At 37.8% G+C, this 72089-nt stretch overlaps 1 protein-coding gene and 1 long non-coding RNA gene across 3 annotated transcripts; both read left to right on the top strand.

Moving 5' to 3' along the window:
• Window positions 1-24190: 24190 nt before the first annotated feature.
• LOC127510888 (potassium voltage-gated channel subfamily A member 1) lies at window positions 24191-62800 on the top strand. The gene is made up of 2 exons (XM_051891030.1): window positions 24191-26961; window positions 60468-62800. Exon 1 carries the CDS (start codon window positions 24359-24361, stop codon window positions 26000-26002), a length of 1644 nt encoding a protein of 547 aa, XP_051746990.1. The 5' UTR covers window positions 24191-24358; the 3' UTR covers window positions 26003-26961; window positions 60468-62800.
• A 4114-nt stretch (window positions 62801-66914) lies between these two features.
• On the top strand, window positions 66915-71214 carry LOC127510900 (uncharacterized). 2 transcript variants are annotated; one of them, XR_007929779.1, is made up of 4 exons: window positions 66915-67103; window positions 67309-68054; window positions 68229-68390; window positions 68959-71214. It is a non-coding gene; the product is annotated as an uncharacterized LOC127510900 (long non-coding RNA). The 2 variants fall into 2 exon arrangements; XR_007929778.1 differs by having other exon boundaries at window positions 67309-68390.
• Window positions 71215-72089: the final 875 nt, after the last annotated feature.

Genomic DNA, 72089 nt, shown 5'->3' with positions numbered 1-72089 from the left:
ATACAGAGGCTAACTGTCTATGCTAACCAGCCAAACCGTCATTTCTCTTACATGATGTGAATAATGTAACGTGAACACTAATTTGGGCACTAACAAGGGCCTTAATCCACTACATATTGGGACACTGATGACTCACTGACCTGCAACACGCACTGAAAGTTAGTATTCATCAACAACGTTGCAGTATGTTGTATTTGTCATTCATTCTGGTGGTTATAATGTGATTTGCGCTCTGTCTTTCCGCCTGTTTGTTTACAGTGTTCCAGGATGGCATTTCTGGATATGGAACACAAGCATGGCCAAATGGAGCGTCAGAAGATGGGCTAGATGTTTCGTGCCTCTCCCACGCTGCACATATGAGCTGTTACCAACCATTTAAATGATGTTTCACGAATGAGCAAAAGTATAAAAGCTACTGCTATACTTTTCACATAAAATGGTCTATGACATTCCATGAATTCCCCATAAAGGTGTGTATATATATATATATATATATATATATATAATGTGCTCATTTCATTTTTTAAATGTGTATTTTGAAAAGAAAAAAAAAAAGAAAGAAAAGAGAAAAGAAAATATGAAAATATGAAAAAAAGGATTCGTTTGTATGTAAAGCATCCTTTGTTTTTAAATGATTAATTTGAATAAACATTCATTTATTATTAATAAATTAATTATTTGAATACAAATACATTAATTGTCGACAAATACATGAAAACGACTGTCTTGACACAAAAATGTGTGTGTTCTGGGACATTGTGCTGTATCATTCTCAATCTCTATAAACAGAAGAGAGTCCTCAGAGCGGGCCGTCCTCTTGAGTTCTGTCCCAAATCCCCATGGCCCGTCTCTAGGGCTCTCACGTCACTCTTTCCGTCAGTCTCATAGGGGTATGACATCTGCCACCAACCAAAGCCCAATTTTATCATTAAACACAATTTGGTACAATGTTATTTACTGTGACATATAGTAAAAGTCATATTATGGGTTTTTGTAATTGACTAAAGCATGATTTTTTTTTTTAAGGAAAAAAAACAGTATTTTTTTGTTTTGTTTTCAAGTGAAAATCTACAAGATATATTTACTGATTAATTTAAAAAAAAAATCCATTAAATTCATGCCTAGTTCCAGATAAATTCTCTTTTTACTGGAAAAGACAAAGATACTCATTAAGAACATGATTGTTTGCAGTAAATGGTCAGTTCAAATGTTTGCCCATGTTCATGTCAGAATTCATCTAGTATTTGCTTATATGGCTTCATGTGCAATGAGGGCATCTCCGCAAATCCCAGTAGATTGAAATGCAATGATCTGACTGTGTTATCTGGAGAAAACACACACTCTTTTTACATGCTCAGGAAGAGAAAGACAGGAAAGGGCATCAGCGTGCAGGAATGCTCTGGCTATGATTTCCTCCTGTCGCTCCTCTTAATTCCTAATCTGAAGGGAAAGCTGTCTATCTAGGGGATTTGTACAGCTGTCAATTAAAATCCCTTGACACAACCCTCCCCCTCCCCCTCTCTTTCTCTTTTTTCACTGCTTTTCTCTGTGTTTCTTCTCTTCACTGGGGCTGTGTAGTCTTTAAAGTCAATGTGAAATAGTCAGAGGCGACCTTTGCAATTCGGAGGCACATTTAACAGTCGGAGGCTCCCTAATGAGAAGAAAAAGACAGACAAAAATATTGCATGTAATATTACTGCTATTACTTTATTATCTCTGTTATATTCAGCGTTATCTCGTATTTCACTATTAATAGTCTATATATATACGCATTCTATCTCTTTAACCAGAACAATTGTTACAATCACAACCCGAAAAACAAAAACAGCATTCATCAGCAGTCACTCAGCTAAAATAAAATGATACTAAAACTGCCAGTAGGTGGCGGCAGATCATTGTCTTAATGAGTGAATCATTGAATCATTCAGTCAAATGATTCGCTCAAAACGGCAGATTCATTCAGGGACAAAGCAAGTGACTGGCTGCGTCCGAAAACTTAGGCAGCTGACTTTTTGCGTTGCTTCCCAATCAGGCAATGACTTTGCGTTAGCATTTGTGCCCGAAGGTACCTCACGAAACTGATTTCAAAGAGGCCTCTAAGGCGGCTTAACGATTAAATGATCTACAACAAAATAGAGTAAGCTTTGGTGATAACTAAGTGAATATTTAATTACTATACTAATTTCTCTCTAGAAATGACATCAGTAGCAGAATTCGTTGGTCAAAAACATACATTTACACAAACTGACCACCAACTGCAACTTTCAGGCACCATCTTTATTTTTTAACTTAACTGCCATGGAATGGAATTCACAAGATACATCTATGCTGCCTTCAAAAATCGATCAGATGAAGGTATCTCAGCAGACAGGAAGTGAAGCTAATATTGAATTTGGATGTGCCTTGATGCTTTCCTACCTTAGAATGCATCCTCCAAAGGCAGCATTTTTAAGCTTTTGGACGCAGCCACACTGTCTTTATGAGTGAGTCGTTGAGTCATTCATTAGACTGATTCGTTCAAAAATACGGAATTAGTCAGTAACCAAACATCACTGTATTGCTTGGAGACATGCAATGGCTCCACTGTGGATTTGTTTAGAACTATTTTCGTTGGCAAAATAGAGCAAAAACAGACAATAACGACAATGCTGTGTCTCTTTATGTAAGTCACTTAATATTCTTGTTTATTGAACTGTTGTATAAAATCAATATCACATTTGCAAACATGCAGGCATTTTTTTGCACCATATCTTAGATTTTGGCAGTGGTGGACAGTAACAAAGTATTTTTACTTTGCTGTACTTGAAGGAATAGTTCACACAAACATGAAAATTCTCTCATCATTTACTCACCCTCAAGTTGTTGCAAACCTGTATGAATTTCTTTCTTCTGCTGAACACAAAACAAGATATTTTGAAGAATAGGGGTAACCAGACAGTTGATGGGCCTCACTGACTTTGATAGTATGAAGGAAAAAAATACTATAGAAGTCAATGGGGCCCATCAAGTATTTGGTTAGCGACATTCATCAAAATATCTTCTTTTTTGTTCAGCAGAAGAAAGAAATTCGTACAGGACTCGGTCTTGTTTAACAAATCAATTACTTTCTCCTAGCGTCCCGTCTCCACTGCACTCTACTCCTCACTGGAGGAGGAGCACGAGTGGCCACGCTCTGCCTCTGGCTCTGCTTCCAGTCCTAAGACTGACGGACCAGGTCCCCCAGAGGTATTAGGTGAAGACTTAGACGGTGCGGGATGTATCCCCTGAAAGCTGCTGACTGCTTCCCTGCCTCTCTAAACTTTCTGACTATCGTCTTTATAGAAGGGTCAAAAAGTTCAGAGGGCGAGACTGGCACATCAAGGAGAACATTTTTCTCATTCTCCTTGATGTCTGTGACCGGTGTCTGAAGCATGTGTATACACACAACACTTTCATTGGCTGACGACAGTCCATGACGTCACTACCCATGCATATAAGAGGGCGCCCGTAATAGATGTCATCAATTTTTTTGTCTGAAGGAGATGTGCAGGCAAGCCCGAGACAATTTTTATACGCTACCTAGGCCTACCACTACCACTAGAGGGAGGAAACATGGGGGTTTTCATTTAGAATAACTATTCACCCTCCTCACTACAAAGAACTCTGACCTCTAGGAAGCCACAGGGGAGCTTCAGCTCTACTACCCCAGAACAATCGACGGAAAGCATTCACACCCTGCCTGGACCTGTCCAGGGTCCCAAGACTCCCAGCACCTGACAAAGGTGCCTGACAACAAGAAGAGCTGTAAAGGCAAATTAACCCCTATTTGTTAGGTTCTACGGGACCATTTGACAGGGAGTGGAGGACCCTACTTTGAAAGGGATGTTACTTCTCTGCGATTCGTCTTGTTTACCAAATCGCTTCCTTTAATTACTTTAATTACTGGCAGCAAGTTCTCCTTGATGTCTGCCAAGTTCAACCTCAGATGCCTCTCTGTGGCCACCATCGCTGCCATTGAACAACCAATGGCAGTGACAGTTTATTTGGTAGCTTGGAGCGGCACTGCTCTGCAACCACCTCAGGAGACAGTCCCTGCCCCTGTCCAAGTCTAAAAGCAGATCTGCCTGGTACACTTGCAACAAAGAACTTATACTGACAAAAAATGAAACTCAATAGAACGTTCCATTGCAACACCAGCGCCCAGCAGCAGCCCTACGCTTCTGCCATTTTGGGGTGAAAGCGACTCAGCAGTCTACTAGTTTCTATGGCAATATCAGCTGCTTTGTTAAAAAAAAAAAGTACATTAAAGCTAAAATCCATCCTGAACGATGACAACACAGAATAAAATATTATCACTAGTGATCATCAAATCCTTTTAACAGTTTATTTTACAGACTTTATGTTTAAGTCTTCCACACAAAGACTTAAGTCTGTTTAAGTCTTCTTTTCACAAAACCTTTGCTCTCTAGAAACCCAGTCAGTTTGGGTTAAAATTCTTTGAAGTTCAAATATTAGCATTATAAACACTGAATTAATACAAACATATGAAATTTAATTAAGGACATTCATCAGAAAAATTGGGAATGTTGGACAATAAATATATAACAGAATTATAACTTGACAGAAACTGTTTTTTCAGTGTTGTCTTATATTAATGTCCGTTAAAGCAAGACTATGTAAACAAAAACAAAAAAAACAACACAGCCACTGTGTCCAAAAGTGGGAGTTAAGGGATAACATACACAGCAATGCATCGTTCTATAAGGTCATTATGTTTGTAGCGTGATCCAGGGGATTAAAATATATATATTTCAGACCTAGTGGAGTAATTTACTATTATTACTCCTCTAGGTCTGAAATATATTGTACGTTTTAATCCCCTGGATCACGCTACAAACATGATGATATTAACTTTATTAATTATCAATTTATTAATTTACTATTAATAGTAAATATGTAAAGTTGCATAAAATGGAAATACTCAATAAAGTAGGCTAACTATGTTACCTCGTGTACGTTAATGATTGGATTCCACAACTGATAACATAAAATATACAGGTGCTGGTCATATAATTAGAATATCGTGAAAAAGTTCATTTTTTTATTGTAAATTATTTTAAAAAATGAAACTTTCATATATTCTAGATTCCCTACATGTAAAGTAAAACATTTCAAAAGTTTTTTTTTTTAATTTGTTGATTAGAGCGTACAGCTAATGAAAGTCCAAAATCCAGTATCTCAAAATATTAGAATATTTACATTTGAGTTTCATTAAATGACCATCCCTACAGTATAAATTCCGGGTATCTTTTGTTTTTTGAAACCACACTAATGGGGAAGACTGCTGACTTGGCAATGGTCCAGGAGACAATCATTGACACCCTCCACAAAAAGAGTAAGTCACAGAAGGTCATTACTGAATGGGGTGGCTGTTTACAGAGTGATGTATCAAAGCATATTAAATGCAAAGTTGACTGGAAGGAAGAAATTAGGTAGGCAAAGGTGCACAAGCAACAGGGATGACCGCAAGCTTGAGAATACTGTCAAGTAAAGCCAATTCAAACACTTGGGAGAGCTTCACAATGAGTAGAATGAAGCCGGAGTCAGCACATCAAGAGTCACCACACTCAGACATCTTCAGGAAAAGGACTACCAAGCCACTTCTGAACCAGAAACAACGTCAGAAGCATCTTACCTGGGCTAAGGAGAAAAAGAACTGGACAGTGAACAGTGGTCGAAAATCCTCTTTTCAGATAAAAGTAAATTTTGCATTTCATGTTGAAATCATGGTCCCAGAGTCTGAAGGAAGACTGGAGAGGCACAGAATCCAAGCTGCTTGAAGTCTAGTGTGAAGTTTCTGAAGTCAGTAATGATTTGGGGGGGCCGTGACGTCTGCTGGTGTTGGTCCATTGTGTTTTATCAAGTGCAAAGTCAATGCAGCCATCTTCCAGGAGATTTTGGAGCACTTGATGCTTCCATCTGCTGACAAGCTTTATGGAGATGCTGATTTCCTTTTCCAGCAGGACTTTAGCATCTGCCCACAGTGCAAAAACCACTTCCAAGTGGTTTGCTGACCATGATATTACTGTGCTTTATTGGCCAGCCAATATGCCTGACCTAAATCTATGGGATATTTTCAAGAGAAAGATGAGAAACAGTCGATCCAACAATATACAGATGATCTGAAGGCTCAATAGTGCCTCAGCAGTGCCACAGGCTGATCACTTCCATGCCACACTTCACTGATGCAGTAATTTGTGCTAGGAGCAAGTCATTTGCTGTAATATGTCCTGCCGATCAAGTATTGAGTGCACAAAAGAACATACTTTAAAGAACTTGAACTTTTCTGTTTTGCAAATCCATTTTTTGATTGATTTTAGGAAATATTCTAATATTTTGAAATACTGGATTTTGGACTTTCATGAGCTGTACGCTCTAATCATCAAAATTTAAAAAAAAAACTTTTGAAATGTTTTACTTTACATGTAGGGAATCTAGAATATATGAAAGTTTCATTTTTAAAAATAATTTATAATAAAAAAATGAACTTTTTGATGATATTCTAATTATATGACCAGCACCTGTATATAGGCTAAGACAATACAACATTTACTGTAGGTGTCATAAAATTTACTGAATTTGAGAAATTTTCTATTGCGTTTCTGATTTGGCTGTGAGATTTGCCGATTTTGGGTGCTTAAGATGTGATGGATTCTATTGTCCAGTTGGCATTTTCACCCCAAAATGGCTGCCGCGCTACCAAAGCGCCACCTAGTGGCTGTTATCAAAAAAGCATCAGAGTTTCGCCTCTTGGGTTCTATACTCTTTTTTTGCAAAACTGTCATCACATGCAAGGAACCACTGGCCTGACCTGCTGCCACTTTACGCCCTGCTGTTCAAACGCAAGGTAGTCCTCAGTGCAAGGACTAATTCGCGACCCAAACCGGAGGGTGTAGGTGCTCAACTCTCTTCCTTCCATTCATTCAACTCTTTTGAGAGCCAAACACGCTCCATTCAAAGCCAGATTCTTATCACTTAATTGGGAATGAAGCGTGAACAGAGTCTGCTACCACAAATGCATCGCTATGAATGCCTTCATTTCTCTCGAGAGCTGAACGTGCTTGTGCAAATGCTGAGTACTATCCCTCGAGTGAGAATTAAGGAAGAACAAAGCTTCTCTTTCAGTCAGGCTCGTGAATGCATCATGAGAACATCCAGCTTCATCGAGGAGTCGAACGCGCTCCACTCGCAGCATTTGCTTTACACTCGTATACAAACAAGCATCTCGTGAAGACGAAAAAGTTGATAACATCTACTGCAGGCGCCCCCTCGTACAAGTGGGCGCTCCAGTAGTGACGTCATGGACTGTTGTCGGCCAATGAAATTGTCGTGTGTATACACATGCTTCAGACACCAGTCACACTGATGCCATTCCCCATTTCCCCTGTTCATTCCCCACAGTGCTGAGTTCCATTTTGAAAGGGAACCTTTTTATTCTTAATAACATGCAATCATGAATCATAATAAGATCAGGAATCAGGAATAACTTTCTAACCATTTTTCTAAAGGAAAGGTTTGTTTCTATAATTATTTACCAAAATTTAATAACTTTCTCCATATCTAAAACCCCTGCTGTGTTGAAAAAAGTAACTAACCAATAATATCACAGCTCACCTTTTATGATCCAGTCAGGTCCTGAGTGCAATAAACTACATACTGATTATATCCACCTTTTTCCTGAGTAAACGATGAGCACCACCATGTGGAATTCCGTTTGGATGCTGTCCTGCTCCGGTCTCCATAGCAGTGTTAATTTCGGTAACGAAAACTATGACGAAAAATGTACGTTGACTACCTTTTTTTCCATGACTAAGACGAGACGATGAGAGACGACACCAATGTCATTAAACGATAACTGTGACTAAATCGACACATATCGTTGACGAAAAAAGATGAGACTGAAAGGTGGCTAAAAGACTAAAAACTATACCAAAAGCACTCTTTTGAAATCACGTTTTGTTTTTGTCGAATAAAAGAGACAAAACATTATGACTATGTTTTTACGAGCGTTCATGCTTACGGTTGCCAGCTGGAGTTCAGCGATCTTAATTTGAGATTTTCTACTTAAATTAAAGTGTCATTCAGTCGGTCTACATTGCGCTGCTCGTTTTCTGACTAAATCTGCGACCAACGTGTAGGCTGATCCAGCAGTGGCTCTCAAACTGATCTACGCGAACAAAATGCTGAGTTTTGCCGTTCGTTTTATTCTACTCCACCTTAAAATAACATTAAAACTGAGCATGTATTTCTAGCAGGTAAAATGCCATAAATACAAATTACCTCATCTTTCGCGGTCAAAACTTACTGCATCCACGCCAGCAAATCGCACTACATTAGTGCTGTTCTCGACAATATGCCTTTGTAAAAGTGAGGATTCAGCACTTACTAGCATGATGAACAAATATAGACACAGACTGCATAGAGATTTAATATTAAAACTTACGAAAACATACCCTTCCGTGTGTTATTGTTTTTAATGTTGATCATATTATACCAGCAAGAATGCAATGTTTCCCTAATATCCACACAATTTAAAATGTGAGACTGATTTTATACAACAGTTCAACAAACAAAAGGGGAATATTAAGTGATGTAGGCCTACATTTTAAACAGTATTGTCAGTATTTTTGCTGTATTCGCAACGAAAGCCACAGAACTGCAGCACACAAACTGTGTTTCGTGAACGAATCGTCAATGATTCAATGACCCATTCATAAATACAGCCGCTTGCTTTGATACTGAAAGAATGACTCGATGATTCACTCATAAAAACAGTGACTTACCGCCACCTACTGGCATTTTTAATGTTATATTTAAAAGTATCACTTCGTTTTTATCATCATTGTATTTATTTAATTTTTTTAAAGCATTATTTATTTTATAAAGGTATTTATAAAGGTAAAAAAAATGCCCTGGAAAAATCAATTTAAGTGGGCAAATATTGTCCCTTAATGGAAAAGGTGTAACTGCAGTCTAAGTGGAAAAGAGAGGGTACTTAGAAGGATGTTAAATCCCTCAGGGGGTACGACACTCTAAAAAGTTTGAGAACCACTGAAAAGGGATAGGCTATGTAGAATTGCACAAGTGCTAAGAGTGCAATGTCAATACAGCCTGTTACCTTGATTCAAATTTTTCATAAGCTTAAATGAATTGGTCCAAAGAGAAAAATTATAATGACTATTTTGTCTAAAGACTACATATAAAATAGCTATCAAAATTAATGTTGGTAACTGTAGTTTGACTAAAAGTAATGACTAAAACTTGACCAAGATGCGATGACTTTTCATTGACTAAAACTAGACTACCCTGATAGCACACGTACATCTTGGAGATGTCTATTTGAGGTGTGTGTTTACGTCTGGAAGATGTATTTTTTAGAATGTTTGCTCATCTGGAATACGTCTATTGGACGTTTCCTGTCAGATGTCAAATAGACGTTTAGAAGATGTCTTTAAGATGTTTATGATTTAGAATGTATGTAAAACTAACATCTAAAAGATGTCTATCAGATGTTTGTAAACAGCAGATGTTTTCCAGATGAAGTGATCTTTAACAGACATCTTGCAGATGTATGTGTGCTATCTGGGTAAAATATGAAAGACAAAAATGACAAAAATGTGACTAAATCAAAAATGGCTGGCAAAATTAACACTGCTCCATAGGAACACATTGTCAAAACGGGGTAAAATGAGAGTCTGAATTAAACAGAAATGTTTTGAACATTACTAAAAAATAAAAATGTGCCCAGGATTAACTTTTGTGGTTGCTTGCTGCTACATAACAGCAATAAACTGAAGAAATTCTTGGAAAGTATGTGTTTTGACCAGCCTGGTCTCATTGTTAATACGTAGGTATTAATACGTAACTTTCAAAGACACAAAACGTACATTTTTGTACGTTTAGAAAGGTGCTAAAACGTACAATATTGACGTAATTATGGCACTAAAACGTAAAAATACTTACGTTTTTACAGCGAAAAAACGTAAAATATTTACGAATCTTATCATGTCTTAAAGATATATGTATAATTTCCCTTTTATCGTTTTGTAGATAAATGTAAGATCCCTAAACCCCATCACGAATCTAAACCTACCCATTTTATACAGAATGTTAAAAGAATAAAACATAATGGGCAGAAATGTGTAGGAAAATGACAATTTTAGTAAAAATATAACATTAAAACGATATTTTGAGCCACTAATCCTACACCTACCCCTAAACCTACCCATAACCATTTCTTTAAACTACCTACTGTTATGAATGACAGACAAACAAGCGTATCACAATAATTTTTTTTTTTTTTTTTTTTTTTTTGCGAAAATGTCAGAAGTGGTACCCAAAGTAGTTCAAATGATGATGAGTTCCAGTCACAGTCCTCTCTGGCGGTAATAGTTTTTTATAGAGTACAGAGCAGAATTTAACTTATTAATCCATGAAAATATGACGCATCCGGCTTCTCTCCGTGAAGGCGCGACACTCATTTCAAATGTCAATCCACTGAAACACGGCATGTCGTAATCTGTGACGAAGGTGAGAACCAATGAGCGTTTGATATCAGTGCCGTAAACCATGTCGTAACACTGCTCGAGGGTGGCGCTACTTTCAAATTTGAATCATAACGAGCGCGAGCTTTGACTGTGACGGTCGCTGTTGCTGAGAATCAAAATGAAGATCGATGGATAAAGGGCTGAATTTGGATCTGTTCCTTACAAACATATGGATTCTAAAGATTGGGAGTACAGCGAACAAATAAAATTGATGTGATTTGTGAATTTATGTTGTGTTTTGGTGTGTCTTATGGTTGTATTGTCAGTCACTGCATAGGAGAAAACGCCTTCTGTGTCGCACAGCAAACAAACTAAATATTACAAAATGGTTAAACAATTACAGAAAATGTATTCATAAGGTTTTAAATTGTAGTCTTGTTTAACATTATGCAATCCTCCGAAACGATCAGCACAACGAACAGAAATGTTATTTCATATTAAGTAGATGAGTAAACTGCTTTCAATAAATTCGATTAAAAACATTAAATCATTAAAGCCACGATTTTAATATTAATACATGGGAATTCATATACATTCACACTTTACGTTACATGATTTACGTTTTTATTGCTGTTAATACGTAAGCATGTTTACGTTTTAGTCCTCTAAATACGTCAATGTTGTACGTTTTTGTGTGTATGAAAAGTAAATGTACGTGTGGTAGAACCACAATTTACGTAAAAATACACACGTATTCTCATGAAATCACGTTGGTTTTGAGCACCAGCGAATCTGAAGAGAATATACGGCACCGTATGACTTGCATTTTATGCCAGACCAGCAAGAGAAAATGAGCATGGCTTGCAGCACTTAAGTTAAAATACTCCCCAAAGAGGGTATATATGCGCTCTAATCATTTTGAGGACAAAATCCCACGAACTTCACCCAATCGGGAGCTGCATCAGGATATGAGCGCTCATATGTTTTCAGTGCAGTTTACTTCGGATAGCTTTGTGTCATCTACGCACTCATTAAACTTTGACGAGTAAGGCACTGACAAAAGACAGTAATTGCTACACTGAAAAGCCATGTGCTTTTTAAACCATTTTCATAGGTTTAACATTACATTATCAGATCGGAAAATGCGCTTATTTGACTAGAAACACATGGAGATCGGAAATGTAAAGCATCATTCCTCTGCGAGTCGGACGAGACTACCGCGTTCAGAAAAAGGTGGATATCGTTTCAAAAAATGGTTATGTTTTGAGGATAAAATAAGTAATTATACCATTTATTTTTATATTTAAAAGCCATTATTGACATTAAATACACAGCAGTAGATCAGACATTAATTTATTATTTATAACAGAACATATCATTATATCAACTTAACAAACACCACATAGTGGTTAAGTGGTATGAAATTTCCACTTCAGAATTACAATATGCATTGATTTTCATGCTAACAATAAAATAAAAGGATATTATTAGGTCATTGTACATACTTGTCATAAAATGTCTGTCTGTATTGGAAAAATCAGTATTTCAAAATCTAACCCCTATCACCAAAATATACTTTAGATCTGTTGGTTCATATTTTACATGCAAAGTCGTTTCAGAGGTGAATCAAACAAAATACATTTTTAGAAACAATTGGAATAACTCATATTCATAACTCATATTCACACATTCATAACGCTGTTTGACCATGAATGTGTATTAAGAAAGTACATTTTTATTTTATTTTGGATGTAAAGGGCAGATTAGCAGGCAGATACAGACATGCTGTGCACGTGTGGCCACTTTATTCACTGCTACAAGAGGTGCTGCAGACAGACTTTTGTCTTGTTTAGAGCAACAGAAAGACCTTTCCCTTCCGCTGACATGATGAAGGGATGACTCAACCGTCTGTGCTGCGCAGAAGGGTTTAACCCGTTCATGAGCGGCAGGAACAGGCAGGACGCCCAGCGATGACAGCAGCTGCCGTCTGATTCTTCAAAAGAACTCATATTACTGATGCTTTATGTAATGCTCACATGAAACATACCATCAAGCCCCTCAGCATAAAACCAAACAGTTTAGGATGAAAACATAGAAACAATAAATAGGCAAATATTATAAAAACAACAACATTATTATTATTATTTCTGTGCCTCATATATTAGTGTAAAAATATTAGTGTAAAATTACATTTAAAATTACAATGACTAAAAAGACTTAATCAAAAGCTAATTTTAAAAAGATGTCTTCACAAGCTTGGTATAAATGCAAATGCTCGGTTCCAAATTTTTGGGCAGCGTCACCAGATTTCTTTATGCTTTATGTTAGAGTGTGGCAAAAAGTGTCACCAGTTGAGAAACAAGGTTTAAGGTGAGCTTTACAACAGTACTAAATGATTTTTGAACATATTTGTGTCGTGTTTAAGTGAGTATTAAGCATGCCGCTGTGTTTTGTTGGTACATATATGCCCTGACATCAGCTCAGATATGCTGTCAGGACGCTTTACCTTCATAGCAGTGCACTCAAACCAGCCCTCACCGGCTAACTCTCTCTCTCTCTCAGTGCACAGATGCCACAGGCTCACTGTGTTTGCTCTTGAGTGCATGATGGTCAGTGTTAGTCATCAGCCCTTCTGTTCCCTGCAGGTACTTCATGACTTTTTTTTTTCATTCCAACTTCTGTATTTACTCAGTGCACTGAAAGGGGTTTCGGATAATAACACTTTAAAGGGCTTGTGTCGTGAGGAAACTCATTTCCTTTGATCTTTTGAGATAAAAGGCTTGATTGTACTATTAAAACACACTGTGACTTTCGTGAGTCAATCTATTTATTGAAACTAAACTGCACATATTCAGCTCACACAGTAGAGCATGATGCTAGCAATGGAAATGTCATGGGTAAAAACTTTTTAGTTTCAACATCAAATTCATTTTAAGTTAAATATACTGGGTTTGTATTCCGAACAACTCATTTAAGTTGAGCTAAGTCATGTAACATTTCCTGCAACTTGAAATCTCTCAGTTGTATTTACTTAAACAGCAATCTGATTTACTTGTTACTCCAGTAAATTACTGTAAGTGTTTCAATCATCCAACTAGCAATAGCACACATACATGCGCTGGAAATGTTTTATTTTCCATTTACGGTGCCTGGCAAAAGATAAATCCTTCCCCTCTCTGAGGAACGAAAAGAGAGAAGAAGGTTCATGCCTTCATTTCAGCTCACCTAGATTACTGCAGTTCGCTCTACTATGGAGTTAATCACTTATCTATGTCTAACCCCTCTACCCAGGTCCTACTTGCCCTGCACTGGGCGGGCCTCAAACATGGGTCTAGAGCATCTCTTGAGATCAGAGGAGTTATTTATTTGTTACTCCAGTAAATTACTGTAAGAGGTTTAGGGGGGTGAGTGTAACGGAGGCCAGCTAGTAGTCGCTGTGCGAGTAAACCCCACTCCTCTGATCTCAAGAGATGCTCTAGATCCAGGTTTGAGGCCCGTGCAGAGCGGAGCAAGTAGGACCTGGGTAGAGGGGTTACATATAGATTAGTGATTAACTCCATAGTAGAGCGAACTGCAGTAATCTAGGTGAGCTGAAATGAAGGCATGAACCTTCTTCTCTCTTTTCGTTCCTCAGAGAGAGGAAGGATTTATCTTTAGCTGTGCAAGGTTTACTCACAGGCATAGCTACATATGAACATATCTCCCCTAGATTTTAACATATTAATTAGTTTATAAGTCACAAAATGGACTAGCTCCTGGATATCTTTCTGAAAAGTGATGATATTCCACATAACCCGTCGAGAATGCTTAGTGTGCTTTCACACTAGCACTTTTGGTGCGCACCCAGGTTAGATTGGTGTCAAAATTCGGTTTGCTTTGATGATGTGAACGCTGTTTTCCTGATGCACACCCGCGAACCGTACCCGAGTTTGCATAAGAAGGGTGCTCTGGGGTATTCGGATCATGTGAACTCTGGTACTGATGTACCTGCTGATATGAAAGCAATCATACTAAATCCACTACTAATTCCACTTGCCTGGAAGTGAGCGGCTATTGATAACATATGATTTGATAAAACTGTGTTTGTGTGTGTCTCACTCACTTTCCTGACAAGAGTGACTCACGCACTGCAACCAGAGAATGTACATCTCATTCTGTTCCTTGAAACATTTGCAGTACATTCACAGCAGATAGACGCAAGTGTCATTATGTGCTGACACTTTGAAAACAAATCCAAAGGTTTAAAAATGAAAGTGAATTGGGCAAAGCTATGCATTTTGCCGTCTCTTCTGCATTGTTGTTACCATGCAGCAGGAGTAAACAGCTGCTGCTTTGATGAGGCAAGCGTACCACGATCTGAACCCAAATAATATACAGTATATGAACACAATCCAGTGGGGGAGGGGGAGCAATCGTACTTAGGTTCGGACCAGGCAATCGAATCAAGTGTGAAAGCACCCTTAGATCCGGGGGTCTAGGATTGCTCTCTGTCTGTAGGTCTAAACATAGAGGGAACCAAGTTTTTGCTACAGCCGGCCCTAAACTTTGGAATAACCTGCTAGTATCTACCAGAACAGCTAGTATCTACCATAACAGAAACACTTTTAAAACCAAACATAACAGAAATTAAACACTAACAGATCTCCCTGTATATTAATCTTGTGTAAAAATCAACCCGATCTCACGGCAATTTGTACGTATTTTACGAAGAGGCAAATTTGTACAAATTCGTACGACCTCACTCATACGATTTAATACTTTTTTGGTAAAACGTACGTATTTAGCAAAAATTTGTATGAATTCGTATGAATGACTTACCCTTAAACCTACCCATCACTGGGGTTTAGACAAATCATATGAATTCGTACAAGTGAGGTCGTACAAATTTGTACGAATTAGCCACCTCGTAAAATATGTATGAATTGGTCGTGAGATAGCGTTGGCAAAAACACATAAAGTTGCCAAATTCGTATGAATTCGTACGAATGACTTACCCCTAACCCCACCCCTAAACCTACCCGTCAATGGGGTTTAGAAAAATCGTATGAATTTGTACAAGTGAGGTCATACGAATCTGTAGCCACCTCCTAAAATATGTACGAATTGGTCGTGAGATAGCGTTGGCAAAAACACATAAAATAACACTTTATTTCAGCATTTACTCCTAGAATCTGAAGCAAAGCATGATGGGAACTAGAAATCTGCTCATTCAGTTTAATAATCAATGTATCTTAAGAAGTTCTGCACCCTTTATGACAAATGGCTGTATATTAATTATATACAGCTGAAATTGAATGAGTTTCACTACGAAATTTGCAGCATTAACATTATGTCATTAACATTAACGTTATTTTTTTTCCCTGTGTATTACTGTGAAGCTTTGAAAAAGCTTTGTTATATTTCTTTGTGGATTTTGACTTTCTCTATAGTATATGCTCCAAAAACAGATGAATGGAATATAAACACAATGATTCTGAAGCACTGGGACAAAAGAGCTAACAGAAGGCTAACTGTTATATTTCCATGTTTTCACAAATATCTGATGGTTAAAACAATGAACTTTAGTAACACTTCATTTCGATAGTCCACTTTAGACATTCTACTTACTATAAGTAACTTTGCAACTACTTGTCAACTTATTCTACTAACCCTAAACCCTCAGTGAAGCGCACAACGAAGGAGTAGAGGGGAAAAAGCTATCTTTAATATAATCCGCAATGGAAAACTCAGGAGATAGCTGGAGATAACAGGAATAATTATTCAAACGCAAACATGTATAAATAGACAATAACGTACAAAGATCTAAGGAATGGCTTATACATGGGGAGTAATGAGGATACAAATTAGACAACAGGTGAATGAAATCAGTAACTATGAGAACAATCTAGTGGGCGGGAAATGAGAACAAAGGAAACAGGAAAAGGAACTAAAACCAAAACATAATGAACATAACGTAATCCTGACAACACCTAACCCTAGCCTAACAACCTACTAACAGTCTACTGACACTCTATTCAATTTGAAATTGAATCTATATAAGCTAATGAGACAAATATGGTCTAGGATTTGAGGGATTGGAGGTAGTATTATAATTTTGTACAAATAAATAGTAAATCAAAGGAATTGTGTTAATATCATTGTAGTCGAAGTCAAGCCAAATGTATTTATATAGCACTTTTCAAAATAGACACTGTTTCAAAGCAGCTTTACATGATGTTAGTGTTTATAATATCTTATTCTCTTTATAGTCGCATTTAGCAGAAACAAGCTAAATGCGGCGTGATGTATCCTGATCTTCAAGCAAAAGGAACTGGGTGAAATATTCTGAATGACCAATCCACAATCTGACTTGTGATGCAGCCTGGAATCATAACCTCACCATGTTGGTTGGTTTGTCTAGAGGAAGACTAAAGCCTGGTTTCTCCCTAGGTTTTTTTTCTCTATTTCTTTTCTTGATTAATTAGAGCTGGATGATTAAATACTTTACATTTTGCGACGAAATAAAGACAAAAATCAGGCAGTTTGCTACATGTACTATGTAGTAATTATATCAGATTCAAGTTGTTGTTTTTTTTACCAGCTAATGGCAAGTAAAATTGTAGGACACATTTGGTCCCATGTCTCATGAATAGGAAGAGAGCTGTGCTCTTGCTCTTGTGGATATCATCATCTCCAGCCTGCTGATCTGAACAACTGAATTCTTCCACTGCAATTAGAGGTGCTCACCAGTGTGCTCAACATGATCAGCGCTGGTTGTTAGTGGTTACCTGTTGTTATGGTTACCATTTCCCTCGTTCCTCACCACAAAATCTCCCAAGAGCTCTGTGTAAGCACCAAGACACTGCATACTGTATGAACGTGGCATTTGTCCCTGAGTTGTGCAGCAGACACAAACACATGCAGACTGTTACTCAGCATATATAAAACACACACACACACACACACACACAGGTTTGTTTTGCTAAAAAAATGTTTTTTATACTGTACAAACTATACATTCTCTCCCCCTACACTACCCCAACTCCTAAACCTACCCATCACAGAAAACATTCTGCATTTTTACATGTTTAATAAAACATTGTTTAGTATGTTTTTAAAGCTATTTTAAATATGAGGACTCATGAAATGTCCAAACCTGATTCCAAAAAAGTTGGGACACTGTACAAATTGTGAATAAAAAAGGAATGCAATAATTTACAAATCTCATAAACTTATATTTTATTCACAATAGAATATAGGTAACATATCAAATGTTGAAAGTGAGACATTTTGAAATGTCATGCCAAATATTGGCTCATTTTGGATTTCATGAGAGCTACACATTCCAAAAAAGTTGGGACAGGTAGCAATAAGAGGCCGGAAAAGTTAAATGTACATATAAGGAACAGCTGTAGGACCAATTTGCAACATATTAGGTCAATTGGCAACATGATTGGGTATAAAAAGAGCCTCTCAGAGTGGCAGTGTCTCTCAGAAGTCAAGATGGGCAGAGGATCACCAATCTCTGTGCGTGGAACAATCTCTGTGCGTAAGGGTCAAGGCCGGAAAACCATACTGGATGCCCGTGATCTTCGGGCCCTTAGACGGCACTGCATCACATACAGGAATGCTACTGTAATGGAAATCACAACATGGGCTCAGGAATACTTCCAGAAGACATTGTCGGTGAACACAATCCACCGTCCATTCGCCGTTGCCGGCTAAAACTCGATAGGTCAAAAAAGAAGCCATATCTAAACAAGATCCAGAAGCGCAGGTGTTTTCTCTGGGCCAAGGCTCATTTAAAATGGACTGTGGCAAAGTAGAAAAATGTTCTGTGGTCAGACGAATCAAAATTTGAAGTTCTTTTTGGAAAACTGGGACGCCATGTCATCCGGACTAAAGAGGACAAGGACAACCCAAGTTGTTATCAGCGCTCAGTTCAGAAGCCTGCATCTCTGATGGAATGGGGTTGCATGAGTGCGTGTGGCATGGGCAGCTTACACATCTGGAAAGGCACCATCAATGCCGAAAGGTATATCCAAGTTCTAGAACAACATATGCTCCCATCCAGACGTCGTCTCTTTCAGGGAAGACCTTGCATTTTCCAACATGATAATGCCAGACCAATACTGCATCAATTACAACATCATGGCTGCATAGAAGAAGGATCCGGGTACTGAAATGGCCAGCCTGCAGTCCAGATCTTTCACCCATAGAAAACATTTGGTGCATCATAAAGAGGAAGATGCGACAAAGAAGACCTAAGACAGTTGAGCAACTAGAAGCCTGTATTAGACAAGAATGGGACAACATTCCTATTCCTAAACTTGAGCAACTTGTCTCCTCAGTCCCCAGACGTTTGCAGACTGTTATAAAAAGAAGAGGGGATGCCACACAGTGGTAAACATGGCCTTGTCCCAACTTTTTTGAGATGTGTTGATGCCATGAAATTTAAAATCAACTTATTTTTCCCTTAAAATGATACATTTTCTCAGTTTAAACATTTGATATGTCATCTATGTTGTATTCTGAATAAAATATTGAAATTTGAAACTTCCACATCATTGCATTCCTTTTTTATTCACAATTTGTACAGTGTCCCAACTTTTTTGGAATCGGGTTTGTATATATAATATGTCATTTTAATGGTAAGATAAATTATTAACCAGTTAACACCTTTTTACTCTAGTATCTTAATCTTTTTCATTCAAGTGACTTAATATAAAAATATTTTAATAGTGTATAGTTCTGGTGTTTGGGGTTGGTAAATAAGATGCATGCGATAAGAAAATTTAGTATCTAGTGCATGAAATTGTAATGCAGCTAGAGGCCAATTACGCCGCCACATTAGCTGCTGTTGTGTGCTTTTATATTAGCACAGGCCTGCGGACAAAACCTTTATATGAGTCAAGAACTTGCAGATTCTCACAAGATTAAACTGGATGAGCAGATAAACATACATCCAACAATCACTATCATCAAAGCAGCAAATGCACTGGAAGCTTTTATACAGGAAGTACATATAAAGGAAGCAGCCATCATCTGAGCTGAGGTCATCTCTCCATCATGTCCAGAGCTTGCGTCTTTTTGCATTTGCATTTCACAGAAGACTGGCGTTATTGCTCCCGGGCGAGCTCTCATGACAGTTAATGCAAAGACGAGAAGAGCTGTGTCACGTGTGCAGATTAGAGTCTTTCACAAAAGCCATGTATTCAGACTTCAGCCCTCGGCATCTGCTGCACTCCCAGCTCCTGCTGAAACAAGAAAAAGAGCTTCTTTAAATCTCCGTTGACTTACCGGTCATTCAGAATGCCTAAAGGGAGCTAATGCAACAGAAGACTAAAGCTCTTTGCTGTGTAAATATATATGGGGGCTGGCTGGCAGTACCACCTCAAACAAAAATCAATAGTATAAAAATAAAAAATGAGAAATATTAGGAAAAATAAGATTAAACAGCATATAAATCACATATTTTTCTTAAGTAAATCCGTCCAACAGCTGATTGAGCAGAGAAAAAAAAGCAGCAGGAGCCTGGCATACCATTTTGTTGTGCTTATGGTTTTTGTTTGGTTATTTTTTGGGAACCAGTTCCTATAATGTTCTAGGAATGTTCTTTTTAAAATGTAAAGTCGATGTCCCTACAATAACAGACCGCCGTGCATCTAATGAATTATTCATTCTAGAACGTTATGCAACTTCACATACTTTTGAAAATCCAGTGTTTAGTTGATCCTGGTAAGCGCTCATTGTCACAGTTGTAAACACGACGGCGTTCTTATTCCACAAGGGAGTTTGGAGTCACGGCATTTGTTTCCATGCGGACCGTTAAAGAACACAACACACAACTCCCGGACATCCTGTAGAATTCAACCAACCAGATGACGACTTTGAAACTCCTGAAGTGCTTCCAGAAAAGTGTGCCATATGCATCAGACGTTCAGCCAACGGTCCGTGGGTGTGACGTCTGAGGCTGAGACTATATAGGCCTATATTTAGAGATAGACCATTGGATGGTGCAACTGACCAATCAGAATCAAGTATTGCAGAGTGCAGCATGATAATTGTTAATAAATGAAAAACAAAAACAGAGATCTGTTAATTTGCAAGTGTTAAATGATATGCCCCCAAACGGAGTGTCTATTTACACTAAGTGCAAATAGCGTCCCTCGTTTCAAACGCTATTTGAAAGTGCAATGCTTTGATAGTGTTATACGTTATAGGACCTTAATGGTGTTATAAATAACCTTTTATAAATAATCTTTACAGTTACAGTGTGTCTCTTCTATTTGTTTATGTAAAAACAAATCTGTTTATGAAGGCCAAAATTAGCAAAAAATGGAAAGTATGAGCCCTTTACAATGTTAAAAGGAAAAGGTGATATAAAGTCATGGGAAAGCTTTGGCGTTTTTTTGTGACTGGGTATGTTTATGCATAGAGTAATAATTTAAAAAAATCTAACAATAATAAATTTAATATCTCTGTTACATAGTGGAGAAGAGAAGATAAGTATACAGAGCTGCTCACACTTGTATGTTCTGTTAAACTAAAAAGAGAAAAAAGACTGATAGGAATCCAGTAACAACTTGAAAGTTAAAATTTATAGACATTTTAAGAAAGAAATAATTCATCTGTTGAGAGTGTGTTGACAGTCTGTGTAATTGGATGGCTACTAAGCTCCAGAAAATCAGTAATGAGGTGGCTTTGACAGTTACAGATTTGAATAACAAAAAGGTGGGAAAAAAGAACCCTAAACTCTAATACAAAGAACCATTTCAGCATATAAAGTGTTCTTCAAGACGATACGGTTCTAAATAGAACTGTGTAAAGAAGCTTTAAAGGATTAGTTAACTTTAAAATGAAAATTGCCCCAAGCTTTACTCACCCTCAAGCCATCCTAGGTGTGTATGACTTTCTTCTTTCTGATGAACACAATCGGAGTTATATTAATAAATATCCTGACGCATCCAAGCTTTATAATGGCATTGAGCGAGTATAAAGCTCAAGAAAGTACATCCATCCAAAGCAAAACGTACTTCACACAGCTCCGGGGGGTTAATAAAGGCCTTCTGAAGCGAAGCGATGAGTTTGTGTAAGAAACATCCATATTTAAAGGGTTAGTTCACCCAAAAATGAAAATAATGTCATTTATTACTCACCCTCATGTCGTTCCACACCCGTAAGGCCTACATTCATCTTCGGAACACAAATTAAGATATTTTGATTAAATCCGATGGCTCAGTGAGGCCTGCATTCACAGCAATGACATTTCCTCTCTCAAGATCCATAAAGGTACTAAAAACGTAGGATGTAGCATAAGTGTTTTGAACTGCAAGAGGCATTACACTTTCTTCGTAAGTTGAATACAGTAGGCAGTCTGGCGGAAGCTAGACATTTTACTTTATAACTTGTTAAATATGGATATTTTTCTTACACAAACGCATCACTTCACTTCAGAAGGCCTTTATTAAGCCCCCAGAGCTGTGTGAAGTACATTTTGCTTTGGATGGATGCACTTTCTTGAGCTTTATACTCGCTGGTTCCGTTCACTGCCATTATAAAGCTTGGATGCATCAGGATATTTATTAATATAACTCCGATTGTGTTCGTCAGAAAGAAGAACGTCATATACATGATGGCTTGAGGATGAGTAAAGCTTGGGCTAATTTTCATTTTAAAGTGAACTAATCCTTTAAAAAAACATCTTTTTTTAGAGTGATGTGTGGTTGATATCATGTCAAATTTTAGGTATACGCTTGACCCTGATTTTAATGTCACAATACATATACATCTGGGTTAACAAGTGATAGCCTCAATAAACTATAGACACACAGAATCAGGCGAATGATATAGTTTTTATATAGTTCTGGAGATTATCTTGAAGCATGAATAAAGACTGAGGTAATGTGAGCCACATTTCACCACAGAATGCAGTGAATGACCAAGAGTGCAAAAACGGCACGATAAGAGAAGCAGCAGCAGGTCTTCAGCCACCTCATTCAGTGTTAATACTCCACCGGGATCAGTTCTCAATCACCTGTTAGCCGCTTGACTCCTTCAACACATAATCTCTCTCCTTACCTCTTACACTTAACCCACTCTTTCCTTTTTTTAAATATATATCATTTCCCTACTTGTCTTCAACGGCAGCAGATTTTCGGTATTTTATTTCCACACAGGCAGATTGTTCAGCATATGGAGGGGGCAAATGAGGCAGCGTTTGAGGGATAAAGCACTTCTGTAAGAAATCACAGCTTCCCGCTCAAAAATCTCATGATAACAGGGACATGTCTCATTGACTGAGCTTGACTGAGAAATTGTGTACTGATAAGTGTCAAGATATGTAATACTAGTGTGATATGTATAGGTAAGTCGAATTAAGTTAATTTGGGCCTTTAGGTTAATTAAGATAATAATAAAAAATCATACTGGCAATGACTTGAATTAACCTCTTCTGTGATAAAAATGTTTTAATTTTTTAAATTATTTTATTTTATTTTGAGATGTCAAACATTTCTAGGTGGTGTTACTGTCCCACCCTTAATGAAAAAAGATCCCAGATAATTTTAACCTTTTTATTTAGGACATGGTTGGTTGACGTTTTTATGCAGATTTGGTCAAAAAGGCTGATTTTTGAGTCATATTCTATTTTGGTACGTTAATGACCTGAGTCATGAAGTTGGCTTCACAGTTCTCTTTAGCAGTAAGTCAATCAGAGGTGCTGTCGCCATAGTTTTATCCCAGTGGGAGGAAACATTCCAGATTTTTAGAATCAAATTTTAAATCAGGCTTCAAATCAGTTTTGACTTTTGTGTTCATGCAAGGCTTAAAATGTGTGCAAGTTAATATTACTAATTAATATTAATATTTGAAGAATAAAGTCTTTAGTCCTGAGATTTCTGAAGTAAAATTGACCATTGTGATGCATCATTTGCAGTTCTTAACTGATGCACATACAGGAATCATCCATGTGAATTCCTCATGGTTAGTTGAATATGTGTAGCCTACCGTCTCTCAAAATAACGTCAGAAAAAGGAGACACACACATACACACATGAATTTACTGTAGTGATGCAACTTAGGCAAAGGCAAAATAATGTCAACTCATGTGTGAATGTATGCTAATTTAGCACAGATGCCAGAAAATAAATCACATGAAAAGAGTCAGAAAATGGCAGTGGCAGAAGCTTGGCAAACTGACATGATGAAAGAATCTACAACAAAGACAATAGTTATATTTATATTTTATTGCTTTTACTTTAGTAACCATTTTATTAGTGTTGCTCGGGGTTAAGGGTAGGCTACATTAGAGATCAACGCTCTTAAACCTTCCATCTTCAACCTTCAATTGTTTGCTATTAAAAAACACAAACAACTAAGCTGTTAAACGGAGGGAATCTGTCTCTCTCCCCACACATTTCAGCTAAATGGTTCGCTTTAATGATTCAATTGGTGTGAACACTCTAGTGTTCTGGTCCCCGCGCGGCAGGTTACTACCTGCTTCTAATTAATAAAATCAACATTTAGCTTGTTCATTTTTACGAATTTGTTTCCATATCCATATCCATCCACTTCAACGAAAGTCATTACAGCCGAGTGATATACAAACGCTTTGCGAATCGATTCGTTCACTGTTCAAAAGAACCGAGTCGCCTTTGAATCACTCCAGTACTTACGCTCAGAGCGCACACATGAATTACCAGAGTGACGGGAGGATGTTTGGATTATAATACACATCTTTATCCGAAGCAGAACAATCTAACGGCAAAGAAAACGACGAGTGTGGATATACGAGGGGCTTTTGGTTTTTTATTCTACAGGTCTTTTATTAATGAATATTTAATGGCTTGGAAATGGAGATAGCTTTGGTGAGTTTTGAGAAGCGGGGAGATGGAGGCAGTGATGGAGAAACCTACCAAAACCAAAACTCACTGGATCATCCACGCTTGGTCCACAACAAAGAACTATACTCGAGAAGTCCCCAACAGAGCTCATGGAAAATGAACGACATGAACAACACAATGATGGGCTCCACTGAGAATACGGTGGATTATTACAGTCCCCATTTGTTTGATGAGGACATTCTGGACATGGATATGGACCATGAGAACAACGAACGGGTTCTTATTAATATCGCCGGGCTGAGATTCGAGACCCAGTTGGGCACTCTGAACCAGTTTCCCGACACTTTACTGGGAGACCCTGACAAGAGAATAAAGTATTTCGACCCCCTCAGGAACGAGTATTTCTTTGATCGCAACAGACCGAGTTTTGACGGAATTCTTTATTTCTATCAGTCAGGCGGGAAAATCCGGCGACCTGTTAACGTGTCGATCGACGTGTTTGCCGACGAAATTCGCTTTTATCAGCTGGGAGAAGAAGCGATGGACCGTTTCCGCGAGGACGAGGGCTTTATCAAAGAAGAAGAGAAACCGTTGCCACAGAATGAGTTTCAGAAACAGGTATGGCTCATTTTTGAGTACCCTGAAAGCTCTAGTCCTGCGCGAGGCATCGCTATCGTCTCCGTCATCGTCATCACCATTTCCATTATAACTTTTTGTCTGGAAACTTTACCCGAGTTTCGCGACGAGCGAGAGCTTCCAGTGACTAGTCGCGCGATCAATGGTACTCAAGAGCGTCCGTCGCTCACCTTCACCGACCCGTTCTTCATCATTGAAACCACCTGCGTGATTTGGTTCACCTTTGAGCTCTTCGTGCGCTTCTTTGCTTGTCCCAGTAAGTCTGAATTTTCCAAAACCATCATGAACATCATTGACATCATGTCCATCATGCCTTACTTCATCACGCTGTGCACAGAGCTGGCGGAGCAGCAGGGCCAGGAGCACAACAATGGCCAGCAGGCCATGTCGCTGGCCATACTGAGGGTCATTCGTTTGGTTCGGGTGTTTCGCATATTTAAGCTCTCTAGACACTCCAAGGGGCTTCAGATCTTGGGTCAGACTCTGAAAGCCAGTATGCGAGAGCTGGGCCTCTTGATCTTCTTTCTTTTTATTGGTGTCATATTGTTCTCCAGTGCTGTCTTCTTTGCTGAGGCAGATGAACCTGAGTCTCACTTCTCCAGCATCCCAGATGCCTTCTGGTGGGCAGTGGTGACCATGACAACTGTTGGGTATGGTGATATGAGACCGATTACAGTGGGGGGCAAAATTGTTGGCTCTCTCTGTGCCATTGCAGGGGTGCTGACCATTGCACTACCAGTGCCCGTCATCGTGTCTAACTTCAACTATTTCTACCACAGAGAAACTGACCAAGATCAGGCATCTCTCAGAGACGAGCCTACTAATGTGGGCACTTCAAACCCATGTGATGAACTTCATGGGCTGAGGAAATCATCAACCTCCAACTCAAGAGATACAGAACACAATGAAGAAACAAACATGCCTGTTGAAAAGACTAACATGAAAGCTAACAGCAGAATGGATATTAAACGCTCCCTTTATACATTTTGCTTGGACGCTAGAGAAACGGACCTCTAGTTCGTCCATCACCACCCCACTGCACTACCAGTGCCCGTCATTGTTTCCAACTTCAGCTATTTATATCTCAGGGATACTGACCAGGTGCAGGCATCTCTCAGAGAAGAGCCTGGCAGTGGCCCTTCAAGCCCATGTGATGAATTTCATGTGTTTAAGAAATCTTTAAATTCAAGAGATGGAGAATACAGTGAGGAATCAAACATGTTTGAGATGACTAACATGATAAACTGGATATTGGAAAAACCTCTAGTCCATCCATCTCCAGCAGGCTAAGTTAATGCACCCAAAGTCTGTACAATCCAAGGATCATCGCACTGCTAAAATCCTGGAAAGTTGCAGTTATTTTTTTAAAGTACATTTTAATCTGTTGATCTCTTTGGCATCAACAGCTTTTAAGTGTTACTTTTAAGATTTCTTATCCAGAATAGAACACAAAATAATGATCAATTAAATAAGTAAAATATTAAGAACTTGCTGGGATGCTTTGAAATTCGATCACAGGCCTTAACTCTTTCAACCACCTATTGTATAGTTCCTCAATGACTCCCAACTTAAGTGAAAAGCCAAAATAGGTCTTCTTCTTTTAAAGCATATTTAAAATAATGCATGTACATATTTTTTGTAAAATAATTGTTTGGTTTTTAGGGTCTTGTTCAATACCACTTTTATTGTTGGTCTTAAACAGTTTATGTGAAGTTTGTGGCTATCAGTAACTTTTATCAGTAACTTAATTTTTCATTGGCGTATGAAATCTAAGAAGCACTTCGAGGAAAAGGACAACTTTATTGTGTTTTGCCGCTGGATTCACAACGATGAAGCCTTGTCGACTTTTTTTCCCCCTGAAGTTTATGTAAGACTGTGTACAGGAGAGAGAAACCACAACAAACGACTCAACCATGAAAATCTATTGAATCCAGAGGAGAACTTGAAGAAAATCCAGTGATCCGTTCTCATATAAGGTCAGTCTCCTCATTAAGTCTACACTGTCCAATTCATTTACTTTCAGTGCTTTTCTTGCGTTTGAAATGTTGTGTTTTTATGCACAATTGTAACCACAGATATTGTTCATTATATTATTTTATAACATTATAATATTTCAGCATTTGTTTATTTAACCCTAATAGACCATCACATGGTTTATGTACCATGTAAAAAAACATTAACCCAAAAAATGTGCAAGTACAAGTATTCAAGTACATGTTCATGAATATGTTTATTTCAGAGCAGTCGACTCACACATTTAAAATTTTCATGATTCTGGAATATTCCTTCACCTCACTGACCTCCTGTAAAGTACCTGAAATGGCATGCTGTGCGATTCAAATTGACAAACATGTTGCTATGAGGGATTTCACAATGTGAAATAAGTATTCAATTGTTCTAAACACGTTTCAAATTTTACACATCCAATGCATTGCATGATCTAAAATTTAGAGAATTAGTCTGTTCATATTTATTCATGTTGAGCTGTCAAATTACAATAGACAAAATAAGAGTCAGTGAATGTGTGAGTTCACTGTTTGAATCTCATGTATGCAAGTGCTTGAAAGAGAGCGAGTTGTTATTAGGTGCCAGGAACCAGAAAATAAGTGTGTGTGTTTGTGGCAGGGGCGATCACAGACAGTGTTGTTCTATGAGGAGTGACATATCCTGTTTCACAGAGGATTAGATATGCCCGTTATAGGTTATATCACATAACCTTCGAGAAAGTGTTAGACTGTGTGTACTGCATGCTTATTTTGGTTGCATAGATACATGAGACAGCTGCATTTTAACAGTGGGCAATGTAGGTCAGGAGTGACAAGCATTAAGACTGATAGCAATAAAACTTAAGCACATCCAGTGATCCAAATGGCATATTGTTAATTATGTGACTGCAGGAAGATCTGGTGAACGTGATTTTACAAAGTACAACATGTTCCTGGATCAACATTTTTGCTGATCCTGGAACAACATTCCAATCAACCATTCAGATTTTAAGGGACAAGTTTCGGGCCCTATCATACACTCGGCACAATGCGGCGCCAGGCGCGACGCAAGTGTTTTTTGCCAGTTTCAGCCCGACGCAGTTATCATTTTCACATCCTGCGCCACGTTGTTTAAATAGCAAATGCATTTGCGCCCATTTGTGCGCACGTATTCTCCAACTGAAACCTGGAGACTGTCCTCCTCCAAAAAACGACCCTATAGGCCATTTTTTCATTTTTTACCTCAGGGATGACTTGTTTTTGTAGGCCAACCCGGAAGTTAGCGGCGCACAGGTTCCCTCGATCGAAAGCCTATGCATTTTTCCCATAGACTTCTGGAAAATCGCAAAAAATAAGCTCTGTTTAACAAAGGGTTATGACACTTACACGTTTTGTCTATCAAGATAATCTTTACAAGTTAACACAACATTTATACATTTTGAAGCCTAAATAAAGTCGTCAGATATAAAAAGCTAACAGTAGGCTATAAACGGACTACAGCACACCTTGGTCGTGGATCAACGTCACCACCACCAAGCTTCCTCAAACTTTATTTAAAAAACAACTTGATTTAAAAACATGCTCGCTGATTATGATCTGCGCTGTGTATGAATACTTATCCACTTTTTCATGACAAATGCTGTCCAAATGTCCTGTTTGTCATGATGACGTCTAAAGTCCACGCCAAAGGAAGTAGTCCCTTTTAGCAATTTGTTAGCAACCGCCGTTTTTAAGACACAATAAAGGTTTAAAAAAATCACAAGCGGGTTATAACTGGTGTGTTTTATGTCATAGATCAAAACGTGAAAATATTTAGAGGCTTTGTTAACCACAGACCTTATTTCAAGCGATTGAAAAATTTTACACCTCTAGCTGGCGTAAAAATAATGACAGCGTCATGTTACGTCTGTCGTCATGAAGTGACGTATGACCGTCGTTACCAATCAAAATGCGTGTTCATTTAAATGCAATGTGTGGACATTTTACACTGTCCCTTACCCGCCATTTGTCCTTTTTCCATTTAGCAAAACGCATTTTTTTTTTAACAACTACACCTACCCCAACCCTAAACCTACCCTTAGTGATTTATAGTGCATATACACTTTATAAACACATGTGTTCCCTGGGATCGAACCCACGATGCATATTGTAATGCTCTACCAATTGAGCTACGCAAAACCCGAAATATGATGCGGATAAAAAGGTACAATGCATTAAAATGAAAGTGTCCTGTTGTCGATAGGGGCGCAACTTTAGTAAACGCTCCTATGGGTCGTATTTCAGGGAAGTGACAAATGACCCAAATGGGCGTATTGGTTGGAGGACATGTTGGAAACCTGGTCTAAAGTCAATGACGCAATATTTTTTTAAAGAGCGCATTAGTAATATGCGCCTATAGGTGGGTGCACAGGGTGCGTACCCTCATCTTATTATACACACAGGAAAGCGCAGCAGCACACAAACATACCAAATATGGAAAATAAAAGGATTATAATTTAAACTTGCACATGAGCAGATCCGTTTCCTCACTAGAGAAGCATTCAGTTTTTCTGTTTGCAAATTCCTCCATGTAAATAGCGATTCCGCCATGGCACGAGCGCAACTGGCTTTTAAAGAGAATGGGAGACTCTGATTGGTTTATTGCATGTTACGCCCAAAACACACCCATTACTCATTAAGAGAATAGGGACAACCCTTTTAGACCATGCGCCGGGCGCGCTAATCATTTTTCCTGTCGTTAAACTAGCAAAAGTGGATTCGGACACGCCCTAAGTGCACTTGCGCCGTGCGCTTTAGACCATGCGCTTAGATCATTAAAATAGGGCCCTTAGAGTTTACAGTATGTCAAGTTTAGGTTTAAAACCAGGGTTAGGTGCTTCTACATCGGTGTTATTAACCTATCATTTCCCTCTGATTTTAGGGGTAAGTTATGGGTAGGGTTAGGTTTAAGGGTAGGGATAGGGTTAAGGGGTTAGTTCACCCAAAAATGAAATTTCTTTTATTAAGTACTCACCCTTGTGTCATTCCAAACCTGCAAGACTTTCGTTGCAATGATGTTGCTGCCTATGTGTGGTTCAGATAACTCTTGGATTTCATCAAAAATATCTCGATTTGTGTTCCAAAGATGAACGAAGGTCTTACGGGTTTGGAATGACATTAGGGTGAGTAATTAATGACAGAAATTTCATTTTTGGGTGAACTAACCCTTTAAGACTAAATTTTCAGACAGAGCTGTTGTTCCAGGATCAACCAAATAAGTTGCTCCAGGAACATGTCTTGGCAAAATCATGATGACCTGGATGATCTTCATATGCACTCTGAGCTGAGCTCTTCAGACAATAGTGGTTTTGTTAATTACACAGTAAAATGTGAAAGTTGGTGCAGTTGATGCTCCCTTTAGACCCCTTGGCTTTTAGATCCCTTGGCTACAGCTTCATTTACTCTTCCATCAACTTGTTTCAATAGGAAAATTTTACAGGAAAGACAACTGCAAAGTGATTTAATTTGACTCTTAATAATAATTTGTCGGTGTGTTTAATGTGACAAGTCACATTTAGGTTTTTTAAGAAATGTTTTTGCAATGTAGCACAGTTTCTCAGCCGTGTTTCAGCAGGTGACAAACCACCAAAATATGTAGATGCAGATCAATCACTTCAACAGGTGATTGCTGGAACATTTGCAAATATCATCATGAGGAATTAAAACACTTTTATTGATCAATAGACTGATGTAGATGAGTGTTAAAAGAGATGTGTGACTAAACATAAATGATTAAGAGCAATATTCTTTAAGCTCTTGAAAGTGCGTCATGATTGCAAACTTGCCACAACAGTCTGTTGTTAATGTGCACAAGCTAATCATGTTATGTTTGGTTGAAGAGGGGGGTCTGAGCTCATCATCAGAATTCACTGGAGATGTGATGTGCTCAGACCCTTCTTTTCAACCAAATATAACTAACATGATGGTTAGGCTGTGAATGGGGACAAACTTGACAAGGTCCAATAGTTACGGAGGCTTTCAAAGCAAGATTCACTACACTACAGTAGTACAAATACAGCACAAACCTTTGCCATTATAAAGAGATGAATAACATAGGTCTTAAAGGGATAGTTCACCCAAAAATGAAAATTCTGTCTTAATTTACTCACCCTCAAGTTGTTCCAAACCTGTATGAATTTCTTTCTTTTGTTGAACACAAAATAATATATTTTAAAGAATGTTGGTAACCAAACAGTTGATGGATCCCATTGACTTCCATAGTTTTTTTTCATTTTCCATTTTTTCCAGCAGTTGTGATTGTGAATTGCTTGTCTTTATTGAAACAGTTGTCTGTATTTATCACAGCATGCTTGCTTCATTTGCAATCAAATGGCAATTTTGTTACTCTGAATCTAACCTGTCACTGTACACCAACAGAGGAGCTTTTGTTAGTGTGATCTGGCTGTAGGTGGATATCTGGCAGGAGTTAAAGACATTGTGCTGTAATCAAAGAAAACGCAAAAGTAATTAACATGTTATAACAATGTGCAATTCACTGTGTTTTACAGCATCATTGTAGGATTAGGGTGAAAATATTAGTAGAGCATCGGTAGAGTATTATTTAACACACCTATTCATCTTTAATTGATTAATATTAACTAGATTTTTATACTTTCTGAGGCAAACACGGGTGGTGTTTGCATGTGCAAAACTCACTGACATGATGCCAGTGAATGATTTTAAGTGTTCTTAGTGTTTTTAGCATGAAATTATGCAATTGCTGTAGTGTTCTTATGTGGTTAATAATTAGTTAAGCTTTGAAGCATTTTAAGACATTTTATTTACTTAAAGGGTTAGTTCACCCAAAAAATGAAAATTCTGTCATTAATTACTCACCCTCATGTCGTTCCACACCCGTAAAACCTTTGTTCGTCTTTGGAACACAAATAAAGATATTTTTGATAAAATCCGATGGCTCAGTGAGGCCTCCATTGACAGCAAGATAATTTACACTTTCAGATGCCCAGAAAGCTACTAAAGACATCTTTAAAACAGTTCATGTGACTACAGTGGTTCAACCTTAATATTATAAAGCGACAAGAATACTTTTTGTGGGCCAAAATAAACAAAATAACGACTTTTCAACAATATCTAGTGATGGCCGATTTCAAAACACTGCTTCATGAAGCTTCGAAGCTTTACAAATCTTTTGTTTCGAATCAGTCAATTACATGACTTTGGCGCTCCGAACCACTGATTCGAAACAAAAGATTTGTAAAGCTTCAAAGCTTCATGAAGCAGTGTTTTGAAATCGGCCATCACTAGATATTGTTGAATAATTTGTTATTTTGTTTATTTTTGCGCATTCTCGTCGCTTTATAATATTAAAGTTGAATCACTGTAGTCACATGAACTGTTTTAAATACGTTTTTAGTACCTTTCCAGCAATTGAAAAGGGAAATTAAATTGCTGTCAATGGAGGCCTCACTAAGCCATCGGATTTTATCAAAAATATTGAACGAAGATCTTACGGGTGTGGAACGACATGAGGGTGAGTAATTAAGGACATAATTTTCATTTTTTGGTGAACTAACCCTTTAAGTATAAATTGGCTTCAACTTAATGTTGAAATCTTTAAGGATGGAAAATTGTAATCCTGGCTCAGAAAGGGTTACAGTTTGCTGGTGTGAAATCAGCATAAATGTGGTCTAGGTCATTTTCACTGTCTATTCACAATGTGTCAATGGATTGGATCTTGGTATGTTTTATTTTTCTCATAGCCTCTTCAGTCAAATGCATCATTATTGCAGATAAAGTGTGGTTTCAGCACCACAGACAGCTCCATATATTCTAGCAAAGCTTGTAAAAGTACACAAATCATCTGCAAGCCATTTAATAAAAGAAACCTTTTGAGTGGTGGCTAGTCGTCATGTAACAGATGAAAATGGCTTTAGACAGGCGTTATTGAAGACTTAGTTCAACTGATTTGTCCAGGTGAAACACTCATTATGATCCAAAGTACTGCATGTAGCAGTAGAGCATCCTGCAGCTTTGTGAAGTACAATTTGATCATGACGTTTACTGGTATTATGTTTAAGGTTCAATACTGGTTCAATGAACTGCAGGTCTTTAATGGACTAATGCTGATTTAACTGAAAGTAGTTTTTGATTTGTCCGTAATAAATCACAGTTCTAATAATGCACTAATAAAATAAAATAAATAATATAATTAAATTTAAAAAAAAAATTCACCTTCATGTCACTTCAAACCTGTATGACTTTTTCAGTTAAACACAAAAGGAGAAATTTAGCAGAATGTCCAAGCTGCTCTTTTCCATACAATGAAAATGAATGGTGACCACGACTGTCAAGCAAGAGTTTTTTTTTTTTTCTTCTGAGGAACAAGTTGAAATTATGTCACAAATACTGTGAATAGAGCTGAACTTCTGTTGAACCCAGAACACCCTTTTAATCTTCCAAAGGTTAGCAAATGTTTGACTTCCAAAAGTACAATGTGACTCCATTTTAAGGAATGCAGCAAAAACTCTTTTATTAGATAGAATTGACAAGCAGCGTGATTCACACCTCCCTCTCGTGTTAGTATTTTCACAGGAAGTGTCACATGCCGTGAAGCTGGCAGGATAAATCAGGTTCAATCTGGCAGAAATGCGCTGCTAAACTACAGCCTACATCAGCCTACTAAACAGTGTGAGGATTGTTAAAAGCTGTTCTAGAGTTACTGGTAAATCAGTAACCAGTTTGACTTGTGAATCTTGAAAAGACTAGGCAAATAAAAATTAATGTCCTTTCTGTAGACACAACATACATGGCATCATGTCAAATATGACTCAGATGGGAACACATCTAAGATTAGATATAATTTATTCACATATTTTAGTTTTTTATGAGTTTTTCATTTTCACCCTCACTGACCTTTAGAATTTTTTTTTTTTGAGTTTGAGACCACTATGCAAATTTAGGCTGCCTACACACTGTAAAGTTTCAGGAGTGACCTTAGCATTAAAATGCGGGAGTGAGTCCCCTAAACTATCGTTCCGTGTGTGTATGGAACACGCTCCAGAAACTGCGATGATTGACAACGTGGTAACATAGCAATGTTTTTGGCGGTACCTGCTATTCTGACCGAAGTAATATTACAGTGACAAAAAACTTGTTGTGTTTTGCAGTTACCTAAAGCACAGTTGACGGAGCCGTCCTGTTTTGTTTAAAGGCTGCTTCACAGAGTGCCCTATTGCATTGTTGCCATGTCCACTTATTTTAAGCATTTTTGGGGGTGTTGTTTAAAGGGTTAGTTCACCCAAAAATTTAATTTCTGTCATTAAGTACTCACCTTCGTGTCGTCCCACACCCGTAAGACCTTTGTTCATCCTCAGAACACAAATTAAGATATTTTTGATGAAATCCAAGAGGATTTTTATCCCCCATAGAAAGCAACGTAATTACCGTCATTCAAGGTCCAGAAAGGTATTAAAGACATCGTTAAAATAGTCCATGTGACTACAGTGGTTCAACCTTAATGTAATGAAACAACGAGAATACTTTTTGTGCACAAAAACAAAACAAAAATAACAACTTTCAACAATCTTTATTTATTCAACAATCTCTTCTCTCTTGCCTGTCAGTCTCCTACGCAGTTGACGCAGTGCAGAGCTCCTGTGTTTATGTCCAAACGCCGGCTCTGTATTGGCTGGAAACACTGAAGCTCTGCACTGCGTATAAAAAAACGAATTAAAAAAAAAAACTCTCAGATTTCATCAAAAATATCTTAATTTGTGTTCCAAAGATGAACGAAAATCTTACGGGTTTGGAACGACACAAGGGTGAATAATTAATGACAGAAATATCATTTTTGGGTGCCCTATAAGCTTGGCTTATACAGCGATCGGGTTTATGGAGTTATTAAAGTGAGAAGGTCTTATTTTCAGCATAAAGCATTTCCATTTATTTAGTTTTTATATGGGCTTGTTCTTGTTTGCTTGCAAGATCTGGCAACACGAATGAGTCAGGCTTGTTAAAATACGTATTGTAAGGTGTATCTCTCATCTGTCCTCTCATATCTCTTGTCATACGTCATTAACTAGTTAGTCAGTTTGGTTCCGTACACACTGAATAAAATTTTTGTAAATGTGGAGTCACTAGCTTTTTCGGGAGTTAACACTAGAACCGCCATGGGGTAAATTTTACCCGTGGCTGTTTTTCAAATGTACATAACAGGTTTCCAATAAAACGAAAAAAAGTCTCCCAGTCATTGACTTTTACTAAAATTGTGTAATTTACAATCCCTTGGTGTTAAAAATTGTTTAGATAAAACCAGATCAAAAAACGGGGCATTTATACCTATAAGCGCCACGTGGGTCAAATTTACCCGCTACATAATGCCTGTATCTTTTTCTCGCCCCTTATGTTTAAACATTGTACATTGCTAGGCAACGCCTTTCACTCACTGAATTAGCGGTTATCGGTTTCATAAATAAGTCACAATGAGTAAAAGCCGGCAATTAATGGATGCCGAAGAGGTATTAGAAGCCCTAAATGCCATGAGTGATGGAGAGTCTGATGGTGGTGAGATCTGGGTCGGCTCAGCATCTGACGGTTCATCTGACAGCGATCCAGAGCCGCCGACAAAAATTAGACTGAGTCTGTTCTTCAGGACAGGATTGCTACAATAGTTACAGAGAGTGAGCATCAATAAACTTTGGATGTAATCAATTAAGGTGAAGCTGCACGCTTGAATTTGTCATCGCATTATACATCCTATGCAGTGTGGTGAATTATTATTGAGCATTATTGTCTATAGGCTATTTTAGTCATTTAAATAGCATGGGTTATCTTAATATATGATTAATTATAATATTACACCACCCAAATATGTATTTACTTCTTTCTATTTCTCATTGTCAGTGCAGACTTGTTTAGCTTGACCATTATGAAAAGTGATTAGTGTAGCCTGCATAAAAAAAGCCTTGAACATAAAACAACAGGACAAAAATATAGTTGATGACTAGACATAATCATTTCATGACTCTAGACACTTCTTTGTGAAGACAGTGACATAAAACAGTGAAATAATATGTTCTTTAGCCATCTAAAAACAGGTGTAATGTGTGAAGGTAAAATTTACCCGCATGGTGGTTTTAGGTATACAGAGACCCCTGGCGGTTCTAGTGTCAATTTCGTTGGAGAATGCGGTTCTCACTAGGGCTTCCCCCTAAGAGTCAACTAAATGTTATTCGACTAGAGGCTTAGTCAACCAATATTTTATTAGTCGGTTAGTCGCAGAAAAAAAAAACTCTATGGGAAGTGGCAAACTCATGCAGTCCATGAGGGACAGATCATTAAAGATGGGTCCTTGTGTAGTATGTTGGCCAGGAAATCCAAACGTTCCCCTATCATCCATTGACCTCAAATATGGCTTATTATTTGAAACATGTAAGTAGTAGCAACTTTACATGGCTGCTCACTCTAATGTTAACCTAGATAAATGTGCGCTATTATATATCCAAGTGTTCGTACGGAGTGTGGAAGGCAGCTAAAGTATAGCGCTCTTTACCGCACGATCACTTGATTTTTTCAACTTAAAATACTCCATTTTTTGTCATACAGATAAGAGTAATATATCATTCTGAACTGTCTTTTACTTTTATTTATTTACACTCACAATAACAACAACATTTGTGCTATTGTAAAATAAAGAAAACAAACAGGATGCACTTTCTGCCGTCTCGCTGAACAGCAGCGCGTCACATAAATGAACCAAAACTCAGCATAGGCTACTTGCCTCACAGACATGAGAAATATATATATTCGAATTCGAATCGAAAGCAAATAGGCCTACTCTCTGATTATGTATTCACTTTATAGGTGCATTACTGCAGAGATGACGAGTCAGCATCGTCAACTTCATCTATGCAGCCGACACTGACTCAGAAAACACTAGTTTATTAATAAACAATTAAAATGTTATTTTATAATAATAAACTTATATAAACGTGCTATTTTTTCCGACACATTCATAATCATCACTTTTGCCAGTGTGCGATTATGACAAAAGTCATAATTGTCGATTATTCCCTTGAAATTGTAATTGCGATTATCAAAATTTACATTGAATGATGTATTGAATAGCTTTATACCAATGTTTGAAGCAACTGCATGCCATATTTTTGAATAAAAATAAAGAAACAATCTGAAAACACAATTTTTTATTGTTTTTCTATAGCATTACACCTTAAATGTCAACTATATATTGGTTGGTTTCTTCTTTAAATAATAATAAAAAGTCAACATATGCATGGTATAATAATAGGGGGTAACAAGTGTGGTTCCCCGAGAACTAATGTTCCCCTAGGCCTGAAGTGACATGAACTGCGCTTGTTGTTGTTACTTTTATTTTGACGGCGCGGCAGACTTCTATTTTTTTCTCAGAACAGTTCAGACAGATCTTGAGCACACAGTGCTCGCATTCTCCATCTTCATTAGTTTACGATCTGTTTAACAGTCCTGTCTAATATGTTATTAGATAGAACTGTTATACAAAGAAAGTAGACAGTATATGAAACAGTATTAGCTTTTGCCGTGTCCGTGTGGTTGATGCCCAATGTCGCTAGCTTAGCAGAAATACATAATCATATTTCGCTTGGTCTGCTCAAAGTCGCCCTGGATTTTCTCCTTAGCGTACGGTTCAGAGGTCCATCTATCACTGTTTACCATGTTTGTAGAGTTAGTTCGTAGAGTAAATATATAGGCTGTGTACACTGCTTTTTAAAATGGCGGGTACTGGTGTTTCGCGTGCGTTCGACATATCAGCGTACACCTACTTCACTGGTAGCACTTTTTATGCTGGGTTAGACCTTTTACATTCTGAAGTAGTTGTGATTCGCCTCTCACAACGTGACATGCTCATAACACACCTCTTAAACACACAGAATAATATAAGTGGATATTTTTCCTTGTAATCGCGCCTTTGAACGATTACGAAATCGTGGCATCCGTAATAGTAATCGCGATTAGAAATTCGATTAATTGTGCAGCCCTAGTTCCAACCAAGTCATTTGATAGCTTTTTAATAGACTGTTAGGAAAAGGAAAATTAGGTGTGGAAAAACCTGTCAACCACTGGATAGTCTTCATAATCAAGAAATTTTGACAGCATGACTATGAGTGTTTAAAATATTACTGTCATTTTTAAAATGGTTATCTTTACTTGTTGCAATTAAAACCCAAAATAAATTATGTTACAATAATTTAATAAATTACACATTGTTTATATACATATATATATATATATATATATATATATATATATATATATATAATTGGTTATCTTGTGTGGTTGCATTTAGAGTAGAAGTAAAGCCGTTGGTTGTGTTGTTGTTAGAGTTGGGTTGCTTATCCTGATGTGACTGTGTTATCTTGTCTTTGTAATATAAAAAGGCTTGAAGCAAGAGAACCGTTCCGGGTCTCTTATATAAGCGGCCCTTCCACTCTGACCGCCGCTCACAGAGCGTAAATGGCCTTTCAATTAGACAAGAAAAAAGAGTGTTTTAAAAGGAAAGGAAAAGAGATGTGTAAAGAAACGGTTTTAACCTCATGATCTGAGTGGAAGTGGATTAAAATATATCACATTAAAAAATATATTCTTTGACATTTTCCTGCTGGCTTTCATTTTGTTTTAAGTCAGAAAAAATTCAGCTATCACTTTATTATGTTCCTCTATGTTCCATTTCTATGTTTGCTTTTTAAAGTCGACAATAATCACTGTTTTCAACACTTTTTACTTCTGAATTCTAATGTTTTTGCGAGTAAAACAAGATATTCGATGAACGCAAAAAATGTGTACATTTAATATCATACGTTGTGTTTTTGTTTATTTTATTGTGCTCTAATGGTGTGTTTTTGTCACTTTGGAGCTTGAAGTGTCCGAAATATTTTTCAAAAAATTAAGTTTGTGTTCCACAGAAGTAATCAATATGAGTTAAGTGATCTGCATTATTTGCGCTTTGTAGCTTAAATGACTACAGAGATTATACTTCAAATCCTGTCAGGCAAAGGTTTTTCCAGCCTGCTTGGTAGTTTGCTTGTTAAGAAATATGTATTCAGAAATGCCTTGCAATCAGAAATGGCTTGTTTTGCTTTTAAGAGATTATATGAGCAGCATGAAACAGCTTGTGAGAGTGAGACTTTAGATGAACTGTTGTGCTGGTTGTTTTATGGCTCGCATTGTTGTGTTTCCTCTGGATTACATGAATGAATGTGTCAACTTATGACAAAACTAGAGTCAATGCAACCCCTAACACATTCACATGTTCTGTCTTTTTATGGGTCCATTTCAGTCTCTATACAAAAATAGTTCTCAACATTTTTGACTTAAAGGCCCCCACATATTATCTAACACATCAGAGTGTTGCTGTGCTCCAGTGATGACGTATTTTTGTAGGGCAACCCATACGTTAGCATCACTCTGGTTCCCTAACAAACTCAGTAGGATTTTTCCATTGGCTTTCGGATTATTGCAGAAAAAAAGCTCTGTGTCCAACAAAAGTTTTTGATTCTTACACGTTTTGTTCATTATGATATTCTTCACAAATAAAAATGACTTTTATGAATTTTGAAGCTTAATATAAGAAGTAAAAACCTAAACACAGGCTATAAACACACTACACCATGGTCGCATGACTTGAACGTCACCATCATTGAGCTTCCGATGACTCTTTCAGTCTTTATTAAAAAAAAAAAAATCCATGAAATGGTGAGTTATAATAGTTTGCAAGAACATGATTACAAACACAACGAGGCTGTAAAAGCGAAATAGTGAGTAGATGAGTTTCAGCTGATGATGTTTAATGTCCTCGACAACCTCTGTAGTCCCATTTAGCCACTTGTTAGCATTGCGAACAGTTCGCGTATTCAGAAACATATGTATTCTCCTGTGTTTGCTTAGGTTTGTAAGTGATTTACGTTACAAATCTTCTGGTATTTCGCCGGTTATTCAACACGGGCAAATTGCAATCGAGTATTTTTAAAAATCAAGTACTCAAATTGAATCGAGGAATCGTGACAGCCCATTTCCAGTACTCTATATTTGATATTTGATCTATATTAATTTCTCTGATCTTTCTGCTTTAATCAAGACAATACTGCTTGTTTTCATCATTTTTACTAACAGAAACAATAGTTATTGAGGAAAAAAATTATCTCTCTGTACATCTTGATTTTTTATTTTTTTTTATTTGTCCCATTTCTGACCACAACAAAACAATGGGATTACAGTTCAGTGCTACTGATGATTTTGAATGTTAATCTCTTTATTTGTATAGATTTTTTTTTTTTCTTCCACATCAGTTGAACATGGTCGCCTGAATCAGATTTATAAGGTCAAAGGTCAGGGCTGTGAACTCTGAAGAAGGTGATATTCATTTAGCTGACGATTTTCATTTAGCTGACGATCAAGTTGCTTGCAGTGTATTTAAGGTTTACAGTTATAAGAGTGTTTTCTTTCACTGCTGCATAACATTTGCATCTTTGAGTGTGGATCATCAAAAAATCCTAGACAAAGACAAATATTGTGTGTGTACTGTATGCTGCTATTATAATAAAATTTTAAGATGTAATTTGCAAATATGAGAAATAAAGTGTAACTTCCGATATTTTTTTTCCCCTAGTAGTCGAGATTCATCCCAGTAATTTGAATCTTTTGAATCCATTTACTAAAAAAAATGTGTTCATTGATTAATTTATTCAGTTACTCTTACTGTAGGTTACACCGTTATATGCCAGTAGGTGGCGACAAGTGTGTGTTTTTTATGAGTGAGTCATCTTTAGACATGCACTTGCAAACTTTCCTAACCATATCCTGGTAGCTATTTTGGAAGTGTGAGTGTAACAGAGGCCAGCTAGTGATAGCCGTGCAGGTAAACCTCACTCCCATGATCTCAAGAGGCGCACTAGCGACTGACACTAGAGGCTGCAGTCTTTAGCGTCTTTGTTTGAGCGCCCACCTCCCATGCTGGAGACACCGGTTCAAGTCCCGCTCAGAGTAGGGTGAATAGGAATGAAGAGGTTACATTGGTGCCGTGACCCGTGTGGGTGTGAGGTTTAGGGGGGTGAGTGTAATGGAGGCCAGCCAGTGAGAGCTGTGCAGGTAAACCTCACTCCCCTGATCTCAAGAGGCGCACTAGCAACTGACACTAGAGGCTGCTGTCGTTAGCGTCCTCATTAGAGCACCTACCTCCCATGCCGGAGATGCCGGTTCGAGTCCTGCTTGGAGTAGGTTGAGTAGGACTGGAGAGGTTACATTGGTGCCGTGACCCGGGTGGGTGTGAGGTTTAGGGGGGTGAGTGTAATGGAGGCCAGCCAATGAGAGCTGTGCAGGTAAACCTCACTCCCCTGATATCAAGAGGCACACTAGCAACTGACGCTAGAGGCTGCTGTCTTAAGCGTCCTCGTTAGAGCGCCCGCCTCCCATGCTGGAGACGCCGGTTCGAGTCCTGCTCGGAGTGGGGTGAGTAGGACTGAAGAGGTTACATTGGTACCGTTACCCAGGCGGGTGTGAGGTTTAGGGGGGTAAGTGTAACGGAGGCCAGCTAGTGAGAGCAGTGCAGGTAAACCTCACTCCCCTGATCTCAAGAGGCGCACTAGCAACTGACGCTAGAGGCTGCTGTCTTTAGCGTTCTCGTTAGAGCGCCCACCTCCCATGCCGGAGACGCCCGTTCAAGTCCCGCTCGGAGTGGGGAGAGTAGGACTGGAGAGGTTACATTGGTGCTGTGACCCGGGTGAGTGTGAGGTTTAGGGGGTGAGTGTAATGGAGGCCAGCCAGTAAGAGCCATGCAGGTAAACCTCACTCCCCTGATCTCAAGAGGTGCACTAGCAACTGACGCTAAAGGCTGCTGTCTTTACTGTCCTTGTTAGAGAGCCCGTCTCCCATGTCGGAGACGCCGGTTCACGTCCTGCTCGGAGTGGGGTGAGTAGGAATGGCGGGGTTACATTGGTGCCGTGACCCGGGTATGTGTGAGGTTTAGGGGAGTGAGTGTAATGGAGGCCAGCCAGTGAGAGCTGTGCAGGTAAACCTCACTCCCCTGATCTCAAGAGGTGCACTAGTGACTGCAGTCTTTAGCGTCCTTGTTAGCCTGCCTGCCTCCCATGCCAAAGACGCTGGTTTGAATCCTGCTCAGAGCGGTGTGAGTAGAACCGGAGGGGTTACACGTGTCACTTTGTCAAGCGGGCAAGGGAAGTAGACCAACCCTCATATATATACTTCAAGCAGCACTTGCTCACAAAATGAAAGTCATTTGTGAGGTCACAGTAGATTCCGCTTAAAACTTACCCCCACCCCACACAGTTGTAATGTATGATACTGGTGTTATTTTGCAATGTAACTACAGATTATACTTCCTGCACCCTACAATTTTCATTCCATTGACTCTCAGTCATATGCATGTGATTGCAGGAGACAGGAAGCTCATAATAATTTAAAAAAGGATCAAGTTTGGTGAACTTTTCTCTGCAAATTCATATCACATAAAGACATGTGGCCAATAGAAGAGTGATACGTCACATGTGACCTCTTAAATTCTGTAGATTTATGGTTTGCATTCTTTTAAATAGATTGCATACTTTTACATTTGGGATGATTATATGTTGAATTATGTTTCTACAAGAAAGATACATCATATTATAACCATTGCAGTGTCTATAAATTTTGCATGTGACTTTTAGAAATTTTAGTGTGACTGTTGTTTATTAGCTCCCTGAAAGGGTGCATTCAGTAGTTATTTTGCTAGAGTTAGCATCACTGTTCTTTGTGCACTTTAAGTCTGGTTTTAAGCTCTGCACTCCCATCTATCAACGTGGTTCAGCAAGATCGTCTTTAAGTTTTATGTAAATTACACTGATACTAGTGAGTTTTAGTGAGTGGCTACACAATAACTAATTCTCTTCCCTGTCCAACAAAAAATAAGCAACTTGGACATCACTACTCAGGATTTTCTCCATCATCAAATCTTTTTACTTTGTCAAATCAAGTCACCAGTTTTTATATTTTATACAATACAGATTGTTTCAAAGCAGCTTCACAGGAATAAACAGGAACATAACAATCAGTGATGCAAACTTCATAAAACATGAGACAAATTCTACTGTAAAGACAATAGTGTTATTATTTAGCTCAAGTCAGTCAGTGTTTATTCAGTGCATGAGAGTGGTCTACGCATTCGTGTATGCCGTATCAGTGTTTAAACTTGTTTTTTGTCTTTGTCTTTTCTACTTCTTCAATCGTATGTGTACTGATTTTCCATTGTCTCGGCTGGTAAAGCACGATGATAAGTCTCTATATAGTCCTTTGTCTATATGCACTTGCTCAACGTAAACAATGATATACATCCGATTCCATGAGACAAAGGGAAGCTAGTGAGGGACAGGCATAAATATTTGAAGTGGAACACAGCCCAAGTCAACCAAGCAGAAATTATTCTTCATTAAAATTTGTGTCTACAAATCTCAAGAGACTTCACAAGAACACAGGATATAGTAAAAGGACACAAATTATGGCCTAAATAAAGCAGGAATTTAATATTGTATGTATGTTTTTATTGTATGTTCATCAGTCATCTTTTACACATTCATGATTCTTCCGATCCCTTTCTCTTTTTATTCAAGGTGATGTCCCAGTTCATTCAGTTTGTTCATGAATGAAATGACCCGCTCAGAGTGTCGCTACGAATAGTGTTCAGCAACCCATTCTATTAATAGGCTGTGTTTGTTCTGTATGTTCGAACAATGAAATGTTCCATCACACTTTGGATGCTGTTCATTCATATATATAGTCAGTCTTTTAAGGCATTAAAGAAGTCACACGTTTGAAAACACATGCACTGTATCACAAGCTCATGTATCATATATCCTTTCCTTCCAAGGTGCATGCAATTTTTTGGCATCCAGGCGTCTGGTGCCCTGGGGCCTTGCAGGATCATAATCCATCCTTGACATAACAACACAAGTACCTCATGAGCCGCAGACACACTTGAATTATTCAGGGAAACTGAGCTCAGCTGCTTACAGAAACAAATTAGTGTGTTTGATCAAGGAATCTGATATGCTGATATAGATCACTTAACATGACGCTGATGTTCAGCATCAAATATGAGGATTTATAGTGCGTTCTAGCCACTATAAAAAAAAAAAATTAATAAAAAAAAAACTTTTATTTTTATATCAAATACATGATGTACTGGTTATATAAGTGGAAGCAGCATATAAAAGCAGAAAGACTAGTGAAGCGAGTGTTGTGTCTCTATCAGGTTAAATGAAGGCGTAATGATTCCCAGAGGCAGTGAGGGGGATGAGGAAAACAAATTCCCATTAAGGTCAGTTTAATTCTCAAGACATTTCTTTTACAGCTATTTAGGTTACTTATTTTATCAGAAATGATTGATTATTATTCATTAAAATATCAAAAATTATTACTCTAACTTGGGCCCTTTTTACTCCTGGTATTAAGATCCGTTTTGGTCGATCGGATCCCAAGTAGACGAGGGAGACACATATCCGTTTACACCTGGTGTTTTAATTCATCTCTTTTGTCCACTTTCAACCACGTCTGTCCTAATTTCTTTGAGGGGAGGGTCTATGGGCGCCTGACTGGTAAATGTATGGGTTTTTTCAGATCTTTTGATCTAATGAACAAAATAAGCTTACGCAATTTACACATGAACGCGGCCGGAGACGACGGAAAAACACATGGAGAGCAGCAGCTTTCGTTTCTGCTCTGATAGCTGTAAGATGATGCCGAACACTGAGCGCGTGTTAGAAATCAGGAATGGTGAGAGAACATTGAGCTTGGTACGTTTCAACCCTGGGTCTTCAGCCGACAAAGTTTGAATCCCATCTGGCTAGCGCTCTTCCCATAATGTTTCCGCATTAGGTCAGTAGGTGGAAAGTAGGCGGGCTTTTGTGGCTGTTCGAATCTGGTCAATGAGTTTTCGACTACTTCTTGAAGTGGTCGAATGTGGAGAAGCTCAAAACATTTTAGACCCCGTTTAGCAGTATCGGCCCGATACCAAGCTCATGTAATTGTACTCGTACTCGTAAAAAAACCCCGATACCAAAGACCGATACCTCACGTGACGTAACTGACAGAATTTTCCGTGCACAGAGACACAGACAGCAGCAGCAGCAGAAACACTGTCAACTTCAGAGATGTGGAAATACTTCAAAATTAATGATGAAAACACACACATTGCGAACTGCATGCTTTCAATCACAATTCGTTATCGATTAGTGAAGGCGGGATAGGCGGAATCGCGCTGAATGACACAAACCAGAAGCGGTCTCTCTCTCGCACGTGCTCTCTCTCTTTCTTGCGCGCGATCCCAGTTCTCTCAGGCAGCGCGCGATCAGTTCTCCTCGCGCCTGAATGGTCAAATGCACACACAGTTGTCTAAATGTCCATCATGTGGAGTATCTCACGTAAATACATTTGGTTATGGCTTAAGTGGACGTAAACATTTGGGTGAAAACAGTATATGTGTCAGTATCCATGGATTCGGTCTTAAAAGGACCGTAGCCTATATTTGTCATTAATGTTAATAAAACAACAAAAGATGTTAAATAAATGTATACATGGTAAATAAACCTACTCTATCTGAAAAACAAGTTTATTTAATTTGTATCTCTATAGTATTTGCTGTATTGTTTGTAATTTGTTTGTACATTTCTTTTTATATAACAATTATATATATTGGTAATTATGCCCTTTGAAGGTTATTGGACACTGTGAAATTTTTGTTATTTAAGTTTGTGACAAGCACATAAATATTACTTTTTTCATTAGAGTAATAATGAAGAAGCTGTCCTACATTCAATCACTGTGTTGTGCTTGGAAAACTGCAACATCACCAAAAAAAAAAAAAAAGAGAGAGAGAGAGAGAGAGAGAGAGAGAGAGAAATTAATAAATGTATAGGCACTGGTATCGGTACCAGCGAGTACTAGAAAAAAAAAGTATCTGTACTCGTACTCGGTCCTTAAAAAATGGTATCGGTGCATCCCTAGTATTTAGCGTTATCCACTTGTGATTGGATCGACCAAAATGAATCTTAATACCAGGTGTAAACAGGGCCTATAACTATATCCCCACCAGCATTTTTTTAAGTTGCCAGCTAGCCCCAGCATTTTTATTTTCTCTTTTTTTAATTGTAAATAGACTTAGGGATACATACAATACAAACAATACAAGTTAAACCATGTACATATGGAAATACATATACGACCATAAGATACATCTACACAGCTATACACTGCATAAAGCCAGGACAAACAAACAGATAAAACACAGGTCACCAAACATCTAATTTATCCACATAGATTGAACCATTGGGTAATAGATATTTTTGTTCTATCCTTCCAGTTTAATAGTATTACTTTCTTAGCTAATATAGATGAGGTAAACCAGCACCAGCATTTTTTATCATTTTCACAAAACTTATATTCTGAGACAATATTCTAAGTGCCCAATTTCTGATTTTCCCGACTAGAATAAGCCTGTTTTCGTCGAAAAATTGTTGCATGTAAGCTCAGAAACAAATTGTTGCATGTAAGCTTCAGAAAATCCACTGAAAGGAGATACTGTACATGCACATGCTCAGTTCACAAGGAATTGTGTGTGCTAACAGATGCTTAGCTGTAGAAATGGCAACTCAGCCAAACGGAGGGATTTCTAGAGTGACATCAAGATTTTTGTAAAAAGAATTACTAAAATAAAAGATTTTTAATTTATTTATTCAAAATAACTATTAATATTATTATTATTATTAACGATTGCTTTACAGTTTGCATTTCATGGCAGTGTCGTTAGCCATTTTTGAAGGTAATACTGTACTTACTGTGTAACCACTGACATCATCTTTAATTTCCCTTGAAATAATAAAGGAAATGTGCATGTGTAGATATTACACATATTTACAACATATCATATATGACATGATATGTCATATTCACAATAACTATACAGGAATATTCTGATGTAAATGTTGTATTACCCCATAAACGAGGATCTGTGTACAGTGCGAGTGACGCAAATTTTGTCACGAGAATAGTATGTGCATACTGTACACACGCCACCCGATTTTTGTATGCATATGCGCATTGAATTTGTTTTGCTATAATTAGTTGTTCCACAAGGTGGCAACACTGGCCTGGGCACAGTAGAAAATGAAACTAAGAAGTGCAAGCTAAAATTCACTGCATTTAGATCTCCAAAGATTAAACTGGTCATTAACATGTCAAAGAGAATGGTTCAATACCATACAGCACCATCATGCACCCATTCAGAAAGACAAATGTACCAGTTTATAATGTTTGATGTGTCCAGTGTATACAGCCTCCAAAAGTTGTGACGTGTTAGCCTACTCAAGTGCTTACTCATGATACAACAACAGCTAAAAATAAGGGTTGTGTCTTGTGTCACAGGGCAATTTGCAAGGTTGTTTAAAAAATATGCTTTATTTTTGTAATTCCGCTAGGTGCCACTAGTGTCACAAAAACAAACTACTTCACTGTGTGTTTAGTGTTTTAATCATTGCTATGAGTTTGCCATGAAATCCTATTTGATTGTTATGTGGTGGCTAAGGTTTCCAGGGTATTTTTAATGTGTGATATGTCTTTCTAAGGTGGTAGTTGCTAAGGTGTTACTTATCTGCCCAAGTGCCCAAATGTGTGCATGTTATAACCTTTTTGAAAAGTCATACAGTCCATCCAGGGCCTGAATTTCGATAGGGATTGCGGGTATTGCAATTCACAATACCCGCAGGTTTGGCGATTATAGAGTGAGATATTCCTCCGAACATTTATGCACTATAGCCTGTATGATAAGTAAATCTAGGATCTATGCATTCGCTCTTAAAGTGACAGCAGCCTTATATAACTGATGCTTCTCTGTCATTAAAGTTAATCAAACAACAAAAGACAAAGACTGCTCTTGACTGAATAACTTTTGTAGCTTTAAAGGTGCAATATGTAAAAATTTTGCAGTAAAATATCCAAAAACCACTAGGCCAGTGTTATATATTTTGTTCACTTGAGTACTTACAATATCCCAAATGTTTCCAACTATTTGTAAATCTTGAGAAAATTGCAGTTTTAACCAAGGCTCCGGGACGTGTGAGGAGTCGCCTGTCAATTGCATCATACCCACATTATCCTCGGTTTCCAGTTTTATTTTGTAGAAACCATGGAAATACCAAAGACGCTTTAATATATTACGTTTTAATAGACAAGGGAACAACTGTTTTGATATATTTATAGACAGAAAACTAATTATTGTTATATAGCTCAACACGTTTAGTCTTATTGTTTAAATCTAATTTTCTTGATTTTTTGCGAGTACAACGCTTTACCATGCCTCAGAGAAAAAAAAATCGTGAAGTAGCTAACATAGCATAATCAGATGCAGCTTTATTTTTAGTAACAGTAATACAGCATTTTCTCCATCATACAATACGTTTTAAAATGAATTTCATGCCATTTATCAACACAAGCCATCCAGCATTTAATATGATATTCTAAAATCGATCTAGCTTACTGCAGTGTGCAACAAGTGTCTCACAGCAGCCGCGGAGCGAACGCACAGAGTAATGTTATAACATCATTTTCAGCACCCTCAAATGTATCTAATATGATAAACAGAGCTGCGTTACCTCATGCTCATGACCGGAAAAGCGGAAGCAGCGCCGGCGACTGTGGCATAATAAAAGTTCCGCTGCTCGCGGCGTGTGTTGCGGAATCACTCCAGCGGCCTCGTTCAGCTCCCACAACACTCGGTCCTGCTCTGCTTCATACTAGAGTAACGTTAATAATCGCATCCATGAACATGATTTTTGCCTGAGTCCTAGCCCGATTATTTTCCACCAGTGAGGTGAAGACCACATGTCCCAAGATTCCGCGGTCAAACTTGCCGTCATCAAGCTACAACTTTGTTTTGAATAGGCCTCTAGCGACCTCTAGCGGACAGAAAATTTTACATATTGCACCTTTAATAGGGATTAATCTAAATTTAATTTTTACAATTAAGACAATGCAGTGTTATTTTATATTTTATTATTCAGTTTCTGTGGTATTTCTTACCTGAATACTACTATTAGAATTACCTGAAAAATATGCAGCGCTGTTTATTTCATTTGTATCTTTATCCCCCACCCCAAACAAAATTCAGGCCCTGCTATTCTAACAAACTGCCTGCTATATTTCCTGGAAATGTATTAGATATTATGTTTTGCTGATTGTGTTCCTCTTGTGGTGAGCAGAAGGATTTATGCCGCTGTAATAAATGCAGAATTAAACTGAACATAAAGAGCATAAAGGCCAGTGCTTATGTCTACCTACTTCAATCTCAAATCCTCAGGCTCTGATTTAGACACTGTGAGGTTTTACTGTAGTAGTCATAATGGATGAGAGAGAATACAATCCTGTCAGAGCTCAGCTGAGAGTATACTACACTACAAACATTCAAATGAATAAGAAAAGTTCAAATTATGCACAAACAATCAAGCACATCTTTACCACAAATTCCCATTTCTTTCATGCATTTTTTCGAAGTTACGACCCATGATGCTGGGATAGGCTCCAACATTCCCGTGACCCTGCATATAAGACAAATGTTTAGAGAATGGATAGATGATATAAATAAAAAAATCTTAATGGTCCATCTTCTGTCAAATGAATAGACTGAACAGACAATATTTGTAATTTTTACTTTTGATTTTGAGGTGAAATGTGGCCTGTATGTTATAACGTTTAAAGTTTAATGAGATTTACAGTACCCAATAATATAATGGAATATTTTTTATTATTTTGGAACATTTCATTATGTTCTTACACTCAAAACACTGTGGTTGAGTAAGTGTCCAGTGTGAATAATGCCATGCTGTGATATGACACAAGCCCATTCCGCTTAAGTCCACCCACATACAGCACAGCAATCACACAAAACACTTGAACCAGCTCTTCTGACTGCATGTATCAAACACATGCAACCACATACAAAATCTCAAACACAAACGAGGCTTATTTATATCACATGCCTCACAATCACACACCAAACCTCCAAGTTGGGCTACTGTGTGACAGCGTGTTGTTTCCCCTTAACAGAGAACACACGTGTCATGTTACCCTTTCAGGCAGAGATTATCCACAATAATGCACATCATCATCCATGTGCAGTACATATCACACATTAATGTCACACACACACACACACACACACACACTACTGGTCCGAAGTTTGGAATAATTTGATTTTTCTTTTTCGTTTTATGGGGGTGGGTTAGGGTTAGGATATAGTATTTAGGATATATTAGCTCAGTATTAGAACAAATTCTCTGCAACAATAGAATGTCTATAGACCTGCATGAGATCAGGCTTTCCGTATTTGAAAATAGCATTATGATCCCTATAACATTATTCAGCAAACATGACAAACACATTCATGACTCCTTGGCTTTTCACTTAATTCCAAAGATGTTCAACAGGTCTAGGCATTGTGCAGGCTATTCAAGTTCTTCCACAAAAGACTCTGTTCCAACAAAATCGCAAGTACACAATCTGGTGCATTTAGATTAGTCAACAGAAATGACTTGAATATCCAACAAGCTATTTAGAAGGGGGCATCCACATACTTTGGCCCATGTAGTGTAGATCATGTGCAAATGTGTTTCCTAAAGTCACGTCAATAACTACTGACCTCAGTCACGCATCCCTTAGAGGTGAATTCCCACCATTCCATTGGAGATTTCCCATAAAGCTGTCTTTAATCTGCTTTGCATCATTAAATGGAGGTTACATTAATGCTGCAGAGTCCTAGGAAAATAAGTCCATGTGGACACTGCCATTTCAATCTTAATATAGATTACACAGCTCATCTGCCCTCCATAGGCACATGTAGGCGGCAATAGTTGACAGGCTTGGCAGAGCCAGAGCACTCTGAGTCATATTCATATCGAGTGTTTTTTTTTTCTTTCCACAGCCTTCTTAAAAGCAGATTTGTGTCCACTAGAATAACAAAGTCCTGAAAATACATAAATGAGGGGATTCTAAAATATTTGTTGATTTGTCATTGTCTCTCATGGACAGCATACTTCAGTTTGCAAACACGTCGTAGAGTGTTTTTTTTTTTTTAAGTTAAAGCAGACTGAGATATAGGAACTTGTTCAGAAAGATTTGAACAGTTGTATGGTGCCACCTAGTGGCATTAGGCAAAACTTTGGTAGACAATGTACATTGTGTTTGGATATTTATCAAATACTACTACAAATTATAAATAAATTGATTGCCTACAATCATATTTTCATCACCTTATTATTATGAGTAGCAATTTATAGACCTGATATTAGGTTGTAATTTGTCATATTGTCTCTGTGAAAATTTAATTAAAAAGTTAATTTTAAAAAATTATCATAGTTTTTAAAAACCTGTATATCCCGACTTCTGAATGTTTCATAATGCCAACCAATCAGGGGTGCGTTTCCCAAAAGCATCGTTAGCCAATTAACATCGCAAGTTCCGTCGTTACTAACATAGTTCAACAATTTGGTGTTTCCCGAAACCATAGTTTAAACAAACATTCACAAACTGCATCGCAAACTTGTGTGGTTGGAACAACAGCTCTTGAGCTGTGGTTAGAAGCATAGTTTCTTGTTTTTATGACATGTGGACTTAATAAATAGTTATCTTGAGCAAAATAAGCAAGCTGACATTAAGTACAATGTAAATCTTTTATTTTGAATATATACAAATGTCATGTTGGAATACTACCCTGCGGCCCAGTCTCCGAAGGGATCATGCTCTGCTTCAGTATGTCACGGTACATGTTGGCATTCATGGTTCCGTCAATGAACTGTAGCTCCCCAGTGTCGGCAGCACTCATGCAGCCCCAGACCATGACACTCCCACCACCATGCTTGACTGTGGCAAGACACACTTGTCTTTGTACTCCTCACCTGGTTGCCGCCACACACGCTTGACACCATCTGAACCAAATAAGTTTATCTTGGTCTCATCAGACCACAGGACATGGTTCCAGTAATCCATGTCCTTAGTCTGCTTGTCTTCAGCAAACTGTTTGTGGGCTTTCTTGTGTATCATCTTTAGAAGAGGCTTCCTTCTGGGACGACAGCCATGCAGACCAATTTGATGCAGTGTGCGGCGTATGGTCTGAGCACTGACAGGCTGACCCCCCACCCCTTCAACCTCTGCAGCAATGCCTGCAGCACTCATACGTCTATTTCCCAAACACAACCTCTGGATATGACGCTGAGCACGTGCACTCAACTTCTTAGGTCAACCATGGCGAGGCCTGTTCTGAGTGGAACCTGTCCTGTTAAACCGCTGTATGGTTTTGGCCACCGTGCTGCAGCTCAGTTTCAAGGTCTTGGCCATCTTCTTATAGCCTACGCCATCTTTATGTACAGCAACAATTCTTTTTTTCAGATCCTCAGAGAGTTTTTTGCCATGAGGTGCCATGTTGAACTTCTAGTGACCAGTATAAGAGAGTGAGAGTGATAACACCAAATTTAACACACCTGCTCCCCATTCACACCTGAGACCTTGTAACACTAACGAGTCACATGACACCGGGGAGAGAAAATGGCTAATTGGGCCCAATTTGGACATTTTTACTTAGGGGTGTACTCACTTTTGTGGCCAGCGGTTTAGACATTAATGACTGTGTGTTGAGTTATTTTGAGGGGACAGCAAATTTACACTGTTATACAAGCTGTACACTCACTACTTTACATTTGTAGCAAAGTGTCATTTCTTCAGTGTTGTCACATGAAAAGATATAATAAAATATTTACAAAAATGTGAGGGGTGTACTCACTTCTGTGAGATACTGTATGTAATTTTACAATTAATAGAAATAATCTCATTCCATGTTTCCAATATTTACACACATTTAATGTTGCTGCATTCATCAAGCTCAAACTTTTTAACCCTGTTATTATAAGAAAAGTTATTGTAAGAAAAAAAATATCAAACAAAAAGTTGTCTTTAATTTAAGGAACACATTTATATTAACAACTAAATATCAACATGAAGTCACAAACTAACTCCTACTGAGTGAGCTTAATTAAAGCTATCTGTTATGTATACTAGCATATATTTTATAAGTGTGTCTATTTGTTTTCCGTTTCTAGAGGTGTGCCTCAAGGTTCGGTTCTCGGTCCACTTCTCTTTTTAATTTACATGCTTCCCATGGGTCAGGTTATTTGTTAAATTTCCATTCATATGCAGATACCATCCAAATTTACATCATTGCCTCACATTCTACCTCATTTCTTTCCATAACAAACAGCATTCAAGATCTGAAAAAAATGGATAGCTTCTAATTTTTTTAAAAAATGACACTGACAAGACAAGTTGTCCCCAAATACCTTATTTCTCATCAGATCTCTGTTTAGATATTGATGGTGTTTTTTTTTTGTTTTTTTTTCTCTCACCAGCTGTTAAAAATTTGGGAGTGACATTTGATTCCTCTCTCAGTTTTGAAGCCCATATTACAAATAATAGTTGCTTAGATTATGTATTTGCTTTATTTCTGCAGTTCTCTGTTCAGACTTATATCCTATTGATTTGTTGTTTCCATTTTCCCTTTGTAAAGCGACCTTGAGCACTATAGAGTGCCTGAAAGACACTATATAAAAATAAATTATTATTATTATTATTTCATTTTGAAGTTTACATTATATTTTTGCTAGAAAATAATGAAATCAAATAAAACACAATACACAAACAAATAAAATGAGTTTAGATGTTCCAGATGGCTGTAATAGGGCTATAAAAACTGATACAGTACATTTCTGCTTAAATAAAATGAATAGAAACAGCTCATATAATATTTACTTTGGTCTGCTAAAGGTTAAGCGTCTCCTTTAGCTAACCCATCCATCCATTTTCTAAACCGCTTGTCCTATTAGGTTGCAGGGATGCCGGAGCCTATCCCAGCATCTTGGGCCATAGGCACTTTAGCTGACCATTTGTTGAAAATGAAAAAGAAAAAAAAAATCCTAATTTTGTAGGAGTTTCAGGCCTTGTTTTGTACCCTATTGATGGAAAGTGCCAGGAGCTCAGTGGATGCTGTAGGCTTTGGTGGACATGTGGCTTCTGTGCTGTCAGAATGTTTATGTGCATGTATCCACTGAAGCAGTGTAAACTAACTAGAATACCCAGTGAAGCAGAATTTGACCACAAGAGACTCATGAGAGAGAGAACTATGTATATATATTTTTTTACCTGTGTGATGTGGATCTTTTTGACCCATTTAAATTAAAATCTGGGATTGTTTACAGTTAACTTAAGAGAGGCACTTAAAGTCGACATGGAATCGAAACTGGCCATATTAACAATCTTATATCTATGGTCTAAAACTATTTTTCCCCTGTTGTAACCAAGGCCTTGTTGCTGTGTCATTTTTTTCAAGTGTCTTTGATGCAAATATTGTGGCAACTGACCAGAACTCACTGGTAGAAGAGAGACAAAAATCTTCAATCACATTTTACAACACCTATTGTAGATTGACTCAAAAGCACTCGCCTTTCTCTGCTTGTGCGGTACACATGAGCAGCGCTTCACAGATGTCCCCTCTGGCTGCTAGAACAGCTGTCCTCATCCCAGAGTGAGGGATTTCTCTTTCTTTGGAGATGAATGAGATGACAGCGTGTGAGAACATTGTTTTCTTCAGACTCAGTGACCTGAGAGCAAGTGAATAAAGGAGAAATACATTACAGTACTAAAGCGCCCGTGTGAAAACAAACCATCAACGAGATGTGAGAGAGTATGTGGGTACATGGAAAATGTGCAAAAACTGTACCTTTACACTCTAAAAGAGATGGTTATTTTAGGGTTCTTTATACATATCTATTTAGAACCATATTGTCCTGAAGTAGAACAAATAGTTCATTGTGTTAGAGTTTAGTGTTGTCTAAATCTGTCATAAAATCCTTTTAAATCCACCTAATTGTTGATTTTCTGGAGCACAACCATCCAACTACTACACAGACCGTCTACACTCTCAACAGGTATATCCTTCTTAAAATGTCTATAAATGTTAACTTTTAAATTGCGACTGGTTTGCTCAATCATGTTTGTTTTCTCCTTTCAGTTTTTTTTAACAGAACACGTAAGTGTGACCAGCTTTGTTGAATTGATGATACTTCTCTCCTCTTTTCCACTAAGCAAGTAAGTGACAGAGAAATTGAATTTATGATTCATATTATTGGACTTTTCAGTTATTACTTGGGTGACTGGGCATAAACATGCCCAGTCACAAAAACATTAAAACTATCCCATGACTTTTTATCACTTTTTCTTTTAACATTGTGGAGGGCTCACATACTGTCCATTCACAATCGTTATTTCCGGCCTTCATAAAATTAATTGCTTTTACTTAACAAATGGAAGACACACACTGCAACTCTAAACTCATTTGTGTATTTCTACCCAGACAGATGGTGTAACACCTCACAACCTCATCATCTGCAGAGAAAAACTGCCACTCAATTACAGCAGAATACACACATAATGAAAAATATAAAGATATCATAGAGGATTGTAAAGACATGAGAAGACACTGGAACTTTGCATTCATTACATTTATTTATTTATTTATTTATTTATTTATGTATTTTTTCATGTTCAATGTCAATTACCATTTATTAATAATATAATAACTGTTGTTTCAGCGCTGTCATTTTGCTACAATTTTCCCATGTCAATAAAAGTACCTAATTGACACGACTTGCTTTTTTATTTTATTTTTTTTATGTAATACCCTAATAGAGGCTACAAGGTATTATAAGACTAGGCAGATCGAGGGGTAACAAGAATAATATTAACATATAATTAATATTAATGAAAATAAACTATTTTTAAAAAGTTCTTTATAACACCATATAATATATAAGTTCTATAGCACTTTCAAAGCATGGTTCTTTATGGAATTTTGTTCTGCTTAGCACCAAAAAGGGTTCTGCTATTGTTACAAGCTGAAGAACCCAAATCGGGTACTGTATAGAATTATTTTTCTTGAGAGTGTAGGGGTACAACAGCTTGTCACTGGGGCAGTACCCTTATAAAGGGATATCTTTGTACCTTATTTACAAGTAAAAGTTAATAGTAGTACCTTAAGGGTACTTATTACTACTGTAAGGTACTAAACTGCACCTTTTAGGAGTCAATAAGGTATAAAATCACTTTGGATAAAAAGCGTCTGCAAAATGAATAAATGTAAATTTGTCTATTTAAGAGTGCTGCCCCAGTAACTAGCTGTTGTACCCCTAACGGTACTTCTGACGGTGTAAAAAAAATGTGAGATTCTCAGTGCATTCTAGTTCATTGGGTATTGTTCAATAAATCGGAGAGCAGACCATAAGACCGCAGGTATCTGTGTCTATTTCATATTGTAACAGCGGAAAAGAATTATTTTTAATGGCAGTTCCCAAGACAGGAAGTGCCACCCATATTTTAAAACTTAAGTCTCTGGAAAAGGGTGGATACAGTATGAGATGTTTTATTTTCTATTAATTTGGTATTGCAACCCTGTTACTGAATGTTTGTGAATTTGTATTTTCTATAGAGGTAAGAAAAGTAATGTCCGCACACTGAGTTTACAGATCCAAAAACATTTATTAATAAACAGCGCAACTTTTCTGTCAGGGTTCTGTCACTTCGGTCTGTTTATTCTTGGTTTGGTGACATAGCTCTGACACTCCAATTGTCTTGTCATGGTGTGCGTGCAGTTCTGAGTTTGCTCGGGCACTGCGCTGTTCTGTCGCATATGTGACTTATTTTGTGTGCGGATTCCTTGCACCAGTTTGGTTTTGGTTCTGTGTCGGGATTCGGACATTTATGCTCCGTGTGTTTGTCTTCTGTTGTGAGCGCATGGGATGAGCATTCACTCATTCTCTGTGCACTCTGTCCTGTTGTGTTAGCGTGTGGTTTCAAAGTTCTCTCAGGCCGTACGCTCTTCTGTCTGCGTGTGTGTTGTATTTGGTGTAGCATGTGGTTCATGTTTATTTCATGTTCATTGGCCTTGTGCTCTTGTTTTTTGTCCTGTTTGGTGTGAGAACATGGCTTGTCATGATTATTTCTTTGTGCCATTTGCTCTCCTGTCTATTGTCTAGCCCCGGCCTTCTTGTTGTCTGATTATTGGTTCATTTGCCCCACCTCTCCTCCCTTGTTACCTGCTTTGTTTGCTCCCTATTTATTCTCCTTGTGTTTTCATTCCTGTGCCAGTTCAGTGTCATATTTACCCATCGTGTCTAGCCCTGCGAATCCTTGTCCTGCCATTTCCTCGCCTGCCCTGCCTTGCCTGCCCAGTCCTGCTGCCATTGTTTTCCCCTAAGGGATAGTTTTTGTTTGTTTTTGTTTAATATTATTAATAAATAAAAAGCCCATTGTTTCTGCATCTTGAGTCCTCGCCTCATCCCTTCATCCAACCCTGACAGGATAAACTGGGCTACAAGAGGACTCAGCAGATCAATGGGCATCTTCCTCTTCCCATCTCCCCCCTCCTGGGGCTCTGCTAAACAGCACATGGTCCACCTCTTTTAGCAACTCTCCCTCCACCAGAGGAAGGGGACAGAGGCCACAGAGGTCATCACAGAGCACCTGCTCTCACTGCCATGGAGGTAGCACTCAAGCTTCCTGTCCTGCCGGCTCCACCCTTGCTGTCTGCCCTGCTGGCTTCGCCCAAGCTCCCTCCACTTCCGTGACCATCAGCTGGGACTCCAGACATCCCAGAACTCCCTGGTCCGTCCCCCCCGGCTCCACCCTGGTCCTCAGCCGGGACCCCAGACCTGCTGGAGCCCCCCTGGACCTTACCTCCGGCACCGCCCTGGCTCTTTGACAAGACTCCAGACCTGCCTGAGCCCACCTGGACCTTACCTCCAGCACCACCTGGCTCTCTGCCAGGACTCCAGACTTGCCTGAGCCTCCCAGGCTCAACCCTCCCATCCCTCCCTAGTCATCTGATTGGTCTCCGGACCTTTCAAAGACTTCCTGGGCTTGGCTCCCCTTCCTCCCCTCCCTCCTCGTATCTGTAAATTGACTCCTCCCACCCTCTTGTATTGTCATGTTGGTGTGAACTGATTTAATTTAGGCTTTTATTCACATATAAACATTCATCAAAGCACACACCAGTTTGCATGTTCGCGTGACATATGAGAACCAATGAGGTTCATTCTCATGTGTTACGCAGCATGTTTGAGCTTCCTCAAGAGGTTTGTTCTCATGTGTCAAGCAGGTTCAGCATGTGTCAAACCTAAATTCAATCTGTTCATCATATAAAGTGATTGTGTCTCTTCAGAAAAGTTGGACTAAACCGTCAATTCATATGGATTAGTTTTAATTTTCCATTTTTGGGTGAACTATCCTTTTAATAACTTTGGTAACAGCGTTGAATGGTTGACAAATGCAGTGAACACTACAGTTTATGATGTTTAAAACTGTTAATCACAATTCAGGGTTTGTCGCTTACCTCACTCCTGTAACAATTCATCCTATATTTAGATTGAGCAGCCCATTAGCTGTCCTTATTGAATAATAAGGATTTTCAACTGAAATGTTAAATTACATTTACTGTACAAATAAACAATTTTATCAGTACATATTGGTTACATAGATGATCATGGATATTCATGGTTTTTTATAAAGTTACTTGGATGGTCTGGTTTCTGAGGATGATTGGATGGTAGTTGGTGAGTGGTGTTTTTCCTGTGCAAAAGTCGCCTCCACCGCAATGCTAAAGTACTATGTGTGGTTGCCAGGGCATTGCAGTTGCTAATGTGTTCTGACTACTCATCATTGTGTTTCTGTGTGATTGCTAAATGTTATTTTAAAATAGGTTGTTAGTGCATTGCTATGTGGTTCAGGGTGTTGGGAGTGGTTGCTAGGGAGTTGCTTATTGGTCTATGGGGTTTATCAGATCATAAATCTATGTGCGATTCTAATTGTGTGGCTTGGCCAGTCAAAGATGCTGAAAATGAACCCATGGTAGTATTTCAGATAAAGTTATAAATGAGGAATGGGACTAGCCATGTATAAGAACATGAGGTGGACAGCAGAAGCTGCATGCTGGAGAAGATCAGAAGTGTATCAATGAGTGACTGGGGTATGCAAGTGCGTCCTCGATGGATTCGGGCCTGCAGGCCTTCTGCATATGCTGCACAGGATTACACTGATCCAACTTAATACTTAAGACCAAGGCATCATTCATAACTACAGCCACCATCTGGCACCGCTGCCCACCCGACCAGCCCACTGGATTAACTTTGAGGAAGATTCCAAGAGTGGGTGTATGCTGCATTCTCTAATACCTCACATGGGTCAGCATCAGTGTGCGCTGCTCGGGTGGGATTCCTGTCACACCAATGACTAAGTGCTTTAATTGCAGTCGCGGTCACTGCACTTATCCGTCGCAAACCTGCACTGATCTGCACTGACAGAAAATCAGCTAGCCAGTAAGAGACCTGTTAAACAGTGGGTCAGAGGAATGCTATATTTTTGTAGGTTTGAGTCTTTTTGAGTCTCTAATATTTTTGTACTGTTTACCAATAAAAATATAATAATTTTTTTAAATTGAAAATTGCATGAGATGAAAAGACAATTTAGCAGCCTAAACACAACCCTCACCAGTGGGGGAAGATGCACGGGCATTAATTTGCATTATTTTAACGTTATGTTTAGTTTTTACCTAAAACTTACCCTGTTCAGATGGTAATACACAAATATGGACATGTCCATTCAAGCATTTCATACAATGGGCTTAAACAGCTCGTCCTTTTACAGTACATTTAGTTCACAAACAACTGATTGTCATGACCTAAATATGATTCCCTTTCAAATGGGAACTCACACTGCATCCCCTAGAGGACACTTGAACTTGCACAGGAATACCTGAAGCATGGCAAGGGGACGCAGTGTCTCGTTCCCCTTCTCAGGGAACCATGGTTACATGCATAACCTGAGACGTTTTAATTTACAATAAAAAAAATCCTAAAATTCTGCATTAGTAATTTACTTGTCACGCCATCAGCACGCACACTCAAGCTCTGAGGATCTCCCGTTTTAAGTCAGATTTGAATTCAGTGAATTGTTAACTGGAGATTCACTCTGACCAGATCAATTGAATCAGTGAGTTGTTGACTCAAGAGCAGATGCAATCGGATCGGTCCAATTCAGGAATGAATCGTTCAGTGCGATTAGCAAACAGCTAAAGAGGTCTATGTATTTAATTTAAATAAAGGCCCTCAAACTTGCATACGGACATGCATTTTGAGATAATCATTTCACACAGCCTGTTTTATTAAGTTAGGAGCTATAATTACTAAAGTGTGAGATTTTAACCTGCGCTAGCAAACATTTATTATTGGAATCTATTTTAGAGTTGCATATTTTAAGAATTAACATAATAATAATTAAAGAAATTTGCTTTTCTTTTTATTTCTCTGTCACAGATCCCAGAAGAGGAGCTATAATCATGACAACAGATTCTTCAGACTCTCTAAACACCTCTGCAGAAAACCTGTGCCTTTGATCAAACCCTGTGAATCAGTCGTTTTCTGGACATTTATGGGACCAACATATGATAACTGATACTCCACTCCTGACAGACACCTTTTTGAACTGAACAGGTGACATGTAAAGCCATGGAGTCCAACAAATCTGTGTAGAACATAAATCATGTTAGAGGAAATCCCATGTGCAATATTAGTCTATATTTTAGAGTGAAGTTAATTTCTAAGTAGATTTTGGATGACTATGTTCATTTGGTTTATTTTTGTAAAGCTTTTTCCTGATGTATATTTTTCTAAAATAATATTATTCTCCAACAGAGGAGACACTTCTGAACACCTTTAGATAAAATAGTGTTAGGCAAAGAAAATGCCTCCTTTCTTAAACAGGGGAAAAGCCATAGTACCTCTCATCAACAACAGTGATCATGTTTAGAATGGCATTTGCTGAATTTGTGTGTCACCCTTACATATGTGTGCCCTATAATTTGATTTGGTGTATATTTGAGTGATTATATAATTTATTATTATTATTAATAATAATAATCTAAAAAAACATAATTTTAAAAGTTATATAATTCATTTATTTTATTTTGGATTATCTTCAAAACAATTGTTTTATTTAGTAAAAGATTATCATGATTTTTATATCATGATTATCATGTTTCAAATTGACAGCTTTTATTGATTTTCTTAATGTGTGCTTTTTGTGTTTGGGTTTCAAAATGCACATGTAATGAAATATCTGCATTTTATTTTATTTTATTTATTTATCTGGGTCTAAATGAAGAAAAAGAACATAGTGTTTTATATTGTACTACACTAGCAATTCAAAAATATTTCACTTTGCTGTTGTTAACAAATGTTGTCTAATAGAAAACCCTTACATTTACATATATACCACAAATATGCAAACTTTTCTCCCAAAACCATTTGTGCGTCACATCATTACCTTCAGTGACAGACATTTTGATGACAAATTGATGAGGGAGCTCTGATTTTCATTACTTATCGATAATAATAATAGTAATAGAATGTTTATAGAATATATGAATTAAGTTGAATTATATGTTTCAACTGTAAAATAAATAAAGTCATGCAAGCTTGCCTAATGCTGAAGTTACAGCAAAAAAAGACAAAAAATGTCAACTATGTTACTCAGTATATTAATTATAGGTATAGATCACTATATATTTTATTGTCATTCATTCAGTGTTGCGGAACAAAATATATCTTTAAGCTACAAATTAAATCATGTTCAGATTGTCAACTGTCATGTGACCCTTACTGTCAATTGTGTTACCTTTTGTACATTTTTTTTTTTTTTTTTTGAATATTGTCAGTGACTTAAATTGACTTGAAAATGCTGCTTCAGTCATGCTATAAAGTGCATTTTATATCCCCACAGGTAGGACTTTTGCAGAACAATCTCAAAAGTATGAAACTGATCAATATTGTAGATTTATAATAAAACATGTTGCTTTACCTACTGATACCCATGATGAGAATATCAGTTCATCAAAATCTTTTAACATCTGTGTCACAAGACCCTGTAGATGCATTCCTTGATATGTAACAGTAAAGTATACTGCCATTTCCTCCATATCCACATTGATGTCTATGTAAGAGAAAGTATACTGAGGCTTTGAAATACATTATGGATTATTTCTAAATGCTTGATTACTTTCAGTAGAGAACACTTGTGTCCTTTAAGCTGCTGTCTTTAGACTGTTTGGCCAGGATGTGGCTACATAAGGATCCAGTACGTCATCTGTTGCAACTCAAACAGCAACTAACAGAAGTTTATCTAGGATGCCAGAAGTTTTTTTTTTCTTCTTCTTCTTTTTCTGATGTCCATGTTATGATACATATTTACAATATTCACACTATTAAACCACCAACATGAAAATATGACACACTAAATCATGATATTTATATATTTATTTATTTATCTATCTATCTATCTATCTATTTATTTATTTATTTATTAATGAATGAATGAATGATTGATTGATTGATTGATTGATTGAATGAAAGTTATTTTTGTACTCTGGCTACGGTAGGGAAATATTTATTGTTGGATGAAATGGCACAAACGGTTTGGAGAAAATTGATCTAATTTATCTGAATCGATGTATTGTTTTACCAAGTCATACAATCATGTCTATATAAACAGTGCTTTATTTATTTGTTACTTCAGTCACATGTCTTGGTCAAGTGTTGCTTATTCTGTTCTGTTATGAGGGGTAAATATCTCAATAAAATGTCAAATCTGTCATTGTCCTAATGAACATGTTGTTTATATGAATTGTTGACGAGTTTGCTCATTTTTCATCCTGTCACTGAATAGAGCTTGTGAGAATTGTATGGATCTGAATCATTTTCCCCAGAAACCCTCAGCAAAGCTGCCAAACTGGTGTAAAGCCAAATTAACATTGTCTACATATAACTAGATTGTTTCGCTTTCCTTTATTGTTTCACTGTATGTTCACAAATATTCTTATTTGTTGAAATGTTGATATATTCGGAATATCAAATACGTGAAATAAAGTAAAAACAAAAATAAAGGTTTTGCTAATGTCATGGAAAGAAGATCTTTAATTGAATGGATAACATCAAAAAAGAGAAATACAAAAAATCAGATTTAGAGAGATAAAAGATTATCATAGTACATTAAGCAGCTCCTTATAGACGCAGAGTTTAACTTTGTGAGCACAGTTTTTGCTATTAATCTAGTTTCTTTTTTTAGTTTGTGTGGAACAAGATACAACTCAGATGCTGTTTATGCTTGATTTTTACATGATTAATTTTCCTCTATAGTGTAATTTTTTTCTTTTTACTAAATTAAGTTTACATTTATTATTATTATTATTATTATTATTATTATTTGATACCATATATTTACAGATATTGATTTGCTGCCACCCTGTGGTCGCAATATGTGTATATCTTGGGTGAGTGTAATATACTTGACTTTACAAATACATGTGTGTGTGTGTGTGTGCACATTTTTGTTATTTATGAGGACACAAATTTGTATAATGACAAGGGTATTACACTGGTATTACGACGTAAACATGAAACATGAGGACATTTCATGAGTCCTCATATTTAAAAAAGCTTTAAAAACATATGTTTTATTAAAAATGTAAAAATGCAGAATGTTTTCTGTGATGGGTAGGTTTAGGAGTAGGGGTAGTGTAGGGGGATAGAATGTACAGTTTGTACAGTATAAAAACCATTACGCCTATGGAATGTCCTCACTAAGATAGCTAAACAAACCTGTGAAACCTAAAGTTACAGTATTAATTTAGCAGACAGATGCTCACATCGATTTATATAGGTTTGGATGGGAGCTAGCACAGACAACAACAAAAATATGAGTCATAATAATGCAATAACATATTCTGTATCAGGATATTTATAAAGAGATTCTCATGATGTAGTTATTATTGTAATAATTTTGACATTTAGGCAATTTAGAAAATTTGTTAAATCTTGGGTGTTTAAAGGGGGGGTGTAATGCTATGGGTGATGTGCACACACATCACCCAGAGCAAAAGCAAGAGCACGCCCATCAACGTTATGGAAGCCAAGAGATTTTTCAACAATGGCTGTGTCCCAATTCAGGGGCTCCACCCTTCGAAGGCTGCATACATAATCGAGGCAGTCTCATTTAAGAAAAATAACCGTTAGATTGCAAAGTAAGAAAGAAATTACAGTATTTTACACCTCACAATGAATATCAGTCAATTTTATTAAAGTTACTTTTCTTAAATAAGACATCCTTGATTACATATGCAGCCTTCAAATGCGACCTCTGGAGAACGCAGCCTCCGAAATGAGACGCAGCTCCTGTCACCAAAGGAGTATGTTTTTGGTTGTTAGAGAAAGATTACCTTTTTCAGCTTCACAAAGAACCCAGCGTTAAGGGAACAGTGGATGTTTGTTTTTCCGGGGAAGCAACGGAGTGCCCTTCGGAGGGTCGATATATCCCGTTTGGAAAGCACCGTTTCTCTCTGCGGTTTTTAGCATTGACGATCCACAAGCAACTGGCTTTCACTGAAGGGCAAGGCAGGCAGCTACCACTAGATGGCAGTCGCAGTACCGAGCTGGTAGTCTTCAACTTTATCTATCTAACGTTAGTTGAAACAAACGAACAAACAAATAAAACAAAAACAGTTTTGTTTTGTATCAGGCTTGTTGTGTATTATTGTATGAATTTTCTTTTGTCTTTTTCGGTTACTTTATTTACATGGTAAATATTATAGAGTAATCACGCGTCTCACACACCCAATGGGAGTCTAATTTAGCTTTGGAGGAGTCGATTGTGGAGATACACAACGTCGTGGTGAGACAACCAGCTCCGACGACTTCTGCTGTAAGTACAAATCAGTGCCGTATTTTATTAACATTTAGGGTTAACATTTATGGTTGTTTTTTGTCATTGATTGTACTATCATAGTAGGGAATGCAGCCTAATTTTAATTGATGAAGAATTTTAGATAGCGAATTTTCCACACATTCGATGAAAGATAATAGGTCTATATGTGTAGTAAGATCAGGGTCCCGTTTCAGAAAGGAGGTATCTCAAACCCGAGAAAGCAGGGTAAAAGTTCAAGTTTGAACTCAGAGTTGGTTGAACCTCCTCATTGAAATGGGCCTCAGGAGGAGAAAACTGATAACTATAACAATTTTAGACCTTATGTTTTTAAACTTGGCTCAGGGTAAATGTTTACTGAAATGCATTGTGTCATATTTCTGTGTTAAAACACAACCCGAAGACTGCTGTTGAGCTGGAACTGGCTCAGGCGGGGTTAGGGAAAAAAATTGGTGACCATAGCAGAGGACTGCAAACATGATGATGTAAGTGCTTATATGGCTGATGATTTGGTATATTTGCATGTTTTTGTGTTTTCATAATGCAATGTTGCAATTCTTTCTATTACCTGGTGTAAATTTGAAATCTTATGTTTGAATTTTCTTGTATTTATTAGCCATTTATTGATAGTAACAATTATGGAGGAAGAATTCCCAAAACTTTGTCCTCTTCAAGGATGTTGAATGTTAAATTTTCACTCAAAATCATTTCTTTCTAATTAAAAACTGATTCTTTTATTTTGAATATATTGTTTTATTTCATTGTATTATCTTTTGATTTAATTATGCTGGTATGTATATTTTTGGAGTTTTATATATGATTTTGTAATGAAGTGTACTGCCCCTTTAAGAAAATCTTAACTTTGGGCGCGTTCTCTCCTAGCTCAGTTAACGCTAAGCTATACAAAAGAATATACACTAACAAGAAGCGACACTCAATAGAACGTTCCATTGAAACACCGGCGCCCAGCAGCGGCCCTGCGTTTCCGCCATTATGGGGTGAAAGCGAGTCGGCAGTCCACTAGTTTCTATGGCAATATAAGCTGCTTTGTTAAAAAAAAGTACATTAAAGCTAAAATCCAACCTGAATGATGACAACACAAAATAAAATACTATCACTAGTGATCATCAAACACTTTTTACAGTTTATTTTACACACTTTGTGTTTAAGTCTTCCACTTTTTTCACAAAACCTTTGCTCTCTAGAAACCCAGTCAGTTTGGGTTAAAATTCTTTAAAAGGCTTATAAACACTGAATTATTACCAACATATGAAATTAAATTAAGGACATGCATCAGAAAAATCGGGAATGTTGGACAATAAATATATGAATATAACAGCTTGATTTTGCAGTGTTGTCTAATGTCCGTTCAAGCAAAAGTGTACTTAAGTGGGAATTTATGCGATAACGGACACAGCAATGCATCATGTATTATAAGATCATTATGTTTGTAGCGTGATCCATTAAAACATACCCTATTTCAATTCAGACCTAGATATTATTTCTATTATTCCACTAGGTCTAAAATATATTGTTTGCTGCAAGCATGGTGATCTTAAATTTATTAATTATTAATTTACTATTAATAAATGTGTAAAGTTGCATAAAATGGAAATACTCAATAAAGTAGGCTAACTACATTAGATGGTTGAATGGTTGGATTCCACAACTGGTAAAATAAAACATATATAAGACAATACAACATTTACTGTAGGAGCCATACAATTTACTGGTGACATAATTAAAAAAAAAACTGTTCTATTGCGCTTCTGATTTGGCAGTGAAATTCGCCGATTTTGGGTGCGTAAGATGTGAAGGATATGGTCCAGTTAGTATTTTCATCCCATAATGGCGGCCGCGCTACCGGAGCGCCATCTAGTGGCTGTTACACAAAAAGTATCAAAGTATCGCCTCTTGGGTTCTAAGCTCTTTGGCTATACTGAAAGGAGGATGTCTGGTGGCTCACGGAGCCAAAGGTAGTATAATTTCAAAATATTAGTTTATGTTCGTGTCAAAAAGTGTTCTTTGGAGTGTTTTTTACTTGATTTACAATGTGGGATTACACTGATGTGCCGTTTTGTCGAAGTTAATATTGTTTGTATGCTCGCATTGCTTATGTGTTGTTATTTTCTAACAGATGTTTTTGAGAAGTCACTCAATACATGCTGCGTCCTAATATTAATTCTTCGTTTGTCCAGGTATGTCATTGTGTAACCCATGTATATTTGTCATTGTTCTGATATGTTTATTGTTTAAACTGGTATGTCAAGTTTTATGTTTTAAGCTAAGTTAATGCTAAGCTATACTGAAAGGAGGATGTCTGGTGGCTCACAGAGCCAAAGATGTTTTTGAGAAGTCACTCAATACATGTTGCGTCCTAATATTAATTCTTCGTTTGTCCAGTCATTTCCTCTGTCCAGTGGGTGGAGAGCCAGCCAGAGACCAGTTAAAGGAGTTTGGCATCCGTTTTACACACATACACACACAACGCAGAGTCCACATCCCATCACATGGGGCCGGTTACATTGGCAAATCCGGTTGTTCTCAAACTGTGGCAAAAATGTCCTTTTTTGGTGCACCTTCAGGAGGAGGTGGACACCCAGCCTCTTCCCTACTGAATTTGCAAAGATGCCAAAGGTGCCCTGTGTCACCTGTAATACTGCCATGCCACTGCAAATGTTGGCATTACATGCTGAGGAGTGCAAACAAAATTCAAATATGGGAAGCCATTCAATTTCACACCAAAAGTGGGACGAAACAGCATGGTGTTACAGAGCTCACGGACAGAGCAGGGTGTTTTCTAGCAGCACCCAATGGGTGCAAACTAATCTTGTCATCTCTGCGGTCACCAATTAAAACAGCCACAAGTTCATTAGGCCACTCATTTAAATTTTACCCATAAACCTCTGCTTTTATTAATGGAAATCAGCAAGATCAAATGGCTAGGCGCATCGTAGAACGATGTTAAGTAGTTCTGACATTTTGAAAAGAATCGAGGAGGCTCTAGGGGACAGAGACATTAATTCACAAAATGAGAGTAGAAGACTTTTTAATCGTTTGATAGAAACCAGACCAACAACTCCAGCATTTCAGTTCTCATGGAACTTGAGTGGTGAGGCCTCAAGTGGATCTGTGAACATGAGAAGAAGGTAAAATAGTGAATAAAAATATACTATGCTATTTATCTAGCAAAGTATTTGCATTAAGTCACTGATGTTGTTTTAATTCAGTATTGAACTGCCTGAAGTAAGATATGTTATTTCTGAATTAGATAATGAAAATGCATGTGCACAATTGCATTTTCTTATTTTTTTTTTTTTTAGGTGCCAAAGAAACACAGGTGGTCCTTTCTTTAGAGAAGTATGTCTTTTGACCTCCCTGGAAACCTCAGTTGTCCCTAAGGAAATGGCAAGAGTCCGACTCCTAAAGTCATGATCAGGAGCTGTTTGCATTTCACTCATCTCGGGGTGATGGGGATATCTCAGGTACAGGGCATCTTGGTTAATGTTCCCAAACATTCACTCTTGATGTGGGTAGTGTATAGTGGTTCCACACAAAAAGAGAAGGGACAGTTCCCTTTTAAGTTTTCTTAGCCCCCCAGTCATCAAAACAAAATCATCTCATTGGAAATGTACACTACACACTCTAGTGGTTTTTGTAGGACTGAAGTGGTCCCTATGAATTTTGATTAACCACTGAGCCCCAACTTCTGAATCAACCGTGAATGAATGAAAGCTTATCTCAGTGTTGTATCGAGATGAATTAGCGCATTTAGGCAATGTAGTGATGATTTTCTCTCCTGTCGCTGATAGGCTAGTTTATTTTTTTTTAAATTCTAAACCCGCTCATATTTGCTCTCTTCACCTTTACTTCCATATTAAAAAGTAAGGTGGATAGACACCCTTTGCCTTTAAAAGCTTTTGTCCTTTTGTCCTGGTACACTTGTGCACAATTTTTAATTTAGTTTTGCTTGTCAGTTTCTCCAAGCATATTTGATATGGTACCAAAGTTCTTGTGGATTTAATCTTTCTCTCTCTCTCTCTTCTCTTCAAGGACCATACCAACTGTTTGGAAATATAAAATGATATCTATACACAAAAGCTAAAAAAAAAAAAGACTAAATTCACTTGAATCACCATAAGAACAGATTCCAGCAGTTACCTGAAACAACAGACAAAATGAATGATCTCTACAAATATTCTTATACATTACCTTTCATGCAAAACCTTTTCTCAGATGCAAAATGTTTTTACAAATAGTGATTTTCATTCGGACTTTATTTGTTCTGTATTCAAATAGCTGTACATAGTATGGAAATAACCCATTGCCCAGTAAGAACACATTTTTATTATATACTGACATGATAACTTTTGGTGAATAAATTATGACATGGTGAATTACTGTATGCCTTTGAACCCAATAGAGTCATACCTTCAAGCAAATGATGTGCATAAGGTGTGTCTCGATTATACTGACCAAGCTTAAATGTGATTGGTCATTTCCTCAAAAACAAACTATCCTCAAAATCTTTTTGCTATCAAAAACAACCCGACTCAGAAATATGATGCATCTTTAAATCTATACAGATAATAAAAATATTTTATAAGGAGAAGAAGTCTTCTTATATAGCTTCTGGGTTAAATTTTGATTTGCGATCAGGTAAATGCATGTTAAACAATGGTATGTATGTTATCTAAGGTTGCATCCACACGAAGCCAGAGCTTTCCCTATCCGACCTTTTTTTTCCCTTGTCTCAAGAAATATCTGCGTACACACAAAACCACTGAAACCGACTCAAAACAATGTAGTATACATGCCAGATCAGTATGTGGCTCTGTAATTCTGCCAAAGAGATAGACTAAAATTGGAGAATAAGACTTGGAGCATGCACATAAACCTTGCACGCTGTATATAAACTTTAGTAAAGCTTAGAAATAAAGCTTTTTTTTAGCAAAGCTAATAGGCTCGGTAGCTTCTGCGGCATGAACACAAGCATGTAGTCCGCTGTTGTTGTTGTTGTTGTTGCTGTTACGTGACATAACAGTGTCTGACTAGGGTCGACATGTGGGATGATGACATTGGTGTCATTTTCAGATTTATCCACTCTGGGACCCGCTTTCATAAATATCAGTTTTACGTTCTTAAAACACCGAATCCGTCTGAACGAAAGGCCTATATGATACAAAAATTTCTGAAAGCTCCCAAGTGTACCACGTGGTCTCTGTACCACCTGACCGCTGTAGATTCATTTAAGCATTGATCGTGGTGCCATAGAAATGCATAATTCCCAGCCCGAGGACGTGAACGGCTCCGAATATAATGTCACGTGTTGTCATCAAGATTACGCTAATTATGCGGTGGTGTGAATGCAGCAAAAAATACACTTTATTTCAGTATACTTAGCACACTTCCATAATGTACTTAAAGTGCTCTATTTTTGTGCACTAATTTTGTACTTAATATACTAAAAATCCTTCTTTAGTACTTCTTAAGAACAACACAACAGTGTACTCAACTGTGCTATTTTGAGACACCATGAATATAAACTAAAATGTGCTTTTTACATACTATCTCTGTATTAAAAAAAAATTATAAATTAAAAAAACTATTTAGTTACCACTTGTAAACTAAAGCGGTCAGGTGGGGTACAGCGGCCACGTGATACACGTGGGAGCTTTCAGAAAATTCCCAGCTTACAAACTGTAATTACGAACTCTACGAGGACGTGAATGCAGCCAACGGTGGAGCCCGGAGAAATGGAGACCCTGGCGCAGCCAAGGAGATGGTGAGACCAGACAACACCGTAGGTTCAGGAGACCAGGGCAGAACCGCAGAGACAAGCAGCTGTGGTGGAGGCAGGGTGCTGGTGGACTGAAGCAGAGCCGGTGTGACTAAGGTGGAGCTGGCGGGAAGGCAAAGCCCGACAGAGCCGAAGGGGTGGAGGGATGAAGCGCAGCTGATGTCCCAGAAGTCCATGGCACAAGCAGAGCGACATCTGACCAAGGTGAAGCCGGAGAGAAGAGGGAGCCCAGGGGAGCTGTGAGGACGACGGTCCCTGGTGGAGCCGACTTGTCGACAGGCCGAGGTAGAGTTAAGGGCTAGGCAGAATACAAACTGTTGCACTTTTTTGCATGAGATTTACAACCTGTTGCACTTTTTACCCTTTTGATGTTAAAAAAAAAAATGGAAAAAAAACATCACTAACCGCACATGCTTCATTCACCACTTGCGTTTGTACTGTTAAAAGTGTTGGTGTATTATCTACAACTGCATAAGGGGAAAAACACAATCTGATAATGAAATACACTGTAAAAAATGATGTGATCAAGAAGTCATTGCAACATGACTTGCATTAACTCAAAACGTGTCAACTTTTTTTTATAAGTCATAGCAGTTCATCACTAGTCAAGATTTAAAATAGTTTAAATGACTTGTACAGCCAATTAAATTATACATACTTTAAGGCAGAAACATTTTTTTAATTTTTGTACTAAGAGAATTTAAAGCTCATTTACCAGTAATGAAGGTGTTGCTGCTACTGGTCCCTGGCTGTGGGTTTAGGGAACAGCTGCCCCCAGGGATGCCCTGCACCGTGGGTCGGTCCACATTCAACCCAAGGGTCAGCTATTCTGCTGGGGTATAATGCAAGGGTGCAGGTGTCACAGTCATGTTCAGTTTGCCTTATTTTTTATAGACTTTGAGTTTGTTTTCCTTTGGTCTATTTTCCCGCCACAATCTGTCACCATGGACACTGCACTAGTCATCACAGCTGTTTTTCATCTGTGTATAGAAGTTCAGTTCTGTTGCTGTGTCGTTGTCTGGTCTCGTTTCAATTACAGTTGTGTTGGACAAACTTGCTTCTTTGTTGGATTGTACCTGTGGGGATTATTAAAGACTACCTATTTATTCTCATCTTCATCTTTGTGTGTGTTTTCACAGCCTGTGCGTTACAGAAGACCAGACCAAGAAACAGATAAGCAGTGTGTTTTGTTGAAGCATTTTTGTTTGTATTTTTGTGATTACGTGTTTTTGGTTTCTTTCTGCACTATGGACCACTTTGCAGCAGTCAAACTGTTATGCCTTGAGCAGAAGGACAACTCCCTCGAGAAACCTTTGGAGGAATTCCTCAGCCTCGTGCCAGCTATGTCTTTCCCGGACAACTGCCTCTGCAGCTTCCTGTATGC

This window comes from Ctenopharyngodon idella, chromosome 4, assembly GCF_019924925.1.
Source record: "Ctenopharyngodon idella isolate HZGC_01 chromosome 4, HZGC01, whole genome shotgun sequence".
NCBI classification, from domain to species: domain Eukaryota; kingdom Metazoa; phylum Chordata; class Actinopteri; order Cypriniformes; family Xenocyprididae; genus Ctenopharyngodon; species Ctenopharyngodon idella.
This window is presented reverse-complemented; position numbering and strand designations above follow the sequence as displayed.

Excerpts from the sequence above, each read along its gene's own strand:
- LOC127510888 (XM_051891030.1), top strand. The coding sequence starts at position 24,359 with ATGGAGATAGCTTTGGTGAGTTTTGAGAAGCGGGGAGATGGAGGCAGT.